At 44.2% G+C, this 72,089-nt stretch overlaps 2 protein-coding genes and 1 non-coding gene across 6 annotated transcripts; 1 reads left to right on the top strand and 2 right to left on the bottom strand.

Moving 5' to 3' along the window:
* Positions 1-43,720: 43,720 nt before the first annotated feature.
* mzt2b (mitotic spindle organizing protein 2B) lies at positions 43,721-51,454 on the bottom strand. 4 transcript variants are annotated; one of them, XM_066646744.1, is made up of 5 exons: positions 50,863-51,454; positions 48,834-49,038; positions 48,387-48,538; positions 46,042-46,182; positions 43,721-45,040 (listed from the first exon to the last, which is right to left on the bottom strand). In XM_066646744.1, the coding sequence occupies exons 2-5, from the start codon at positions 49,019-49,021 to the stop codon at positions 44,889-44,891; spliced, it is 633 nt and encodes a 210-aa protein (XP_066502841.1). In that variant the 5' UTR covers positions 49,022-49,038; positions 50,863-51,454; the 3' UTR covers positions 43,721-44,888. The 4 variants fall into 4 exon arrangements, with proteins under 4 accessions (XP_066502841.1, XP_066502840.1, XP_066502842.1 ...); XM_066646743.1 differs by having other exon boundaries at positions 46,042-46,185; positions 50,863-51,453; XM_066646745.1 differs by having other exon boundaries at positions 46,042-46,164; positions 50,863-51,453.
* Positions 51,455-53,884: 2,430 nt separating this feature from the next.
* On the bottom strand, positions 53,885-59,947 carry zgc:193801 (uncharacterized protein LOC564476 homolog). The gene is made up of 8 exons (XM_066646101.1): positions 59,810-59,947; positions 58,427-58,625; positions 57,201-57,391; positions 56,290-56,475; positions 54,971-55,129; positions 54,759-54,875; positions 54,527-54,619; positions 53,885-54,442 (listed from the first exon to the last, which is right to left on the bottom strand). Exons 1-8 carry the CDS (start codon positions 59,822-59,824, stop codon positions 54,035-54,037), a joined length of 1,368 nt encoding a protein of 455 aa, XP_066502198.1. The 5' UTR covers positions 59,825-59,947; the 3' UTR covers positions 53,885-54,034.
* Positions 59,948-60,388: 441 nt separating this feature from the next.
* Positions 60,389-60,460, top strand: trnaa-ugc (transfer RNA alanine (anticodon UGC)). Its single transcript has one exon. It is a non-coding gene; the product is annotated as a tRNA-Ala (tRNA).
* Positions 60,461-72,089: the final 11,629 nt, after the last annotated feature.

Raw genomic sequence — 72,089 nt, 5'->3', positions numbered from 1 at the left:
ATGAGTGTGTGAAACTGTCTACAGGTGTGTGTGAGTGACTGAGTGAGTGTGTGAAACTGTTCACAGGTGTGAGTGACTGGGTGAGTGTGTGAAACTGTCTACAGGTGTGAGTGACTGAGTGAGTGTGTGAAACTGTCCACAGGTGTGAGTGTGTGAGTGACTGGGTGAGTGTGTGATACTGTCCACAGGTGTGAGTGTGTGAGTGACTGGGTGAGTGTGTGATACTGTCCACAGGTGTGAGTGTGTGAGTGACTGGGTGAGTGTGTGAGTGACTGGATGAGTGTGTGAAACTGTCTACAGGTCTGAGTGGGTGAGTGACTGAGTGAGTGTGTGAAACTGTTCACAGGTGTGAGTGACTGGGTGAGTGTGTGAAACTGTCTACAGGTGTGAGTGACTGGGTGAGTGTGTGAAACTGTCCACAGGTGTGAGTGTGTGAGTGACTGGGTGAGTGTGTGATACTGTCCACAGGTGTGAGTGTGTGAGTGACTGGGTGAGTGTGTGATACTGTCCACAGGTGTGAGTGTGTGAGTGACTGGGTGAGTGTGTGAGTGACTGGATGAGTGTGTGAAACTGTCTACAGGTCTGAGTGGGTGAGTGACTGAGTGAGTGTGTGAAACTGTTCACAGGTGTGAGTGACTGGGTGAGTGTGTGAAACTGTCCACAGGTGTGAGTGTGTGAGTGACTGGGTGAGTGTGTGAAACTGTCTACAGGTGTGAGTGTGTGAGTGACTGAGTGAGTGTGTGAAACTGTCCACAGGTGTGAGTGTGTGAGTGACTGGGTGAGTGTGTGATACTGTCCACAGGTGTGAGTGTGTGAGTGACTGAGTGAGTGTGTGAAACTGTCTACAGGTGTGAGTGTGTGAGTGACTGGGTGAGTGTGTGAAACTGTCCACAGGTGTTAGTGACTGGGTGAGTGTGTGAAACTGACCACAGGTGTGAGTGTGTGAGTGACAGGGTGTGTGTGTGAAACTGTCCACAGGTGTGAGTGACTGGGTGAGTGTGTGAAACTGTCCACAGGTGTGAGTGACTGGGTGAGTGTGTGAAACTGTCCACAGGTGTGAGTGTGTGAGTGACTGGGTGAGTGTGTGAAACTGTCCACAGGTGGGAGTGTGTGAGTGACTGGTTGAGTGTGTGAAACTGTCCACAGGTGTGAGTGTGTGAGTGACAGGATGAGTGTGTGAGTGACTGCGTGACTGTGTGAAGCTGTCCATGAATGAAGTTGTGGAGACACTGTTGAATTTCTGCCATGTTCTGTACACATCCAGTCCAAGGACAAGCCAGGCTTGGTCTTTATTGGAGAACAATTGCAGCTCCACTGAAAGGTCTTCACCAATCTTCAGTTTTGCGCCAGAAGTCCAGTTATAGTGCAGCATTCTTCCATGTGTCCACATTCCGGCTTTAATTAAAGCAGACCGGGAGATTACACAGAGAAACCACCTGTGGTGGAGGTAGTGTCTTTCAAAAAGTGGAGTGCCACCCTCAGGAGTGAACCTTATGAAACCATCTTAACTGCTAACAGCAAGAAGAGCTTCTGTCTTCTGGGAAGGGTTTACTCCAGACAAGGGCATTTCTAGGTTTCTTGTACTAGAGCACACAGGGGGTTTAGAGGGTCCTAGTCTTTCCATTAAACAGGACCAAGAACCGCCTAAAACAGCAGGAAAACAAATTTGACTGACATGCAAAAGGACCAATCACAGTCTGCTATTTTGGCATGATGTGTGGTGGCAGTCTTTCACGTTGGACCAATACCAGAGCCAGTATAAAAGGACACACGGAAGTGTGTATACGCTGATGTATAGAGAACGAATCAGAATGCAGCTGGCAGATTCTGGACAGTGAGGTCAGAGTAGTGCACTGAATGTATACATGACACCATTTGCCGTACAACATTGTCTAGAACTGAAATATTCCTAAACGTGTATCTTTAAAAAGAACATCATTATTAGAAGTTTAAATTGGAGGGTGTTACCTGTTCTTACCTTTATTTTCTGAGGCAGGGAATGCCATACTCTTTGTTTTATTGTAGGTTATAATCGGCTATAAGCCAAAATATATCGCTCTGAGCAATAATCACCTCTCTGTTGCGCACCTGACTTCTTTTAAACATTTATGAATGTCCATTACCCTGAAGCGAACTAGCTCTGACTGCAAGGGTTAAAGGCTCAAGCTTTTGGAAAGATGCAGGGGCATTATGGGAACCGTAGTTCCTTTGGTTCACCTGACTCTGACCTACGTCCATATAAATATAAAGAGGAGGAGGAGAGCGAGCAGTGTATTTAGCAACGTTAGCATTACAGAGAGGGCCAACAGGCAGCTTCTTAACAAAATCCGAGGATATCATTCTCAAATAATCTCAGAGTTCACCTGGTGGAAAAAAAGTCAGCCATTTCAGAAAGTCCCCAGTGTACCCAGCGTACAGTTACACCTACATTCAGAGCAGCACCGCTCCAGAGAACACAGTTCCCCGGTTCCACGGCCCGATCCCAGTAAATTAATTCTCAAAATAGATTTTAAAACACCCATAAAAGTAGCTCATTTCCACACTTGAAGATCCCAGAAACGGAATAAATCCAGATTTTCCAGATCGTGTCGTCTGGGTGTTAATGCTAATTCTCACGGAACTACACTCAGACAAAACGCTGTCGGGGGAAAAAATCACACAAACAAAGACAGAATTACAATTCTGACACAAATATATAATGAGATTCTGACCTCTCTGTGTTCTGCGACACGCCAGAAATTCCTCATTTGCTTGAATTGATTAAAAAAAAAAAAGGGGGGGGGGGCGTGTTTGTTTAATATGCATTAAAATGTCCTGCAGGGCCCTGGAACACACAGATAAAGTGGACACATCTCTGAGTGTTATGATAAGACAGAGTCAAAGGGGGGCTAGAGAGAGAGAGAGAGAGAGAGAGAGAGAGAGAGTCTCCTGGGGAAATGGTGGAGCAGCACAATGTAAACATGTGTGTGTTGAATGGGTAGATGGGAATGGACAGCTGTTTGAGATGACAGCGATGGCTGCTAATGCTCCCCACTGGCCCATTCTCTCTCTCTCTCTCTCTCTCTCTCTCAGGCTGGTTGGTATTCATCGTCTGAATAGGTGGTCATACATATGTCCCATATGTATGTGTTAATGAATAGAATTAGCTTTGTGTTATAATAACAAGATAAAAACACGTATTTTTAACATGTACTTAGGTATTTAATACTATGCCCTATATTATCATAATAATAATAATAATAATAATAATAAAATTTGTAACAGATGGCTGCTACAATATATACAAATTTTAGAGCATCCCTATTGGTCCGTTCTCCATTCTTCCTGAAAGTTTCACATCACTGACCAGCGCCACCCCCACGTCCTAAGCAGCAGACGTGGTGGGGACTCACCAAACTCCACCCAGTCTGTGACCTGAGGTGAGGACAAAACCCGAGACCCCCAGAGCCCTGGAGCTGCGCAGCAGCCACATCACTTTTGCAGAACACTACCACCGTTTTAGCTTTAATTATAAGGTACCCAGTAAACAATGAAACGTCCCTGGACGTTCAAAATAGGTCTAAAAGTAGTCTGTCCGTCAAGGACATATTTTAAACGTCGATGGACGTCCAAAATCCATCTTAATAAGTTAGTGAAGTGGTGACCAATCGATAACGTCAGTGGACGTCCAAAACGCGTTTTATACAAGTAATTTATTTCGGGACCAATTAATAACGTCAATGGACGTCCAAAATACGTCTAACAGTCGTCTTTTCAATGTCTGTTGTTTGGACGTCTTTTCAACGTTCATTTTCAACCTTAAGAGAACGTTGATTAGACGGCAGTCATTACGTTATTTCAACGTTGAATCAACGGCTAAATGTCTAAATGTTTACTGGGTAACAACAATAACCTACAAAAAATTACATGGACCTGCTCATAATGGTCAGGGCAAGAGAATGCAGTTAGACCTTTTTGTCTGCCCGCATCCAGAAGGGGGCGCACTTTGTGATTCTGGAAGCTTCTGTTTTATGTCTTTATTTATCTTTATAAATTAGTTGAGCACAGTTTTAATAAAAAACCCAAGGTAAGGTATTAGCTCCAGTTCGCCCCAGGGCTCGAGGGCTCGGGTGTAAACAAACATTCTAACAAATATTACATGATACTAATTTGGCCAAAATCAGTTCCTTATCCTCGGTGGGCGGCAGGTGTGTATGATATGGGTGGGCTTCTATAGAGCTACACACATATACACAAGGTAGTATCTTCTTATACTGATAATACACTCACTTTACTTACGACAGGGTATCTGTATCCAACACTGTAACACCCCAGATCAGTGTATTTTAGCTCTGTCTGTGTGTGTGTGTGTGTGTGTGTGTGTGTGTGTGTGTGTCACTGGAGCAGACAAACACTGATCCATATCACTGCACTGAAGCATATGGCTGCATCTACTCTCCCACTGTCATACAGCATCAATCACCAGTGTGTGTGTGTGTGTGTGTGTGTGTGTGTGTGTGAGAGAGAGAGAGAGAGAGATGGATGGGAAGGAATGTAGAGAGGGAAAGATAAACAGGGCAGAAGAAGGATGGAGAGGGTGAAAGGAGGGGGAAAAATGCAGAGGGAAGCCAAGAGGGGAGGAAAGAGAGGAGTGTTTTGCCGGAAGACTTTACAGTGGGGAAGATCGATGAGAGGGGGAAGATGGGAGAGAGAGAGAGAGAGAGAGAGAAACCTAACATTGCTATGATGCATCCTATCCAGATTTCACAGTGCATGCACCCAACTGTCAACACCTCCACTCAGAGAGAGAGAGAGAGAGAGAGAGAGCATGAGTGACTAAAGAGAACATGTAGAAGGAGAGAAATGGAGGAAGAGAAAGATGGAGAAAAGGCTAAAAGAGGAGTTACGCTAATTAGAGGAAGCCCAATGGCAAACGTGTGAGGGAGGAGGGGTGTTAAAGAGGGTGACATCACCCCCAGTCTCTCTCTCTCTCTCTCTCTCTCTCTCTCTCTCTGGACTAACATGGAGGTGCTAGACTGGGCCTTGTCCTCAGTGTGAGGGACTGAGCGAGTGACAGAGAGAGGGGGAAAGAGAGTGGCGGGGTGGGGGGGGGTGAGAGACACTGGCATGATGTGTACAATGTGTTTGTGATTGTTTGGCTGAAACTCTGCCCTTGTTAGTGGTCATTACTGACTGATTGAGTGTTTGCATCTGCCGAGACTCTGTTTGCTGAGTGACCTTTCCTTTTTGTTTTTACGCAACGTGTGAAAGTGCCGCAGGCTCTCCCTCTCTCACTCTGTGTGTGTGTGTGTGACTGCTGTATAAGGATCTGTGCAAGAAAAAACAATCCTTTGTTAATGTACAATACAAATTTCTTCATTCCTCTTTTGTGTCAATCGCCTTTTCTCTGTAAGGCCCTCCGACAGGTCCACGTCCTTTCAGACCCACACCAGCAACACAGGACCTAGAAACCCTCGGCCCCACCCACCAAAAAAAAGGCTCTCTCTCTCTCTGTCTGTCTGAACGGCATCTGACGTCCATTTAGACGACGGAGAGAACTGCTTGAGTTACAAATGAGTTTATGTGGTAATTCACACAGTGAATAAAAACGTACAGACAAGTTCAAATTCAGCCACGTACAAACAAGATCATAGACGTTCTCTTTAAGTGCTATTAATTAACGTACCCTTATAGTACATTCATTCGTTCATTCATTATCTGTAACCCTTGTCCAGTTCAGGGTCGCGGTGGGTCCACAGCCTACCTGGAGTCACAAGGCAGGAATACACCCTGTAGGGGGCGCCTGTCCTTCACTGGGCAACACACACTCATACATTCACTCACACACTCACACCTACGGATACTTTTGAATCGCCAATCCACCTACCAACGTGTGTTTTTGGACTGTGGGAGGAAACCGGAGCATCCGGAGGAACCCACGCAGACACAGAGAGAACACACCACACTCCTCACAGACAGTCACCCGGAGGAAACCCACGCAGACACAGGGAGAACACACCACACTCCTCACAGACAGTCACCCGGAGGAAACCCACACAGACACAGGGAGAACACACCACACTCCTCACAGACAGTCACCCGGAGGAAACCCACACAGACACAGGGAGAACACACCACACTCCTCACAGACAGTCACCCGGAGCGGGAATCAAACCCACAACCTCCAGGTCCCTGGAGCTGTGTCACTGCGACACTACCTGCTGCACCACCATGCCACTCCTTATTGTAGATTGTTACCGATAAATCTATAAGACGTATAAGAGGCCAAGATACACTTCCGACAAAGCGGCTTCAAATAAGCCACAAAGTATAACAATGCCTTTCTTCAAAATAAAAGCCACTGTCTGATGACGTAAGTGTGTTCGGGTCCTGAACATTAACCTCAGTGTGAGTGCAGGGCTATAAGGGGCGGGAGTGGGGAGAGCGGAGGGCAGGGTCTGATTAAACCAGGCCAAGTGTGAGTTCACTCTAATTTGCGAGGACTGAGGGAACCACCTGCGTTCTGTCCTGCAGTGGCCTTTCACCTGCTGGCCGCTCAAGGCCTGACCACTGGGTGAAAGCCTGACCGATGCCCACGCTCTTTTCAGTGTGGTAAAGATCCCAGAGGTAAAGCAGTAGCCCCACTTCTACTTTCCCATGTTAACCGTCACATCCTTGCGCTCCTAATTTGCATAAAGTTAAACCTTGCTCAACTTTCTCATGTTGGCGAGGTTGGTGCCGCCTGCTGTCACCAAGTAATCACCAGCTCGTCCAGCTGCTTCGTCACGTCACTGTGAACATGCAGGTGTGGGAGAACATCCCTGCAGATGTCTCTGAGAAGCTGAAAGCAGGGTCTTGACATATATCTATGGCTCCTCTGATTAAAATGTATACAAACGAAAAGGGTCTTCAGTGTCTGCGCAGTCGTGTGAGCCTGTTGGGCTCGGCTTTGAAGTCCTCACTTCCCTCGTACTCTCTTTTGACAGTTTTGCAGGTTTGTTTTGTGGCGTTTCGGGAAAATTGCCAACACATCTCTCTTCTGAAGAGCTGTCAATGATGTATGTGTGTGTGTGTCTGTAATCAGATGATGTATTCAGCTCCAGTTTGGGTAAACAGAATAAACTGGCGGTGTGTTTATTTACTTAAGGCGCCTCAGCTTAAAAGCTAAATGCACCTGCTAATTCAGGTGCTAACAAGCTACAGCTGAAAGCACGCACACACACACAAACACATTTCAGTGCATTGTGGGACATTTCAAGACATCGGCCCTGCTCCTACACCTGTTTTTAGGGGTGAGGTGCAGTTTTGACCTCACTCACATATCATCACTAATGCTGTTATGGCAGAATGCCGTCAAATCCACACAGTAATGTTCCAACACCTTTTATGAAACAGGAAGCCTACGAGCTACAAGCTGTTAAGGCGGCAGTTGGGGGACTCATTATTAATATCCTGATTTAAAACCAGGTTTTTCCTGACCTGTCTGGACTGAATGTAACACACACACAAGTGTGTGTGCGTGTGTGTGTGCGCGCATGTTTTACATCAGTGCAGACAGGTCTGGACATGCAGCACTGATACAACTGACTCATACAGAGAGAGAGAGAGAGAGAGAGAGAGGGGGATACTTGAAGGGGCAAAAAAGTGATAGAGATAAAAAAGGAAAGATGGAAAGATAGAAGGTCATGGAGAAAGAGAGAGAGAATTTCAAAAAACTTTCTATGTGTGTACATTTGTGTGTGTGTGTGTGTGTGTGTATTGATCTGCAGGGTTATTCTCTCGTCAAGGTTCATTAACCTCAGTGTTAATGACAAAGCGTTTACGGCCAGCGTGTCTCTGAGGGATTGTGGGATTGAGGAGGACTGACTCCTGGAGAGAGAGGGGGCTCCCATCAACACAAAGAAATCAATCAGGAGGTCATAAATACATCACACTGCCTCCTACAGGGAGTACACCCAGAAATGATTGATAGATAGATAGATAGATAGATAAGTAATATAAACATGCAATGGATGGAGAAACATATCAAATGTAAAACAATACAATTGAATTGTATCCCAATCCAAACACAGTCCCTAAAAAACATTTTCAGATCAGTCCAACAGTAAAAACTGTTTCATTAAATGACATTTTAATAATAATTAATTATTTATTAATTACTGTAGTTAAAGAACTTAAAGAACGAAAGTGCAATGTAATGCCAAATATTCCTTCAAACATAATCCTTCCCACTATTAATATAACCTGAGGGAACCGTCTGAACATGCATTAAAAAAAAAAAGGTGTGAATATGCGCTTCAGCATTTAAAGGGTATGTTTTTTTCTAAAGTCGTCCTATAACAATAACAGCATTTTATAGGCCCTTAGTAATTATTTTACTATGAACAATGAGAACAACAACAAAAACCGTAAGCAGTAAGACCCAACATGTGAATACTTTTGTATGAATAAAGTGTGCAAATGCAGTTCAAACAAGCAGATGCTTTAGCCTCCGCAACTGACTTTTCATGAACAATGAGGGCAGTATACCACACAACGTTTATTTTTGTCAATAATGAACTGAGGGATATGATTCCACATTGTTTAAATGTTATTCTGTGAAAAGAAAATTTGACTTCAGATTTGTGTAGAATGCCCCTTTATCCAGGGTCTCTTTAGGGAAGCGTCAAAACAACGTGGGACCAAACTATTTATGATTTCGTGCTCAGGGTTAAATGATTGTAACGTTGTTGCCAGAAAGAAAGAGGTTTTGCCATGCAGGGTTTGGACAAAAGCATTTCATTTACTCTCAGAGTAGGTCCAGTTCGTTGTGTGTGTGTGTGTGTGTGTGTGTGTGTGTGTAGGGGGTGGGGGTGGGCTTCTGTGAACGAATGAATAAATGTAGTGGTGTCCACAGCAGTCATTTTACAGGCTACAATACAGATTCTGTATTAGATTTATTCTCATCCCATTACACTTAGTACTACTGCTCTCTCTCTCTCTCTCTCTCTCTCTCTGAACCTTCTTCCTCCATAATTACCAGTTATTAATTTTAAATGAGTCTGCTCGCACAGTGCACGATTTTAATACGTCCTGTTAATATCAGATCAGATGAGATGGGAGAAGGAAGAGATGATGGAATGGGTGTCTTTTTCTCTCTTGCTATCGTTACAGAAATGACATTGGGCTGTCACTAGGCTGTGCACACGCACACGCGCACGCACACACACACACACACACCACAATTTCAATAGCAGGATGTTCACTCTCATAAAATCAATATTATAAACGTCTGTGTCTATATATATTCCTTAGTTATTCCTTATACAGTGAATACATCTCTGAAATGTATGTGTATATTTACCAAGGCATTTACATTTACATTAAAAGCACTTAGGCAATGCTTTTATCCATTTATTAGCTCTATTTTGTGGACATTATCTGAAATCAGTTATTTAATGGTTCATTTTTGCTTTTGTTAAAAAACAAAAAAAGGTATGTTTTTCCTTCCCCTTTAAAGATGCTTTGTTGGAGATATGAGGTTTAGTTTTGACAGCGTCAATAAGATTTGTCCCAAAAGAGGGTGTTACTCTTTATAAAAGTGGGGAGTCATTTCCCCCCCACATCCCCTGTAAACACTAGTCTGTGGGTGAAAGTGTGTAAACAACAGTTTTAAACAGCAGTCCGTAAACAACAGCCTGTAAACAGGAATAAATAAACACCATCCCACTGTCAGTATAAATGTGAATTAGACCCGCACATGAGAGCCAGAACCTTTAGCACTGAGTCCTACTTAAAAACGACAGATAGACATAGTCTGCTCATTCTCCCTCTCTCTCTCTCTCTCTCTCTCTCTCTCTCTCTCTCCCTCACCCCCTCCCTCCCTCACCCATGTTCTGTCCCGGAGCTCTTTCACTGGTTAAAGTGGCGCTTGTGGTGGCTGAAGTGTTGTTGCCTGTGTGCCCGAGCCTGCAATTCACCAATTTCACTGCTAATTAGCCCACAAAGCTGGCGCCTCTGGGGGAGGGGGGGGTGGGGTGCAAGAGGTGTGTGTGTGGGGGTGTGGACTGCGGGGGGTCCTGCGCCCAGGGCCTGAAACTGAAAGAGAAGGGAGGAGGGGGCCGTGGAAATTGGAGGGGGGCACTGGCACAGCTGAGACATATGGCTCAGAACCAGAAGTGAGAGAGAGAGCGAGAGAGGGAGGGATATTGAGAGAGAGTGAGAGAGAGAGAGAGAAAGAGAGAGAGAGACAGAGAGAGAGACTCCACTGGCACAGAGCCAACATCATCAATGCCAACCATTCAAAAGTTTGGAATCAGCTTTATTCATAACATCTCGTCACAAACTCAGAAAATGTTCCGTGGATGGCTTTAAAGGACCTAGGTGTGGTTTCAGGGTTTCATGAGGTCAAGTTAAAGGCACAGGGTGGTTTAAACTTTAGAGATATAAAATGAATGGCCATCTATGGGTAAATCAGCAGCGTGGAGAGAGCACTGAATCACCCTACAATGCTCTAACGCACTACAGCATGTGTAGGAGGCAAAAGAACTGCTATTATTTGATTTACGCAGTGCTGTTTAATGCTACATAATGCTTATGTGACCAAAAGGGCCTTTCTGACAGATTGCAGTACACAACAGGAAGTGTAGGGGGCGACATAGAAATATGACATTACCACTGTCAAGGAACCTGAGCCAACTATGGAGCTAAATCAATTACATAAATATTCAAAATTCAGATTCAAATACTTGAATTATATTTATCTGTATATTTTATATTTGGATTGGAACTTGAAAAATTCTAATATTTAAAATTCTGTTTACACATATTTAATATTTTAGAAATAGGTGGATTTTCCCTTTAAATGAATCTCTGTTAACAGAACTACCAGTGAAATATGAATGTAGGCCAAAGAGGAGCAACAGAGGAAAGGAGAAGGAAAAGAGAGAGGACAGGAGGGTGGCAGGAAAGGTGAATGTGGAGGGATTATAACGAGTGGAAGCAATTTTGACGGATTTTCTAGAAGCAGTGTTTTAAGAAAAGCTACACTTGTGTGAATGCATGTGTCTGTAATCATAAGAGCCTTACACACACACACACACACACACACACACACACACACACACAAGCACGTTACACCTCAAAAATAAAACGGGAAAAAATGTAGTGAAACGTTACGTCTGAAATGAAGGAGACTGTGATTTTGTTCCTCTTTACTGCAGTATCTTCTTCTCTGGGAAGGCTTTACAGTAGATGTACATTGCTGTGAGGATTTGATGCCACTCACTCAGACCTTAAAGCAACACTAGGTATCATTTATCCTAAAATCACAGCTTTAAAATGATTGTGATGCTCCACTGAGCTGTGACAGAGAGAACAGGGCCTCTGTGATGGCTACTCCGGGATCAGCACTGCAGAAAACGCACTGTGTAAATTGGAGGAAGACACGAAACAGCTCCCCTCCCTCCTCCTTCATTTCATAACAGTGCTGTAAAACTGAATTTCCACTCTGCAACTACAGGGGGAGCCCAGGAGCAAAAACACCAGATCTTACCTAGTGTTCCTTTAAGACCATGAGCAGCTACTCCAGAGCACCTCTCTTCTTCTAAAGAGGGAATGAAAGCATGAAGGAGAAAGAGAGGGAAGAGGGATGAGTGTCTGACAGAAAGGTGAGTGCTGGGGTTGTTAGGACTGTGTGTGTGTGTGTGTAAAGTGGGGATGTCCACCCATGGCGTACACCCATTGGCTGCAGCTGCAGCACATCCAGAGCTGGCACATTCACACACTTCAGCCAGCCAAGTCACACACATGCTCTCACACACACTAACAGACACTCTCACTCTCTCTCACACACACACACACACACATGCACACACACGCTCTGGCAGTTGGTGAAGCTCTAAAACTGTCGCTGCCACACTGGCACCCGCCCTGCCACCTATCGCTAACGGCGACGGTTTCCAGAGAGACAGCAGCCTGGCACTGTGCCCAACACAGAGCTGGACTCACTCCCTCTCTCTCTCTCTCTTTCTGATTCTTTTCACCATTTCAACCATTCACACTCACATATATTATAAAAAAGACTTTACGTCTCACACACACACTTTCCCCAGTGATATTGAACATTTCCTTAAAAATTCCATCTCTAAAAATCTTCCCAGCTCCTTATGCTATGACCTTAAGGAGGAGGGGAAGAGGTTTGGGGGGTTGAGGGTCAGGGGGTGGCAGGCTGTGCTCTCTGAGACCCCCAGCCCCTGAGAGTTGAGCCGTCACCGGGGATGAAATCGTGATCTCCTGAGGAAGAACGCTGGGCCCACTGCTCCATTTGGGACACAGCCGCACTTTTCTGGGTGAATTTCCTGGCACTGCTTCAAATGAAAAGCGTCAGCACTGGGCAGCTGTTCTTGTTTGATCGGAAAATGTTTCGCTAAAGACCAAAAAGCCAGAGATAAACCCACCGCTAATTCGCAGTCTGCACATGCCAGGGGGGCTTCCTCTTTAAAATGAAAATGAACACAGTGTAAACATGCAGTTGGCCAACAGCGCAGCGCTCCTCCATATGGACCCATCCCACAGCTTCCATGCGCTTGGCAAACGGGCCTGGTACCGTACAGACACAGCCAGAACTACAGCATTAGCCGCTAGCTTTAGATTTAGCATGTCCTGTTGTAGACATTCCCCAGACTATCTCCATTTCAATGCCACAATTACAGGCGTTAGCCACAAACGTACACTTGGGTTTTATAGAGATCTCCAAATTAAACTCCAGTGCCACAGATCCATTATTGTGGAGGTCTTTACCCAGTTCTCCCTCTAATTTCCTCCCTGCGTTAGCTAGAAGCAGCCACATAGCTCCAACCATTTACTACTAGAATCCGTGAGAGAGTGAAGGTAGCACAAGCTTCCTCTGAGACCTGTGGTTCTAGCCACCAATTCCTCACCCTCTCACAAAATAAACACAATGTAAACACAAGGTCATCAGAGCTCAACACGCTTGGAGGAGAATGCTAATGCTAATTCAGTGAATTTAGACAAAAGATTAGCTTCTTAAAGGCAACATACACGGTTCTGGAGAACTACTGTTCTCACAGCAAAATAAGCCCCCTCCTTTGTTTGTGTTCAGTGAGAAGCTCCACATCTTTTAAGGTGGAATGATGTGTTTGAGTAAGAAGTGACTGTATCTTGTTGGTGCCCTGTGAAGGACTGGCGCCCCCTCCAGGGTGTATTCCCGTCTTGCGCCCAATGATTCCAGGTAGGCTCTGGACCCACCGCGACACTGAACTGGATAAGCGCTTACAGATAATGAATGAATGAACAACCAAAACGAACAAATGAATGAATGAATATTGTTGGTGGCTGAAGTGTAGCTTGTCTGTGAGTTTTTATTCACTGTTTGAATTCCCACAGAATCTTATTTGTAACTCGACATGTTTAGTTTTGTAGCACTTTCGCTCTGTGTTTACTTTCATGAATTTGGCACTCTCCTGAATTCAGTCAGTTCCACCTTAAGTAACTGTAACAGCAAAAGTAAGTCAGTGTTGCCCACCTATGGAGCAGGAATAGAGCACCATCCTCATCTCTTTTCATGCTTTTCAAAGTTCATAGTCACCTGAGCCAGTTAAGACTGAGACACTGAGTTTGTTTCCCTATTTACTGAGCCAGGGCTGCATGCAAACACAGGAGATTTCTCCAACATGAAAAGAGCTTATCACAGTGAGTCCTAAGCTGTTTGGCTTGTCACGATTGGACAAATGTTCCATAAGATGTTTCCAGATTTTAACCCATTGGTTTCCAGCTAAACTGGGAACTATAGCCTGAGGTCCCAGGAAGGATTAGACTCCCCCTGGAGGTTGGGAAGCCCCTTAGGACACGTTGCAAATCGCAGCGTAACCACAAGTGCTGTGTTTTTCCAGTATCATGGCAGTGCTACATAAGGAGCTTGTAGCAGATAAACCCATTACATTAACTACAATGATTTTGAGCCTCCCTTGCCTGTTAACGTATATTACGTATCATATATAACTGGCAATCATCAGCCACATCTTCTACAGGTTTTAAAGATGCTAAGGCCTTGTACTAGAAAGAGGCTGACAATGCAGTAGCTATGGCGAAAGCACCTCGAAGAACTGGAGCCACAACAAAACAAAAGAAAAAGAAAAACAAACAAACAAAAAAACTAAAATAAATGTGGAAAATTTGAAAAATGTGGAATCGTTCTGCATTCCACCTCATACGCCAGGGTACGGCTTCCTGCCATATACCTGCATTGTCCTTCTCTCTCTCTCTCGCTCGCTCTCTCTCTCGCTCTCCCCCTTTCTCACCCTCCGGCACAAATCAGAAATCATTTCGGTTCCGCTTTCAGAGTCCAGGCGCAAAATGAATATGAATGAAAAGGTAAATCTATCTGAAACTCTCCTCCTTTAAACAACCTCCCTCCCTCCCTCGTCCCCTCCTTCTCTCTCCCATTCTCTCTCGCTCCTATTCTCTCTCTCTCTCCCTCTCTCTCTCTCCTATTCTCTCTCTCGCTGTATTTTATTCGTGGGCTGAATTTAATAAATATATGTAAATGTGTGCGGTGGAACATGACGAGCTGTGTGTGGTGGAGAGATTGAGGCTGAGAGCTGACCCGGGGTTAATCATTTTTCACTTCCCTATCGCATTCAATTCTGCTGCAGCAGCCGCACACACACACACACTCGCGCACACACACACACACACACACGCACGCGCCTGTGTGTGTGGAGGTGAAAGGAGGAGGGGGGCTTCATGCATGCATGAGTTTGAATATGCGTGTGTGTGTGTGTGGGTTAGTTTTACGTTTGTGTTTATGTTTATTACATGTATTAGTTGGTTTTAGTTTATATGTGAGTGTATGAGTTTTTACTAAGTTTGTGTGTGTGTGTGTGTGTGTGTGTGTTTGTCCATGAGTTTGAGAGTATGCATATGAGTTAGAAAATGTGTGTGTCTATGTGTGTGAGATTTGAGGTGTGTGTGTGTGTGTGTGGGGGGGGGGGGTATGCTTTCTATGAGCATGTGTTTGAGTGTGTGTTGATGGTATGTGTATGTACAGTATGTTGGTGAGGGCCAAATCAAGACCTACCGACCTACCGATCCTAACATCTCTCTCTCTCTTTCATTCTCTCTCTCTCTCTCTCTCTCTCCCTCTCTCTATTTCTCTCTCCCCTCTGTCTCTGTCTCGCTCACTTTCTTCTTTCTTTCTTTCCTCTTCACTATTTTGTTTCACTCCCTCAGTCTCTCTTTCTCATTTGCTCGCTTTCTTCCTCCCTCTCTCTCTCTCTCTCTCTCTCTCTCTTCCTCTCAATGTCTGTCTTCATCTGTCTCCCCTGTCTCTTTATTTCTTTTCCTTTCACAATCTCTTTTTCACTCCCTCTCCCTCTCTCTCTCTCTCTCTCTCTCTTCCTCTCTCTCCCTCTCTCTCTCTCTCTCTCTGGTGCCTGACATAAAAATGCAAAGCCTCTCCTCTTAAGAAAATCTTCAGCCACTCCTGTTTTATTTCTGTCATCATTCTTCCTCTTCATCCTTTCACTCTTCTCTCTTTTTCTCCTCCACATCACATTTCATAAAAAAAGCCCTCTTCTTTTTTTCCCCCACCACTTTCTACAGACTCTTACCCTCTTCCTATCATTACCCACCCAGCGCCTTACCGGGACCACCTCGGTGCCAGCTGTAAGCACAGCACACAGCACGGTGCAGAAGTCAGAGACCACTGCCAGAGGTTTCCTACCCTCCTCTAGAAGCTGTAATTTTACAGTAAAATATTACACAGTGTTGCTTTAAGGACTTCCATAAAAAAACTAAACAAAACCGTATCTAATTTAAATTTAAAGCTACAAGGTCGTGGGTTTGAGGGGTGTGTTCCTGCCTTGTACCCAATGATCCCAGGTAGGCTCTGGACACACAGCCGCCCTGAAAAGAATGAAGTGCTTACGGAAGAAGAATGCATGAATCAAATAATAAAACATTTCCATGTAGTTTTTAACTGTGACCCTGAATGGTTTAATTGGAAAAGAAGAAGATAATGAAGATGATGACGCAGTGTTTACACTTGAAGGTGTAGCCTGAGTTTAATAAGCGGGCAGCACCACAGCTGAGCACTTCTGCTTTGAAACAGCAGCGTTCCAAACACAGTTTTAAAATCACAGACTCAGACAACCAGGGTTTCTGATGTCACACACCTAAAGAACCAATCATGTGGGTGGAAATGGAGTCAGGGACTAATCGCAGGTTCATAGATCTGTGCGTATACTAAACGAATGCGATGTTGTAGTTACAACTAAAACAATTTAAAAGTTATTACGGGACTTTTATTTTTTTGATTTTCTACAGTTTTTTTAAAATATATATTTATAGGAGAGGGACTTATATGATGATTTGATCTGAGCGCATTTTTGAAAGCCTTTCATCCCCCATAAACCAGTGAGAGCTGAAAGCAGCAGGGGGTAAAATGTGTGGCCTTTCACTGTGCTCCACAGCTCCTTTTCTTCTGCGGTGTTTTGCGAATTAATTGCAAAGATTTCTGCACTGTTTTAATGAATATGTTGTTATTACGAAACCCCAAAGCTCGTTTTTGTTAAAAAGCCAGTTGCGTGAACGGCGAGATGTCCTTAAACTTTGGACGGTGAGTTTCTGAAAGACGTTCCTGCGCTGTACAAAGCGACTGAAAGCTGAGTGCACAAGACAAGCGTCGTGAAATACGCTTCCTCAGAAAAACTGCGCTCCACTCGTGTCCACTTCCGTCCAGGAGAGGACAGATCTGTGATGGGCCTCTACCTTTGTGGTCTGTCAATGCTCAGTGAATGAATGAATGAGTGAGTGAATGAGCCAGTCGATATGTACCTGAGTGTTCGAGTGAATATGTTTGTGAGTTAGTGAGTGAGTGAATGAATATGAATTACAGTAAGTGCGTGAGTGTATAAATAATTATGTATGGCCGTGAGTGAGTATGTATGTGGGTGAATGAGTGAATAAATGGGTGAGTGAATATGTATTACAGTGAGTAAGTGCTTGACTGAGTCGGTGAGTGAGTATGCGTATGGGTAAATGAGCGAGTGAGTGAGTGAATGAATGAATGAGTGAGTGAATGAGCCAGTCGATATGTACCTGAGTGTTTGAGTGAATATGTTTGTGAGTTAGTGAGTGAGTGAATGAATATGTATTACAGTAAGTGCATGAGTGTATAAATAATTATGTATGGCTGTGAGTGAGTATGTATGTGGGTGAATGAGTGAATAAATGAGTGAGTGAATATGTATTACAGTGAGTAAGTGCCTGACTGAGTCGGTGAGTGAGTGCACAAGTGAACATCTATATGAGTGAGTTACACGAATATTATTATGAATATATACTGAATATTATTAATGATAAACAATCTGAAGCAGCTGAACCCTCAGATCAATACATCCCTGTTTACCTTTAAACGTCTGCAGTGGCACTGCTGAAAAAAGCTCACTGTGCCTCTGTCCGTCCAGTTATGAGATTATTCACATTAAAGGCCAGATGTTACCTCACAACTCAGTAGGGTCACGGTCCTGCTCTCCCGCGCAGTCCAGGTCTCAGTCGGACCACAGGAAAGGTCAAATGTCAGGCGTTCCCTTGAGTTCCTTCAGCTGCAGTGCCCTCTGTAGGCCAAAGGCCAGGACTACAGCACTGACCACAGCCAGAAATCTGAAGAGAGACAGGTGAACTACGCATGAAAATCAAATAGCATCAATCAAATGTATTATTATTATTATTGTAAACATTCAATTATGTTCAATATAATTAAAGAGATATTAGCTCAAAAACCTCAGAGCATTCAATATTAATATACTATTTTTGTAATATAATATTAATTCTGCCCTTTGCATCTGAGACTTTCATACCACTGTTTTTCTCAAACCCAATCTAATCTCAGACCTGTTCACTCTCAGTCTTTGGGCTCGGGGTGCGGCTGGTTCGTAATTCTGAGAAACATCAGCAGCTTCTTTGTTTGCTTTTCTCACGGTGGGCATCTTCTCTTCAGCTCCATGTCCTTTCAGACCCACAGTGGTGAGTTGTACATCTCACAGCTGAAGGAAGGATGGACAAACATGGCTGTGGATGTGTTCAGACCTGAAGCGAGAGAGGAGCCTGGTTCTTTCACTTCTCTTTCTTTCTCTCTCTCTCTCTCTCTCAAAAATGTAAGTTTTCAAAGTAGTTCATGATTTTAATTCAAAACAGTGAATTTTTCTTCACCGTTTGCTGCCCTCCACTCTGTGCTGGAAAAAGCGCCGGTGTTTGTACACAGACCTGGCTCTGTAAATGAGAAACAAACCAAGTCTTGGTCTGAACTGGTTCAGGCGTCTGTCTGTCTGTCTGTCTCTGTCTCTCTCTCTCTCTCTCTCTCTCTCTCTCTCTCTCTCTCTCTCTGGAGGCGTTTGGACGGTGGAGAGACTCTGAATGTTGAAAAGCATGAAAAGAGATGAGGATGTTGCTCTATTCCTGCTCCATAGGTGGGTAAACCTGACTTGTTTTTGCTGTAACAGTTAAATTACTTAAGGTGGAACTGACTCTAAATTTGGGAAAGCGCTAACTGCATGAAACTAAACGCAGACTGAAAGTGCTACAAAACTAAACAGCTCGAGTTACAAATGAGTTTCTGTGGGAATTTAAACAATGAATAAAAACTTACAGAACAGCCACCAACAAGATACAGAGGCTTCTTACACAAACACATCACTCCACCTTAAATGATGAGGAGCTCCTGAATGAAAACAGGTGGGAGGGGGAGGTTTGTTGCCTTTAAATGCATTTTATCTGAAGGGGACAGTTTTGGGGAGAGACATCAGGACTTGTTTGTTTTTTATTTTGAGTTTCCCGATGTGAAGGTGGATTATCACATATTTATTCAACTCCAAGATGATTCAATTAATGCTTTTATTAATGTAATTTCCAAATGAACAAATCCTTAAACCTGAAATCAAATTAAAAAAAGTGTGATCTCTCATTTCTGCACAGAACTGTTCTATGTTTAAAGCAGGAATGTAGCTCTGCTCTGCTGTTACTTGAGGATTTATACACCTCTCATTGGAAGGCTACACACACACACACACACACAAGGCCAGCGAATGCCCCAGTCTTGCGTGGCGTGTCTGTACCCGCCAAACTGATCTAAGTTCTAATCAAACATCATTTAGGTTCCATCTCACCCCGTTCCCGCGGGAACCGCCACCCCGGCGACGGTCGCCAGGCAACCAGCCTCTCATTTCTGAAGTGTCGGTTTGCATTATTGTCTTCACGCTCTCTAGTGATACCCCCGGCCCTGCATACTCGCACTTAGTCTCTCTCTCTCTCTCTCTCTCTCACACACACACACAGAAACACAAAACACATCAACAGCTTCACAAATGTGAAATGCACCTTAGTTCATTTACACACAGCAGAGCTGCTAACTTTTCCACTTAGTAAATATAAAATCACAGTGCAAACATTCATAAGATTAAGCGCTGTGCATTTGTAGAGAACAAAGGGAAATACCCGCAGGACCTACAGCAACACGTATACAAACATGCGCACACACACACACAGAAAAAGTTGTCACTCCTGAATTTAATATTCATTCATTCATTCATTATCTGTAACCCTTATCCAATTCAGGGTCGCGGTGAGTCCAGAGCCTACCTGGACACATTCACTCACACCTACTTACTTTTTTGAGTCACCAATCCACCTGCAACATGTGTTTTTGGACTGTGGGAGGAAACCGGAGCACCCGGAGGAAACCCATGCAGACACAGGGAGAACACACCACACTCCTCACAGACAGTCACCCGGAGGAAACCCACGCAGACACAGGGAGAACACACCAACTCCTCACAGACAGTCACCCGGAGGAAACCCACGCAGACACAGGGAGAACACACCAACTCCTCACAGACAGTCACCCGGAGGAAACCCACGCAGACACAGGGAGAACACACCACACTCCTCACAGACAGTCACCCGGAGGAAACCCACACAGACACAGGGAGAACACACCAACTCCTCACAGACAGTCACCCGGAGGAAACCCACGCAGACACAGGGAGAACACACCACACTCCTCACAGACAGTCACCCGGAGGAAACCCACGCAGACACAGGGAGAACACACCAACTCCTCACAGACAGTCACCCGGAGGAAACCCATGCAGACACAGGGAGAACACACCACACTCCTCACAGACAGTCACCCGGAGGAAACCCACGCAGACACAGGGAGAACACACCAACTCCTCACAGACAGTCACCCGGAGGAAACCCATGCAGACACAGGGAGAACACACCACACTCCTCACAGACAGTCACCCGGAGGAAACCCACGCAGACACAGGGAGAACACACCAACTCCTCACAGACAGTCACCCGGAGGAAACCCACGCAGACACAGGGAGAACACACCAACTCCTCACAGACAGTCACCTGGAGCGAGAATCGAACCCACAACCTCCAGGTCACTGGAACTGTGTGACTGCGACACTAACCTGCTGCGCCACTGTGCCACCCTGAATTTAATATTATAACTTTTAATTCTTAAAATGTAGTTTATAACAGTTACGCTGCTGTGGTGTGGTGCAAAGAGCACGATAGTAAATATACATGTGCCGTACTGTGTACGCTACCTGTAAAATGGTCCACTGCATGTCTTCAACCAGCAGCCAATTCCACATCATTGAAGCTCAACGCACTTGGAGGAGGACAGTAACCGCTCAGGTCTGTTACGTTAAACATCAGACGTCAAGAGAAATATTTTGATTCAAAGTTGTTTAAATGCCTAACAGAATTTGTTAGCTGTTCCTAGGGCTCGTTTAAAGCGTAGAGGTGATTGTGCATTTGTGGTTTATGCTCCGAGAACATGGAACATTCTACCTCCCTCTATTCGTCAGGCACCTTCCACCGCTTCTTTTAAATCAAGTCTAAAAACATACCTTTTCAAACTCGCATTTGAATAGTGAGGACTAGTGTAAATCACTCTCTTTTTTATGTTAGTGTTTTATATCTTCTATATTCATTTTCTTAATAGTATTGTATTGTGTTCTTTTTACTCTCTTCATTGTGTTGCCTTGTGAATGCTTATCTTAATGTACAGCACCTGTATTCACGTCTTTATTTATTATTATTTACTTTCTTATTATCACTTTAGTTCCATCCATCCATTATCTGTAACCGCTTATCCAATTTTAGGGTCACGGGGGGTCCAGAGCCTACCTGGAATCATCGGGCGCAAGGCGGGAATACACCCTGGAGGGGACGCCAGTCCTTCACAGGGCAACACAGACACACACACATTCACACCTACGGACACTTTTGAGTCGCCAATCCACCTGCAACGTGTGTTTTTGGACTGTGGGAGGAAACCGGAGCACCCGGAGGAAACCCACGCAGACACGGGGAGAACACACCAACTCCTCACAGACAGTCACCCGGAGCGGGAATCGAACCCACAACCTCCAGGTCCCTGGAGCTGTGTGACTGCGACACTACCTGCTGCGCCACCGTGCCGCCCATCACTTTAGTTTTAAAGTACAATTTTAATTACAAATGTAATATTTGTGGTTTAAAGAAAGTCTGTAAAGAATTGTAGGCTGTGCTTCTGTATGAGACAAAAAAGAGACATGAGAGATAAAGGAGACAGTAGGGTATAGTTCATCTGGCAAATCTTAGCACAGTTTGTGACTTTACTGAGATCTCCACTAAAACACCAGAGGAGACACATGTGAGATCACAGGTCTTATTTCAGGAGAAACATTTGAGCAGCGGTTTAGTTTACCTTTCCACAAAATAATAATAACAATAATAATAATATAATTGTTATTAATAATAAATATTATTGTTTTTTTATTATATACTAATAATATATAAAAATTTAATAAAACAATACACATAATAATAATAACAAACATTGTTTATTAACAAATGATTATTATTATTATTATTAAACATATTATTATTATTATTATTATTGTTATTATGCTCCTGTGTGAAAGCCAACATGAAACCCTACAGAGATCATGGGTTGCCAGATTGCACCCTGTTAAAGAGATTTTGCTACTTGCACAATCTTGTAAGAACTTGACACTTTGTCTGGATTCACGCGCATTTAGTAAACTGATAAACCATAGAAATCAGCATTGGATTCTCACTGCAATTTCCCAGATATGGGATTCTATAATCGGGGGGTGGGGGGGTATTGTGCAGCGTACCATAGACAACAATGCAAAGTAGACACTGAAAACGCATCATCAGATACACAGTGCTGCAGCTCGGCTGGGTTTGCTATAATTGCAAATCTTCATGCATGAATACAGGGTCTGTAAACACACAACACTTCAGAGAAACACACTGACACGGGTCACTCTCTTTGAAGCTAGCAGCCTGGTCAATGCCTATGTTAATGGTTGTGAAAAACAAGTGTCCACAAATAGCGGCAACTACTGCATAATCCTCAAGACCCTCAGACCCTGATTCAAGCGACAAAAATGATGTGTTGAGGTGGAAGAGCAGTTTGAAACAGGGAGCTAGCTGTAATGTTATGGCTGGTTGCTGGATATGTTGCCTTTTTAGATTCCTTTCGTGGAGCGATTTGCGAAATGAGCATTCAGCCGAGCAGTGGTAGGAACAACTTCACACACGCTTATGTAGTCACACACTTGTGTGTGTGGAGGGGGGACGTGTTAATTTGGATGTGTTCAGCATGAGAGAGCACCCTGGTTAATATGAGAAGAGAGGCAGCTAAGATTTTGGGCATGCAAACATAATGGCATCTCAAATCAGCACTCCTGGTTTCTCTGTGAGTTTGGCTTTCTTCATTTTTAATTAGAAACCACACTCTCTCCATCCAATGTCTGTCCATCACTGTCTTGATAGGTCAGTTGCACACAATCTCTTACTTCACCACCACCTGCAACTGTGTTACGTTTCTGATCACAGGACATCAAGTCTCTTGGTTCCAGGAGTGTGAGTCTTAAAAGCAGGGTTCACTATTTAAATCAAATAAACTGCCTTATGGTGGATAGTATTTACAAAGTCCTAGTGTCTGTAAATGGTTATTTTCTCTCTCTCTGCTCACTGCAGAGAAATAGCATCTGGAGGTTTTTAGACAATGAATAGACCTCCAAATGTTGAAAAGCCCAGGGGCCTGGAGGTTGTGGGTTCGATTCCAGCTCCGGGTGACTGTCTCTGAGGAGTTGGTGTGTTCTCCCCGTGTCCGCGTGGGTTTCCTCCGGGTGCTCCGGTTTCCTCCCACAGTCCAAAAACACATGTTGCAGGTGGACTGGCGACTCGAAAGTGTCCGTAGGTGTGAGTGAATGTGTGTGTGTCTGTGTTGCCCTGTGAAGGACTGGCATCCCCTCCAGGGTGTATTCCCACCTTGCGCCCGATGATTCCAGGTAGGCTCAGGACCCCCCGCGACCCTAAAAATTGGATAAGCGGTTACAGATAATGGATGGATGGATGGATGGATGTTGAAAAGCATGAACCAAGATGAGGATGTTGCTCTATTCCTGCTTCGTAAGTGGGTAATATTGATTCATTTTTTCTGTTTAGGATCCATCAAAATGGGACTGACTTCAAATCCAGGAGAGCACTAACCTCATGACAGTAAACGGCGCAAATGTGCTGAAAACTGAACGGCTCAAGTTAAAAAATGAGTTTCTGTGGTAATTCAAACAAAACAAGCTCAATTCAAGTTCCAAAGTTGGGGTCTGAGTTTGAGTCAAGTTCCAAAGTATCAAGGGTCGGAGTTTGAGTTAAGTGAGAAAGTCTCTTGGACCTAAGTTCAAGTCAAGACCCAAAGTCTTGAGGGTCTGAGTTCCAGTCAAGTGCCAAAGTCTCTAGGGTCTGGGTTCAAGTGAAGTCAGAAAATCTCTACGGTTTAAATTTTTTGATTCAAGTCCCAAAGTCTATAAGATCTGAGTTCAAGACAAGTCCCAAAGTCTCTAAGGTCTGATTTCGAGTCAAGTCCCAAAGTCTCGAGGGTCTGAGTTCAAGTCAAGTCCCAAACTCTCTAAGGTCTGAGTTCAAGACAAGTCCCAAAGTCTCTAAGGTCTGATTTCGAGTCAAGTCCCAAAGTCTCTAGGGTCTGAGTTCAAGTCACAAAGTCTCTAAGGTCTGAGTTCGAGTCAAGTCCCAAAATCTCTAAGGTCTGATTTCGAGTCAAGTCCCAAAGTCTCGAGGGTCTGAGTTCAAGTCAAGTCCCAAAGTCTCTAAGGTCTGAGTTCAAGACAAGTCCCAAAGTCTCTAAGGTCTGATTTCGAGTCAAGTCCCAAAGTCTCTAGGGTCTGAGTTCAAGACAAGTCCCAAAGTCTCTAAGGTCTGAGTTCGAGTCAAGTCAAAAAAAAAAAACTCTAAGGTCTGATTTCGAGTCAAGTCCCAAAGTCTCGAGGGTCTGAGTTCAAGACAAGTCCCAAAGTCTCTAAGGTCTGATTTCGAGTCAAGGCCCAAAGTCTCTAGGGTCTGAGTTCAAGACAAGTCCCAAAGTCTCTAAGGTCTGATTTCGAGTCAAGTCCAAAAGTCTCTAGGGTCTGAGTTCAAGTCAAGTCCCAAAGTCTCTAAGGTCTGATTTCGAGTCAAGACACGTCTCAAAGTCTTTAGGGATTCAAGATTCAATTTGGACTCGGAATCTGGAGTTGGAATTTGATCAGACCCCTACACTCCATAGTCTAAGTAAAGAGTCTGGGGTGTATCCTAAAGTCCCAAAGTCTCTTGGGTCTGAGTCAAAGTTGAGTCTTGAGTCTCTGGTATTTAATTTAGAGTGAAGACACTCTCGTCCAAACCTAACTAACTGCAGAAGCAGTAAGCAGCTTGGCCTGTCACTGGAGGCCTGCCTTCCTTTTGACTCGACTGGTCGGCACAGACAGGGCACTAACCCACAAACGGCTTGACAGTCTTGGCTTGTGTGTTTGTGTGCGTGTAGCGCATGTGCAATTGGGTGCAGTTTGTGTTTGGAGGTGTGACTCTAGGCCCCAGCGAGAGGAAAGAGAGCAGGCACTCTGAATGCATTAGCACCAGAGAGAAAGAGAGGGAGAGAGAGAGAGAGAGAAAGGTAGAGAGAGGGTGAGGAGCTAGGCAGCAAGATATGATTCATGCGCTAGCCTAACAGCCCAGCGCGAGGTGCGAACACGTCGAGGAGCTGCGCTCAATTACCGTACGCTTCCACTGATGCAGCAGCTGTTCATTTTTAGGCCTCGGGTAAAAAAGAAGACGACGACGAGGGAAGAGGAGGGAAAAAAAACGTGTTAGATTTACCACTTCCATGCCTGGCTGTCGATTCTAGCCCCTCGGAGGTCCCACTTTTCCCTCCCTCCCTCTGCCCCGCTCCCTCCCCCTCTTCTCCACCTCCCTTGTTTATTGTATAATTTACAGATCTGCTTGCCTGCATTGCTGCTGCGCGTTAATACGGATGCATGCAGGACCCTGCGAGGGGCTAATGCGCTGGATTGGTTGAATCGGACGAATCGGGTGACTCAGGCTCGTGTGGGCTGAGACAGGCGGCTGACCCCCTTTTGCAGAACGGAGGAAAAATGAACTTAAAATGAGTCTGGACGCTACAAACGTTTGTACGTTTAATTTTCCCTTGGCAAAGCAGCAGTGCTCGGCATGCCCGGAGCAGCTGGGAGGTCTCTATGGCTTCGGAAACTGGAGCTGAAGAAGCAGCTGGAGCTTTTTGAAGGACAGCAACTAATGTAGTTATTGTGTCAGAACTAAATGAATCCATCCTGACCTGATGTAAGGAAAGCAGTTCCATATTTATCTCATTATTGAAGTCTGGTCAATCCTCATCAAACCACAAGATGGACGTTGGTGATGGCAAATGCTTAACTATATGTAACCAAGGACAAATATTCTGTCCTTTATCTGCAAGTTTCCATGAAATATCGATGACCTACTTTGTTCAAAATATCACAAAGATCACATGCCACAGCACCCCCCCCCCCCCCCCCTTCTAAACAGTGGATGTTCCTTTAAATAATAATGAGCCGTTCACTGTTCACCCCGACCCTGAGCACACAGCAGTGAGAAGCGAGGAGCAGAAGATCTGCTTTTTTAGCCGTTTTCACTCTGTTCTCTTTCTCCTACATTTACATTTTTTCTGTTTTTACTCAGTGTTCTAATATCTTCACGCTCTGAGTCTGTTTTGCTGTGTTTAATCTCGTCTTTGCGCTCTCTCTCACATTAAGGCGTGTCCATCGCTCTGATTGGACAAACTCAGAAAAGGGGGTGGGGCCATTCTAAAGTCTCTGCACTTGACGTCAGAAGTGGAGCATAATCAGAACAGCTCGTTTTCTGATTAGGCACACTTGTTTCACAGTGTGTGGGTTGGTGGGCTTCAGGTCCACACATTAATATGCACATGTACTGAACAAAGGATTTAAAAAAATATATTATATGTCTCCTTCAAGCATTTTCCATAGCTTACATTACACCCTCAAGCACAGAGTAAGGTGTGACACCAGGTTGGTTCACGGCTGTTACTCGCTCTATTTTCTTGACGCATTTCTGTTTTGAAAACGGCGCACGGTGTGTTCTGACCCCTTTTTACCAGACCAGCATTAACCCTTTCAGCAGCGTGTGCTACAGTAACTCTTCTGTGGGATTGGTCCAGAAGGGCTTGCATGCACCAGTCACTAGTTTTAATCTTTTGGCTGATTGGTGTGCATACAAATATATATGAAATATAAATCTCAGTAGTGGTTGTGTCCTTTCAAAGTGTCCTTATAGAGTCATGCACAAAGGAAGATTGCTGTAAAGACACTCAGGGGTCTGTGCAGATGGGAAAGTGTGTGTGTGTGCATGCGTGTGTGTGTGTGTGGATGTGCAGAAGGTGCAAACATATGTTGTGTGACAAAGTCGCCCCACCAGACTGAGGCCTCCAGTGGCTTCAGTGTTAATAAATCTTAAAAGGCTGATCTGAGGTCAGATGGGTTGATGATCTCAGAAAGGTCTGAAGTCACAGAGGCTGATCCTCAATCAGCTTCTTATGACTTCTATAACACATCTATTTTTTATTTTCTGCCCTATGGCTATGTCAGAAAGGTTGTTCTGGGATTTTTCCTACTTAAATAGGCTCAATTCAAATGTACAAAGCATTTCCATCTATATATATAATGTTCAGCGTACTTATATAAACAATATATCTAGCAGCAATAATAAGTGCTTGAGTGTTGTATGCCTAATACAGGTGCAAATTAATTACTCTGCACACACAACAAAATAAATGGATTAAAAATAATATTTATATTTAGACATCTGGAAACAGCTGTGTGGAAAACTGATGCCTCTTTGAAAGCTGGTGTTTGGGCTGGAGATGAGTTTGTTCACTGTGTTCAGTCGGCTTTTCTAATTTATCTTCTCAATTAGTGTGGTGCTGTTATGAAATTATATATAATTACAATAAACACCAATATGTAAAGTTGTGTACACTATGTATGTATGTATACAGTAAAAGTATTTTTGTTCTAAAATGTAGTCTCTGTGTCGTGAGCGAGTGTGAAGAACAAAGTGTGTTTCCAGATGTTCTAGCCTACCTGGAATAATTGGGCGCAAGGCGGGAATACACCCTGGAGGGGGCGCCAGTCCTTTACAGGGCAACACAGACACACACACACACATTTACTCACACCTACCGACAATTTTCAGTCGCCAATCCACCTACCAACGTGTGTTTTTGGACTGCGGGAGGAAACCGGAGCACCTGGAGGAAACCCACACAGACACAGAGAGTACACACCACACTCCTCACAGACAGTCACCCGGAGGAAACCCACACAGACACAGAGAGAACACACCACACTCCTCACAGACAGTCACCCGGAGCAGGAATCGAACCCACAACCTCCAGGCCCCTGGAGCTGTGTGACTGCGACACCTACCTGCTGCGCCACCGTGCCGCCCTGTTAAATAAACAGCTCATCTGAATTAACATATAACAAGTATTTATTAACCGCTAAAACTAGGGACTGGATGATAACTGCAAACTGGTTAAATACTGGACTGTCACAAGGAGAGATGTGGAAAGGGTTAAGCAACATATTCTCACACACACACACACACAATATCACACTCACTGGAATAATGAGGTTGGGTTAACTGTAATATTTGGGTTTAATTGGAGCAAATAAACTTGGATAAATGCCTTTTTAAACTTCATTTTTCTCAGGGGCCTAAAACTGGCACGCTTCTGTAGCACTACAGAATGTGCTGAATTGGGTTTGAAGTGGACGACATTTTTTAAGGAATTTGTATAAAAACAGTTAATGCGCTGTTGAATAGAAGCGCTAAAGGCTAAAAATAAAAACACACTAAATGGCAGCTTTCTTGCAGCTAGTCCTTTTCCTTGCACTGTCCGAGTTAAACGGGGTCACTCTTTTTGAATCCATGACATGGACACTTCAGCATAAGGCTTTTATTTGCTTTTCAGAGTCAATAATCTGGTTCACACGAACCAGAACCAGAGAAGGTTCCACACTGCCTTTAGCTGATTAGGAGCGCAGACCGCACCTAGTCTGTTTCTAGTTGGAACACATCAGATTGTTTAGTTCCGTGGTTCCTAAAGTTGGGTTCCACTGCTGGGGGTAATAATGAGCTTCAGAATGCAGGTCACTTTTAATAATTCCACTTTAAACATGATTTATCACTTTGTTTTGTTTTGTTCAATAAGAAGTTGGAGTTGTGTATGAATTAAAATATTTATAATAGATCCTGAGGAGTTCGGAAGAAAAATACGTGTGCGTGTGTAGTGGGAGTAAGTGGGGAGCTCAAAAATATTGTCATCCACAAAATGGGGGCACGGTAGAAAAACACTGGGAACCACCGGTTTAGTTGGTTTCCATAACAACACAGAAACGCCCACGCAGCGAGTGTCACGCGACACGGTAAAATCACAAGTGGACGTGTTTTGTTAGTCCAGAACTATGGAAGGTTCAAAAGGACAAACTGCCAAAATGTGTTAATGGCTTTTAAAACTTAGTGGAGATATGTTTTTATTAATGTATTAATTTGAGCAAATAAAACAAATGAACCCAGCGGACTGAGGGCTGTATTCCGGGCTGTGATTGGTGGGTTAATGGGACCCCGCTGACCGGCCCCAGCCCTGAAGGTTAAGAGTGGAGACCACAGGGCCATAAACACAGAGCTTTTAATTAAATAAGCGCCGCTTAAACGCTCTCCTGGGCCACGGCGCTTTTCTTTAAACCTGATTGATTGAGCTCTGTGAGCTCTGCCGGCTTCATTTCTCTCGCGCGCTCTCTCTCTCTCTCTCAGATTCTCCCGCCCTCACTCCCGCCTCTACGAGGGTCGTATATATTCCTCCTCACCTCCTGACATGCTAACGAGCCCGCAGGCCACGCCCCCTCCCTCTTTCTTTTCCCTTTCGTCTTTTTTTTCCCCAGGAGGCCATGGGGCAGCATGTGTCCCGTTTTAAACGTGAACTCAATCTCACGCCACCGCCGGCTTGTTTATCTTTATTTTTATTTTTTTGCATCAGGCCATCGCGCGGTCAACCCGAGCGTTAGCGATGCTATTGCCTACCACACTGAGCTGATAAACACACACAAGTGTGTTTCCATGCATTGTGGGGCTATTATATAGACTTCCATTCATTCTGTGGAGTCTTGTCCTCACCTTAACCATAACTAAAACTAGACTAACCCTAGCACTACCTTTAACCTAAAAATGGGTCGCCCAAACAGGTCCCCACAAAGAAGAGAAGCCCCCTAAATGTGAGTGTGTAAACTGGTCTTGGTCCCCACAACATAATATATTCCTGGTACAAACACACACAGGCAAAAATAATGAACTGAACGCTTTATAAAAAGCAGCAGAATAAAAACACCAGTGCTGACGAGGGTCCCGAGCATGCTCCTGAATTTATCACACACTCTCCATTCATCTCTCTCTCTCACACTCTATATACCTCTGTACCTCCCTCTCTCTCAAACACTACCACTCTGTCTCTCACTCTCTAACCCTCCATCTCTAGCTCCTTCTACCACTTCCTTTCTGTCTTCTTTGCTTTTCATCTGTTTCTCCATTTTACCTCGTCCTCCCTCTCTCAATCTCTCTCTTCTTCTCCAGCTTTCCTTTCTTTATTCTATATCTTCTTTCTCTCTGGATTCTCCTCTTTTGTTTCTCATCTATTTTTCATTCCTTCTCTGTTTCTCTGCCACTGTCTCTTTTGTTTCTCATCTGCTTATGCCCTCTATCTCTGGGTTCCACACTTTTTTCTCTACCTTGCGTTCTCTCTCTCTCCTCCTGTTTCGATTCTCTTTTCACTCTAGCTCACTCTCGCCACTTTTTCCTCATCCTTTGCTCCTAGCGAACCCTTCAGTCCCCCCCTTCTTTCTTTCTTTCTCTCTCTCTCTCTCTCTCTCTCTCTCTCTCTCTCTCTCTCTCTCTGGTGGGGGTGCTGATAAGGTCTGATGATTTCTAGCTAAGGGAGCGCAGCAGCGCTGGTGAGGGACTTCCTGCCGGCTGCCCCATCACACGCCGCAGGGGATTGTGGGTATTCTGATCGAGGCTCCTTCTATTTTTTTCCCTTCTAACAGAGGAGAGGCTGAGTCTGTGTTCTGGAACGAGAGAGAGAGAGAGAGGAGAGAGAAAGAGGAGAGAGAGAGAGAGAGAGAGAGAGAGAGAGGAGAGAGAAAGAGGAGAGAGAGAGAGAGAATGAAAAATGATTTATGAATAAAAACGAGTAAACCTTGAAAATCGAGCTACTGCATTGTATACTCTTAATTATACACAGGTAGAAGTCTAGCCATTCACACACATTATATGTGTTAGTGTGTGTGTTTGTGTGTGTGTGTTTTAAATACTTTTTTTAATAATAAAGAAGCTGACTGAATTGGTTTGTTCTGAAATGTAGGTTTGTGTGTGTGTGTGTGTGTGTGTGTGTGTGTGTGTGTGTGTGTGGTAAGACAGCAGTGTGTGTGAGGGTGAGATGTGAAGAGATGCGAGTTACCTCCAGCGTGACACATCAGCAGCTCTGCAGAGACCAAGAGACTGATAAAACACAGACAGGTAAACAGACTGATAAAACAGAGAGAGAGAGAGAGAGAGAGAGAGGGAGAGAGAGAGAGAGAGGGGCAGTGAGTAAAAGAACAAAGACAGAATGAGAGAGGGGAATAGCGAATGGTAGAGCAATTTAGAGGAAAGAGAGAGAGAGGGAGAGAGAGAGAGAAAGGACAGGTACAGAGAGAGAGAAAGGGAGGGTGGAGCTAGAACAGACAGAAAGATAGAGAGAGAAAGCAGACAGACAAGGAGGGACAGACAGAGAAAGAGAGGATAGACAGAGAGAGGAAGGAGGAGGAGGAGAGGAGTTTGGGGAGTGGACGGACGAGCGAGTGAGCAAGCTGTCCCATTAAAAATGCAGCAGCAGGGAACAGGAGCGGGATTCACAGTAATTAGATGACAAAACGGCAGCCTCGCAGGAGACGAGGAGGGGAGAGAGAGAGAGGGAGAGAGAGAGAGAGAGAGAGGGAGAGAGGGGTCACCCACAATGCCGTCACCGCTGGGTAATTTGTAAGTGTCAATCAGCACCAAGCAAAAGGGGGGGGGGCAAGAGGTAGAGAGTGAGAGAGAGAGAGAGAGAGAGAGAGAAAGAGAGAGATAAAAAGAGCAAGGACAAAAATTAGCACAGTACAGAGGCAAACACAAAGGCTTAAGTTATTTTTAACCATTATTTTTTAAAGACAATACAATTCTAATTATTACAAATATTAAAAATAACCGAATAATAATGATTTTTTGACGCAGACCTAGTGTGAAGGCAGTGAAAGCCGCTCTGGAGGAGACACTGGTCAAGGTCCAGCAGAAGTTTCACACGCCCTCCAATGAAAAGCATATCATCGCTGTCCAAAGAAAAACACGTGTCTCCATCTTTGTGGATGTTTAGTACGTCACTTAAAGACAGCAGCTGTCCTTCACACTGTGTGCAAATGGCATGAAGAATGGACCAATGGAAATGCACCAAAATTATTCGGAATAAAACCTTTTACATTGACTTCCACTGACAGTCAACAAAGTTGTTTCCCACTGGATGATGATGATATTGAACACATGGTTGTAATGTTTTGGCTCATCAGTTCAAATGCGGAGCAATAGATTTGAATTCTCTGCTGTGTGTGTGTGTGTGTGTGTGTGTGTTGGGGGTGGGGGGTGTCAGTGTGGGTCAGGTACCCTGTGTCCGTTAGTGTGTCTCTCCATGTTCAGACAGCAGTTCTATTCATCCGGCCTCAGCAAAACAATAGAGCGGCTGTGTTAGCATATCTGCTGTGACACACACACACACACACACACACACGCAGGTGAAGTGCTGCTGGTCCTGTTCCAGCCAAGTAGCCTTGCTCGTCTGCTGAGAACAAAGCTTACAAGCAGCAAGGGCCACTCCTGGTCAAATGACAGACAGGTGAAATATCCGAAGACATCTCAAATATTGTCACTGTCCAAAGAAAAACATCTCCACAATAGTACATTCAACTTAACTTCCAACTCTCAAATTTAAAAGAACACTAAGTAAAGTTTGGTATTTGTGCTCCTGGGCGCCCCCTAGAGTTGCAGAGTATAATTCATGTCTACAGCACTGTTCTGAAATCAGCAGGGAGAGGGAGTGGTTTCCTACCCGCCTCCAAAGTTACACAGCGCAGTTTCAGCAATGCTGAACCAGGAAGTAGCAATGACAGAGGCTCTATTCTCCCTGTTACAGCTCAGTGGAGCATCACGATGATTTTAAAAGCTGCGATTATAAGGTATAAACACTACCTACTGCTGCTTTAACCATAACTTCTAACAGCCCAACCTTTACCTTTACCTTAACCTTAAACTCGAACGTATCTTCACCTCACAACTGAACGCTCTATGTTTTTATTCACATCAATGTACAAAGACGTTCAACTCCAGATATGAGTAGAATTACGAGCTACAATTCAGTGAGGTATTTCAGTTTCTGCAGCGTTTTTAATGTGTGTGTGTTTGAGGAGGTTGTTAAAAGCCTGAATACTCTGTGTGGAAGGTTCACGGACTCCAGTTTTAGACGCATTCATTAACCAGGCTTTAATTGAACATAATTAAACCCCACATGGATTAGCAACAGGGAGAGAAAAAAAAAGTCAGAAGAAAATGAAAAAAAATAAAAAAAAATAAAATAATCAAAGCCCTGAACAAAGCTGAGCTCTGAACTACAAGATACGCGCCTCAAACACCTTCAGAAATTTACTTTAATTGGCAGAGGATTGAATTCCTGCGGCCGCACCTTTACTAGAAAACCCTGCGCAATTAATACACACGCGTTTCTTTCTATGCACTGTAGGGACATTACACTGCCTTAAGTTCATTTAATAGAGAGTTAACCATCGCAACTTCGCCTTAAATGTAGTGATTTACATTGTGGGGAGCAGCTTTTTGTCCTCACGGGGGAGTCACGTCCACACTCACACACACAAACACACACACACACACACACACACACACACACACACTGGGGACTCACACTCTGTCACTTCCATATCAGAGACCACTAAAAATGTATATAAGGCTTATTATAACAGCTACTGTACATTTATTATGATTATTATTATTATTATTATGGTGTTTATGATATTAAAACTACTCCTCAGTTAAAATACTTCTGTGCACCCTATTTCAATTGAAAGGGCCAGTCCTTCACAGGGTCTCTCTCTCTCTCTATCACACACACACACACACACACACACACACTGGGGACTCACGCTCTGTCACTTCCATATCAGAGACCACTAAAAATGTATACATTATAAGGCTTATTATAACAGCTACTGTACATTTATAATTATTATTATTATTATGGTGTTTATGATATTAAAACTACTCCTCGGTTAAAAACACTCCTGTGCACCCTATTTCAGTTGAAAGGGCCAGTCCTTCACAGGGTGACACACACACACACACCTACGTACACTTTTGAGTCCAAATACATAATTAGCATTTAGTAATACAAATAACAATGTTAACAATAATGTTATTACTTATAATTTTGACACTACTGCAAAACCACTATTATAATAACCATATGACGTAATAACACCATAATATTATGAGAAATATCTCTTACATATTAACTTTACATTCCATTAATGTCCCATTATTCCAAGTAATTTTGGAGCATTTCTATTGGTCCATTGTATGATGCGGTAAACAAAAAAAACATCGAGATACACGTTTTCCTTCCACAGTGAGGATATGCTAATGAGGATGGTATTACTGTGACTTCCATTGGTGGAACTGTTCAGCATCATTACTACGACTATTAGTAATATTATTAACAAATAAAACACAAATATCAGTCCGAGAGTGAAGCCCAGGCTCCTGCTGTACCCCCTCCTCCTGCCTAACGCAGCTTTAACGACTAAGCTCCTCGACTCCTCCACATTAACCCCTCACGCTCCGAGCCCAACTGATCCACGTCCTTTCAGACCCACAGCGTGTAGTCTGAACATTTCTCTTTTCTATTTCAACGTCCTTAGAACCACCTCGAGAAATTCCAACTATTGAAAGGCCATTTTGGCACAGAAGAGTACGTTATTTAAAGATCTAATTATTAAAAGACATAATAAAAATACACAAACCCGTGTTTTCTGAACGCCCCACAGACACCTATTCCCCTGTAAAACGGCTTCATTAACCACTGTGAGACCTTCGCAAATTGTGTCTGTGTTCTCAACTGAATCCTCAAACATTTTTTTTTTTAAATCGCGGAGGAAACCTTGGTCAGCGACACAATGAAATAAACATTAATTAAAACACAAATGAATAGGGAGTGAACGTGTTTCAGCCTGTGAATGGGAGTAAGAGATAACGCCAGCCTTTTATAAATAACTATATAGCAACTTAAATAGGCCCAAAACATTCAGAAAGGCGTTTTATGCATGTTATGGAATACCAAGCAGGTTATTGTGCTGTAAAATGTTAAAGGTTAAAATAAAAACACGCTCCAGTAACTAGGTCTAAAAATAAAGACCTGCACACATGACTAAAGAACAGAAATCGAATAAATAATGATGGTAACTCAATGGGAAATACATGCGTTCTAATTGCAAAGGAGAGCTAGCCTATAAAGCATAAGACAAGGCCTATTTGTCGTCACGTCCTTGAAGTCTGAAAGGCTCTGTGTTGCCAATATAAAGCTGCACGCTTTCTTTGTGCTCTGTTTATCAGCATGGTCAACACAGCAGGGAAATAAAGGCACGAGGTGGTCCGCCATGGCTACACCACACAAATCTGGAGCGTGGGGGGAAATGTGAGAAAGACAGAGACACTTTCCCACTCTTTGTTTCAAAATGATTTGAAAATGAATGGTGGAAAATGGAAGCTGTTGGGACAAGACAGGAAAGATGGAACATGTGGAGCATTTCTACTGGTCCACCGCTCTGGGCATGTGTGCTCTCTGCCCCCTAGTGTTCAGTAGTGTGTGTAAATGTGGGTTTCACTGCACGGATTGGGTTAAATGCGAAGAACAAGTTCCTCTGGGAGCAAGCACAGTGGGCAATAAAGTGATTCTAATTCTATTCATGAAATACTTACACAGTGTGTTCAAATGATATAGTAAACTAAAGATACACAAACATGTTGTCTACAGAAATATCTCGTTGCTAACAGAGGAAGGCCCAAGTGGCATTTCTCCGGAGTGACAAAGCTGTATCCAATACCTTGTGGATGATTTGGATTGGTATTTAGGAACCAGAACTAATCGCCTCGTTACTCTGAAAGGCAACGTCTACGATTGTGGGCAACTGCTGTGCTCTAGTTTGTTTACGCTCAGAAGCTCAGCCTCTTTTAAAGTGGACCTTTATGTTTGAGGAAACCCAAAACGACTGTTGTTTTGTATGTGGCTGGGGTTTTACTTGTCTGTACATTTTTGTTTTGCTGTTTGAATCACCACAGAAACATATTTGGAACTCGAGCTGTTTAGTTTGTAGCACTTTCGCTCTGTGTTTACTTTCATGCAGTCAGTGCTCTCCCAAATCAGTGCCGGATTCCAAATTCGGATGCAGAAATAAGCCAGTGTTGACCACCTATGGAGCAGGAATAGGGCAACATCCTCATCTCTTTTCATGCTTTTCAACGTTTGGAGTCTCTCCACCGTCCACACGCCCCCAGATGCTCAGCGAGCGAATCAGAGAGATAAAGCCTGAGTATATAGAGCTGAGACGCTTTGTCCCCCCCCCCCCATCCCCCAATTTACTCACACAGGACTTGGTAAATACATCAGTCTTTTTTTTCCAGTGCACAAGAAAAAAGTTCAAGGTAAGGAAATCGTTTCTTTTGACATGAGGCAGCACGGAAGCGCTGCAGGTAATGTCTGTGTCACACAGCTCCAGAGTCCTGGGGTTGGTGTGTTCTCCCTGCGTCTGCGTGGGTTTCCTCCAGGTGCTCTGGGTTTGCAAAATCACATTTTGGTAGTTTGTTTGGCGACTCAAATGTGTCCATAGCTGCGAGTGTGTGTCGCCCTGTGAATTACTAGCCCCCCTCCCAGTGATTCCGTGTACCCATTCCAACACTGTACTGGATAAATGGTTACAGGCCATGAATGAATGTTTATTGACATCACCCTTAATGCGTGAATGCAAGCAGATCCTCAACATTGTTCTTCAGATTAAGGAACAGTAAATGTTGTCTGAAAGAAAGCGAGTATTTTATTGAATGCAGACTGACAGGCTGCAAACGGAACGGTCAGTGAGGTCCAGCGGTGTCATACGGAGCCTGATGGTTTAATTTAAGCAATGGGAATTTATGTAAGACCTGAGGTCTCAGTGGATCATGCCATTAACGTCAATTAGTGTTCATGAGTTCCTAAGATGGGAGGAGGAGGGGAGATAAAAAAAAAAAGAGAAAAGAGAGAGAATGGAAGGGTTAATTGAATGTAATTATTTGAACTCGATAAGTGTGGGCTCATGGCTGTCCTCTCGTCCAGGCTGACGTGGCAGGGAACTGGTCATGGAGCTGCACTGGATTGCAGGAGGTGTGAAGTGATCTCTTCAACAAAGACCACGAGAGAGAGAGAGAGAGAGAGAGAGAGAGAGAGAGCACTAAAGGTCCAGTGAAAATACACAAAGAGATTCATGGGGCCAGCCAGCTTTAAAAGAGCTTGAACCAATCACGGACTAGTATTCTAAAATATGCAGATTTTTGAATTACCATTATTCGTTACACAAAAATGCTTTAAAGCTACTTTGTACATGTAATATTACACAACTGTGTGTTCATATTATTCCAAACTGCTTCATTGAATTTGAAAAATCAGCCAAAATGTAATTTCAGATTAATTTAAGGTGGAAAGGGTAGAGAAAAAAAAAAGGTGAGAACATAACCACTGTTCCATTTAATGTGGAACAAAATATAGTAATAAGCAGCAATAACATATTCGATTATCTTTAAAGGTGGAAGGGAACATCTGAGAATCAAAAAAGCCAGAATATAAGCACTGCTCCATTTAAGACGATACAAACATTTTGAATACGAAGTATGTGTTTCATCATTTAAGGTGGTATGGGGGGAAAATAGGATCCAGAATGCCCCTGCTGCTCCTATTAATCTGAAATGAGAAATGGTGGAACAGAGCATTTAAGACTTTGTATAATGTAAGTACAGATACATTTTGCCCCTTTTAAGGTGGAATGATGAATCTGAATAATAATTAATGTAGAAACCCAGAACTCCAGACTGAATTCAGGTGGAAAAACTGGACATTACATTTTTTGTTGAACGATGGCTTTAAGAAAACAAACATACAGTGAGAGGGAGGGAGGGAAGGGAGAGAGAGAGAGAGAGAGAAAGAAGGAGATGGAGAGAGACTGTCTGCACTCACAGTCGAGGCAGTTAATATAAGGTTTGGAGATAAGGCTCAGCCGACAAACATTGACAAAATCAGCCATTCCAGCGCAATGCCTGAACTGCCAATCAAACTGAGAGACAGGCCAACAATCAGCACTAACACACTGATAAGAACAGCACAGAGAGAGAGAGAGAGAGAGAGAGAGAGAGAGAGAGAGGAGGGCACAGTGTAGAGAAAAAAAAACAAAGAGAGCCAGGACAGAGTGAGAAGGAAAAGTTGCAGAGTTAAGGAAGTGTGTTTTTGCGAGAGAAGGAGAGGAGGATGAGAAAGGAGGTTACAGGGAAAGAGAAAGAGAGAATGAGAGATGAGATATAATGAGAAGTAAATGAAAGACAAGTCAAACAATGTGAGAAAGATTGAGAAAGAGAGGTGTGAGTTCAGATTAGTAAAAATAGCTCCTCGTGGTTCCTTAAGTTGCCATGGTTCTCTGTGTAACACCTGCTGCCTTTATTACAGAACTCTTCAAGAGGCGCTGAGGGTGTAACTGCTCCAGATTCATCAGACTGAAGCTCTAATGATGCTCTAGAGCAGTGGTTCTCACACCAGTCCTCAGGACCCCCACAGTATCTTTAAAACAGGTATCATAGCTGCTCTAGACTACTATCAAATGATGCTCTAGGTTCAGAGGCACATAACTAGCCTCAGGACCCCGTCATGGTTCACACTGAAGAACCTACCATTCATTGGCTCCAGCAGTAAATGAACTTCGAACCAATCTCCGGAATGTGGTCTTTAAATGGTTAAGTTCACATTATGTCCAGTGAAAACACAGATTTTAGTGGTGGATGGCTTTAAAGGAGCTTCAACCAATCACATTCATTCATTCATTCATTATCTGTAACCCTTATCCATTTCAGGGTCGCAGTGGGTCCAGAGCCTACCTGGAATCATTGGGCGCAAGGCGGGAATACACCCTGGAGGGGGCACCAGTCCTTCACAGGGCAACACAGACACACACACACACACGTTCACTCACACACACACCTACGGACACTTTTTTTTGAGTCGCCAATCCACCTACCAAAGTGTGTTTTTGGACTGTGGGAGGAAACCGGAGCACCCGGAGGAAACCCACGCGGACACAGAGAGAACACACAACACTCCTCACAGACAGTCACCGGGAGCGGGAATCGAACCCACAACCTCCAGGTCCCTGGAGCTGTGTGACTGCGACCCAATCACATTTCAGTATGCTAAAATATGCTAATGAGGGAATTACAATGCGATGGCAGAAAATTTTTATGGGCTACATTTGCTGCGCTATCTGTTCGTGGAAATACATACAGTACGTACTATTGCTGTCTCAGATTTTTTCGAATTTAATTTACTCACTCATTCATTCATTCGTGTTGTGTAACTGCTTCATCACAGTGGGTACGGAGCCCAACCTGAACAGTTTGCCAGTTCACCACAATGGATATATTGGGTGAATAACTATAAAAATAGCCCCCATTTAAGGTGGTATGGTTTAAATACAAAAACCGATCCTTCATTTCTCCTCAGCGCTGCCGCCATTTTCACTCTGTCTTTTAGTCAAACATATATAAAAAGAATGAATAATAATACTGGAATAAAAAAGGGAAAGAAACACAAAAGAAAACAAAAGAAAAAAAGGGAAAGAAACACTCCACTGCTTTAAATAAACACACAATTGAATGAACAAACACCACAAACAGCTCGGCAGGCCGCCCCTGGTCCGCGCGGCACTTAACTCGAAATTTTCCGATATAGAAACAAAACCGTCAAACAAACAAATATGTTCTACTCGGCGGGGGTGTTTGTTTCTCTCTCCCCTGCCAATGGCACTCTGTCTCTCTCAGACACACACACACACACACACGGAGAGCAACATGCCACAGGCGAAACAGAGGGGGAGAGACACAGCGAGAAAGTTCTGAGCCAAGCACAAGCGAGGAGGAAAACAAATATCAGAGGAAAAGAAAAACGCTGCCCCCTGCAGGACAGTGAAGGCAATGCATGTCCAACTCTGCACTGTCTTTGGGGTGAAGACATTGGAATATTTTTTAAAAATCCATTTTTTTCACGATTAGTCAAGTCTATTGAAATGTAGGGGTGGGATAACAAGGGGATGGAGAAACAGCTCCACCTCCTTTCACACCCATGAGGTTGGGTCTCACAGTGGAAGGAAGGATGGAAGGATTTTTTTAAAAATAAAATTCAGAGAATGTTTTCTTTACCATTTGCTGTTCTCCATTCTGTTCGCACTGGAAAAAGCTCAGGTGTTTGTACGCAGGCCTGGCTCCGTAACTAGGAAACAACATAAGTGTCTTGGTCTGAACTGGCTCAGGCATCTCTCTCTCTCTCGTTCTCTCTCTCTCTCTCTCATATGAATGTTGAAAAGCATGAAAAGAGATGAAGGTGTTGCTCTATTCCTGCTCCATAAATAGGTAACACTGACTTGTTTTTATAAGTTAAGGTGGAACTGACTCTAAATTTAGAAGAAGCGCTAAGAGCATTAAAATAAACACAGAACGAAAGTGCTACAAAACTAAACAGCTTGGGATACAAACGAGTTTCTATGGGAATTCAAACAGTGAATGAAACTGAACAGAAAGATACAGTCGCTTCTACCTCAAACACACCATTCCACCTTAAATGGTCAGGAACTTCTGAATGAACACGGAGGGGGTAGTTTGTTTTGCTGTGAGAGCAGTAGTTCCCCAGGATCGTCTATACCACCTTTAAGTCCAGAGTAAGAGTCTAATTGGAAATTAAGTAAAAAGAGGGCGGTCTCTGACTTTTGCACAGTCCTGCAAGAGTGTTGGAAACCCCCCACCCCCTCCTCACTTTGAGGAGTAAGTGAAGGGTTAAAGCTGCTGCTGCTGCTGGGTTTCGGGTCATTAGGTTCGCTGGAGCACAGCAATATGGCGCCATCAATCCCAGAAGCCCTGCACTGCCATCAATACACTCAGAGAGAGAGAGAGAGAGAGAGAGAGAGCTCCAGCCACATAAACACGACAAACGGCCACAATAAACCCCCCCACCCCCTGCACCATACAAACACTCCCCTCTCTCTCTCCATCCCTCCATCTCTCTCCATCCTCAGCTCCTTCCTTAGCAACATCACCATCCAAACATGGCGTTCCTCCTCTAGCTCTCACACCCTCCTCCATTTCTCTTCATTCCTTTCTTCTCTCATCTACTGCTCCTTCACTTCCAATGTGATCAGCCAAACATTCTCATGTCCTTCTCACACTGTCTCTCAATCTTCCAGCTTCCTTCACTGCCTCCCTCTCTCTCTCTCTCTCTGCATCCTCAACTCCTCCTCCATTCCTTAGTCCTTCTCTATCTTCATCCACAGTCCCTTCCCTTTTAGTGTCACTAGTATCTGAGGTGATACTTCCCTCACATCCATCCTGTCCTCCACCCATCTCTCTCTCTCTCTCTCTCTCAACTCCTCCACATCTTCCTTTCCATCCTGTTCAATCACACTTTACAGGGTACTTCTTTACGGCTGTCCCTTGGGCATCAAAATGAGGTGTCCAGTGCATCAAATCCTGCCTCAACATCCACACACACACAGCAGCCACCCACACACACACCTACATTAAGCCCTCGATAATTAGTTAAGTGTTACTAAGTGAGACCCCAACAACTTGAACTGCAGGTAAGTGCCTCTTCGGCGCGACCCATTTAATAAAACAAATACATTATTTAACTCTTTAAAAACACACAAATGGTCCCATATTCCACACTTTGAAAAGCTGTGAGGGGCCTCGCTCACTCAGAGCTGCTCCCAGTGACGGCAGCGCCACCTAGTGTTCAATTACTGTGGGAGACGATGGCGTTGACAAGCCACAGTGAAAAGAAATTCAGTCTATACACACACACAAACACACACACACACATATATATATATAGTGAGGGGGAGAGAGAGTGAGAGAGAAGCTTCAGAAATGAAAGCTTTCTAAGGGGCCTTTGTAGAAGCAGAAGGAAAAAGTAAAGGCAGGGTCAGCGTGCTCGGAGACTTGTGGACGTACAATAATGGACGAGCGAGTGGCGGCTTTATGGGGGAACGCTGACGCCTTTCCGTTCGCTTGAGCCAACTGCCGAGGCGCCTCTGCCTCTAATTGATCGGCATAGAAACGAAAAAGGCCGCCCGTCTGCCATTGACCAAGAAGCGGCGTGTGGAAGCTAGCCACTGACATTAAAAGCGCACAAACTAGCCACTGGCATTTAGTGCTGCGCTGAAAAGTAGGCATTCCTGAGCGTGACGCCTCAACCTCTTCTCTGCGAAGGGGTCAGCGCGACGGGCGCCGTGAAAGGAGGCGGCCTCCTCCGAATCGCTTGGGTTCCTCCGCGGACGTCTGCGCCGATCCTTTCAAGGCGGCTTACGAGTCTACATTCAGAGTCTTTCACGGCGACAAGGGCATTTAATTGGCTGACACGCGCAGGAAGAGGTCAATGGGCTAATCACGGCCAGGACACGGCGAAGAACAAAACTCGGCAGAAACGTTCCGTTCTTCTGGACCGAAGGATTGTTCCGAGTGTCCTGTATCGAAAGCACAGCACACGCCGCTCGAGCCACGGAGGCTCAGGGAAAATAACTCCAGGCTGGAAAATGAAATCTTTAACAGCTGACATTGGTAGCCCTCCCGAGGGCGAGGGCCTGCCCTGGGACTCTACGTTTCTCACCCGCCGCAGCCATAGAGGCGCACACACATTCACACGCACACATGAACATACACAAGGACAAGCGCCACAAAAAAAAAAGCTCCTAGAGAAGTCCCTGCTCTTCACAGTGAGTAGTTTTTGACCCACTAGGGTCAAGGAGACTTTCACATGGACCAACAAGCAGGCTGCTGATGTTTTATGCCCGTCTGCCAAGGCACAAAGGCTGCCAAGAAAGTACAGCCGTGCCAGAGCGCCGGAACTGAAATTCCTACAAAAGTGAGTGCTGTAACATTGCTTCCATCCTGGGCTTAGGGAAAAACACTTCACTGATTACTGTAGTAATGGCTTCTTAAAGATTTCAAAATGGGCCTGAGCTCAGATTATGTATCGGTATTGAGGCAGAATCAGCAGAAAAGGCTGGATAATGCTGGGTCTGCTGTTCCAAGGCCAGGTGTGATCGCAGAACAAGAAAATCAAAAGGGACAACCAGAGAAATTCAGAGCTGGATGTGGGTGGGAATGTAGCGCAACTAGGGTGCGATCACGAAACAAGTGCAATGCCTCATGAAGCAGACCTGAATGTAGGGGGCGCTGGTGAGTTCATCAACACTAACCAACAAGCCAGCTCTCTAGCCAATACCCGGGTGTGTTCTAGCTCCGCCCATAATATGGAGGATGCACTGGGATGTGTCTTCTGTAGACTTGAGCGAGTTAGATATCCCAGAATGCATTTCACACCAACCACGGCGACAGTGACTCATCGAGTACACCGCCGTTCCAATTACATAACGACCACAGCGTCCTCTGGAGTTGTTACTCGCTGAGATTGTACGGCAGTTCAAACTTGCCGTAATTTGTATTTCCAACCTCAGCAGTATTGTATTGAGCCGCGGAGACTGTGGCTGTTTCTCAACACAGTAGTGCTGAGGTTGGTGCGAAATGCATTCTTTGAACTGTACTTGGCTAGATGTGGACTTCTTAATGGAACAGTACTTGGGCTGAGACTGCTGACATTTGTTCAGGAGTTTGTACAACCAAGTACAGCAGTTTGAACATGATGTACTTTGTATTGACAAACATCCCCTGTAATCTGTTACGGCTGAAAGTCAAAAAAACATGTAAAGGACTAATAAAAATAACACATTCAAAAAATTAAAAGGAACGTGATCAGATTTGGGTTATTTGCTCCTTGGGGGTCGGGGGGGTTTCTCTGTGTGCACAAACTCACAAGGACAATGTAAATGATGGAGATTATTTTAATGATGTACAAAAAAACTACAACAAAAAATTTCCAGTTATCACAAATAAAATATAAACACGGAGCAAAAATAAGAGCCCATTCTATTCATTTAACTTTCTGACAACCTTCAGAACTTTTCTGATTACTTCAGATCCGAACACACACACACACAGCACACTTACAGAGCAAGTGGCTGGAAATTCAAGAAATGAATTTACATTTTTTGCTGTAAACTGTAAAATGTAGCTGACATTCAACTGCCACCTCCCTTTCAAAGATGGGGTTACTCTCAGCAGGAAGCATTTTCCTTCACTCTTCACTCCCCTTCTCCAGGGTTTTTCCTGTAAGGAATACCCTCCAAACCCAACTGGAGCGTCTTCACGTTTGTAGAAAGTGAAATGTACCTCCTGCTGCGGAGTCCTTCACCAGAAATAACTCCCTTCCCATGGTCTCTTTGGAAAACAGCGAAGTCCAAGTTCATTCCATTTAAGTCTCTGTCCGAGTGTTGCTCTTATTTCATGAATAAATAAAATGACCAAAGCCAGACGAGGTGGGGGCGGGGCTTATGCGGCTGATGTTACACCTAGATGTCACAACAAACAACACGTTTACCAAGTTATTCAGCCTTCAGCAGGTTCGCCTCGCCCACTTTTATCGAAGTTATACAGAGTGTTTCACTGTGTAAAAATTGAACGTTATAAAAGTAGAATATAAGGACAATATTTGGACGATTAAAGTCTGATTAGATTCAAATCAGATTAATTAAGACAGACTAGGACATTTAGGAATGGAGTGCATTAAATCGTATCTGTTTCTTTTGAATTCACTTGAACACCAGGCTTAATCATTAGTATCAGATTAGTATTTAGTCTTGAGGTGTTTTATGCAGTAGTTTAAGGAGTCAAAATGACAGAGGCCTCTTGCTTACTGTGATATTGGACAGTGCTGACACCGAGTTTAAGTTAGCTGCCCTAAGTCCTTAAGCGGTAAGCAAGCTTTCTCAGTTAGCCCGATAATAGAAGCCCGAGATCATCACTGTCTAGACGTAGTAGGAGAGCTGAGGGGCATATCCACCGGACGGTCCTGGCCATAAGTTAAAGGGATAACTGAAAATCCTGCTTTGTGAGCCATCACCCTGATGTAACTTGGCAGATCTGCAGTTTCCGTCTTCAGGTCTTCAGTTGGAGGTGACCTGCGAGGACGAGCTGCTGCTACCCGAGCTCTTGGAGCTCTTCTGCCCCCTGCTGGCACTGGCCTGACGCTGCACTCTCTGGCTGGACCCGTCTCGGCCGGATTTCTCTCCGTGAGCAGCGCCAGATTTACTGCGTACTACAGAAAACACATCACACAAACGTTAGCAGATGCACGTCCGTCAAGAGTGGGTGGTAATTATTTGTTGCACCCTCTAGTGCCCAGACCCACCCACATGCAACATGGTTTATGGAGCTGGTTGACTTACACACACTTGGCTTGTCCCGTTTCATGCGCCACGATGATACAAGCGTACAGTTTTGGTTAAAACAGCACAAGGAACACAGTACGGACACAGGCCATGCATCTGAAAGGCTTCCTTTAAAAGGACAATTCCACCAACATAATGCTAACCACAGAATCTGTAGGTAAAATTCATGCATCAAGGAGTGGTTTAATGGCAATTGTTGAAATAAGCTAGGCCAAAGACACAGGCATGTTAGCGACATTAGCATTTCAGGAGAAGAACTCCTTTAAGCCGTGGAGTGTTGTCCGCAGTTAAAATGAAGCATTCCTTTAAAACAGATGATGGCTACATGATATGAGGTTAGCGGTCAAGATGGAGAGCTCCTTAAGCCGCAGCAGTAGCCCATGGTTTGAGGTGGAGTCCATGAGTTGTCTATAAACACAGTCTAATGAGGTGTTATTTCCTGTTTAAATCTGAATACGTTTCCCCACAGAAACGGTCATGCAATGGTGAACATCCATAATGAGACTACGAGGTTATTTCAGACTAAGATATATCACAAGGTCACATGATTCTTAACTGTTAATTCAGCAGGTGTGGTTTGTAAATGAAAAGTGAAGAAATGGAGGTGCAGGCTTCAGACGGGACTCGTGTTGGGATTAAAGAGGAATTCCTAAATACATGACATCACACCGAAAAAACATGCACTGAGCTGAAAGTGCGGTAGACGATGGGTGAAAAAGCAACAGAACAAAAGGTAAAGTGAAAGAGTCTTGAGGGAAAATAGAGAGAGAAGATGGAGATGAAAATATGAAGGCGGAGGTTGTGAAACTACAAAAGGAACGTGAAGAGTGAGAGGTGCCGATGGAGGAGTGAGAGATGGAGGGAGGACCTTGAGAGAGAGGAGAGCTCTGGTCCCCAGGGCCGTAGACCACTATCTTAGCCCCTCCCCTCTGAGGGCGGGCAGCAGGGCCTGTGGGCGGGGCCTGAGGAGCTGTTTTTTTACTGCTCTTTTCTGAGACCATAGAATCCTCTTCTTCAGGATGTTTTTCGTGGACATACAGACACAGAGTGTACAAACACATGCCACAAAACAGGGAAGAGAATCAGAAATTAAAACGGAAGAGACCGAAGGATATAAAATTACACTGCTGTAATCATCTGTAGTCGCAGTACTCATGCGAGGCAGGTTGTATTTAATGGAGTAAACATACTGAAATGATCGCAGCTCGGAATAACCTAAAAAATTTGAGCAGTGCCCATTTGGTGTAATGTCTTGTTTTAATATCAAATATATTGAATTTTGTCAAAATGTTTGTACAGAAACAGTGGCAAGCGACAGTCAAGCCTTGCACTGCGTTCTCCATGTCATTCTCTTTAGTCTGTATTTGGCTTACAGCTGTTACAGAGTGAGGAAGGAGGTTATTCCAGAAGGTGTTGACAGGAGGAAAGAACAAAAAAGCAGAAGCACACCAAAGGAAAAAAAAGTGTTTGTTGTTTAACATCAGGAGCAGTGATGTCACAATCACAGCACCACTTTGGTGCATTGTGCTTAGTGCTATATTTTTAAACTCAAACTCATCACAGCATGCATTTTTAATGAAGAATGATGCGTAGTGAGGGTATAAACAATTATATAAGCCTAACTGGTCCCAGCCGTCTTGGGTTTATTTTTAATCATGTTAGTGTTTTGAGGATGTGGAAATAGCCCAGTTCTTGTATGAAGGAATATGGCTCAGTGGAAGAGTGTTTTCGACTTGGAAATGGTTTGGTTACAAAATATCAGATGTTCAACAAACCACAGTAATATGTGAGATACATGTGAAGCCTGTAAAAACAAAGGGAGAAACACAACTAATCTGTTTCAGCACCTCAAACAAAAAGCACCAGTCCACTTTGAGGAAAGTCAGAAACATTCGGAAAGTACTGAACATTTGAAACGGTTTCTGCTAATATAAAATGTTCACGTTTATTTTGTTGCATTGGTATGTTCTTGAAATTAATATTTATTTATTCATTCATTGTCTGTAAGCGCTTATCCAGTTCAGGGTCGCAGTGGGTCCTACCTGGAATCATTGGGGGCAAGGCGGGAACACACCCTGGAGGGGGCGCCAGTCCTTCACAGGGCAACACACACTCACACGTTCACTCACACCTACGGACACTTTTGAGTCGCCAATCCACCTACAAACGTGTGTTTTTGGACTTTGGGAGGAAACTGGAGCACCCGGAGGAAACCCACGCAGACACAGAGAGAACACACCACACTCCTCACAGACAGTTACCCGGTGGAAACCAATGCAGACACAGGGAGAACACACCACACTCCTCACAGACAGTCACCCGGAGGAAACCCACACAGACACAGGGAGAACACACCACACTCCTCACAGACAGTCATCCGGAGGAAACCCACACAGACACAGGGAGAACACACCACACTCCTCACAGACAGTCACCCGGAGGAAACCAATGCAGACACAGGGAGAACACACCACACTCCTCACAGACAGTTACCCGGAGGAAACCAATGCAGACACAGGGAGAACACACCACACTCCTCACAGACAGTCACCCGGAGGAAACCCACACAGACACAGGGAGAACACACCACACTCCTCACAGACAGTCACCCGGAGGAAACCAATGCAGACACAGGGAGAACACACCACACTCCTCACAGACAGTTACCCGGAGGAAACCAATGCAGACACAGGGAGAACACACCACACTCCTCAAAGACAGTCACCTGGAGCGGGAATCGAACCCACAACTTCCAGGTCCCTGGAGCTGTGTGACTGTGACCCTACCTGCTATTTCTCCATAAATATAGTAATTGCAGTAATACCCTGAAATACTGTGATATTATTTTGAACCCCTACCAGCAACATTAGCCATGAGACAACAGATTTGTGGGCGAGGCCTGGATCAAGCAAATCAAATCACAACCATGGTTTGGTATCACGGCCCAATTATTCAAAACGATACGAAAGTGTGTTGCCTGCTTCAAGTTTTATTTAAGGACAGATATCTCAAGACATTTGGTGACACACTAAAAGCCTAAAGACATTGTCTCTGAAGGGTCTCAGGATGTAGAGTGATATTACTTACAATAACAGCAAATGAAATCAGAGAGTCTTATAACCTGTCCCTTGCTTATGAGGTCCTCAGATGTTTGATTAGTTCAGAAAGTGATTAACATTGTCTCTGAGAGCCCAGACTGAGATGTTGACTGACCTCTGGTCTCTGAGGGGGCAGTTGCTGTGTGGGACGTTGTCGATGTGTCGCTGACGGACGTGTCGGAAATTTTCTGACCTGCGCACATCGCCTTTAGGGTCTGGAACACAGCCAGTGGTGCTACATTCATTTTCAGAAGGTCCACAATTATCCTGCAAGATCAAGAAGAAACACTTATCTTTATGATTTAACTTGATATGGCCTCCTTTAAAGTAGATTATCAACAGGGTCAAAGATTTAAATCCAGCATGAATCTGTAGTGTATAATTTAACTGTCTGTCAGTAATAGTAGTAGAGTGATTTTAATCCAGTGTGAATCCCCACGGAGGAATCTGAGAAATGTAAGGAAACTATTGTTTTATCCCAAACCAGTCGGCCTGTCAAATCAATTAGCATCACGCTCTTTACAATATCACAAACAGAATCTCCATTTCCAAGTCCACTCACTTAAAAACCTCCTGGTCCATGACTATCCCGGCAGCTTGGGTGAGCTCAAAGAGTTCCATCTCCTCCGCATTCAGCACCTTCTTCTTTTTCATGCTGTATTTCTGCACGTTTCCACTGACAGAAACACTCAGAGACGGAGAGTCAGGAGCGACAGGCATCGTGCCTGGCTGCGATGTGTGGGACGTCATCGGGTAGCAGGCAGGACCTTGAAAAGTGTCATAGTTTAAACCATTTCATAGAAACACATCTAACTGAATTCACACTGCAAGGGATTTTAGTGCCTGCATATGTTGCAGTATATGCAACAAAACATCAACACATTCCAAGATCTGTGCTTTAAAAATAATTATAAAAACACACAAAAGAGAGACGAATCCCTGATAAAGCATCTAAAGAGACTGCTGAGCTTAACCACAATATCCTGAGATTAGAAAACACTGCGACCTGGAGGTTGTGGGTTCGATTCCCGCTCCGGGTGACTGTCTGTGAGGAGTGTGGCGTGTTCTCTCTGTGTCCGCGTGGGTTTCCTCCGGGTGACTGTCTGTGAGGAGTGTGGCGTGTTCTCTCTGTGTCCGTGTGGGTTTCCTCCGGGTGACTGTCTGTGAGGAGTGTGGCGTGTTCTCTCTGTGTCCGCGTGGGTTTCCTCCGGGTGACTGTCTGTGAGGAGTGTGGCGTGTTCTCTCTGTGTCCGCGTGGGTTTCCTCCGGGTGACTGTCTGTGAGGAGTGTGGTGTGTTCTCCCTGTGTCCGCGTGGGTTTCCTCCGGGTGACTGTCTGTGAGGAGTGTGGTGTGTTCTCCCTGTGTCTGTGTGGGTTTCCTCCGGGTGACTGTCTGTGAGGAGTGTGGTGTGTTCTCCCTGTGTCTGCGTGGGTTTCCTCCGGGTGACTGTCTGTGAGGAGTGTGGTGTGTTCTCCCTGTGTCTGCGTGGGTTTCCTCCGGGTGACTGTCTGTGAGGAGTGTGGTGTGTTCTCTCTGTGTCTATGTGGGTTTCCTCCCACGGTCCAAAAACAGACGTTGGTAGGTGGATTGGTGACTCAAAAGTGTCCGTAGGTGTGAGTGAATGTGTGAGCGTGTGTGTTGCCCTGTGAAGGACCTGCCTTGCGTCCAATGATTGGAGGTAGGCTCTGGACCCACCACGAACCTGAACTGGATAAGGGTTACAGAATGAATCAATCTCAACACACCACTCCACCACTGGTGTACAGCTTGAAAGCCCCACCCTACAAGGTAAAAGGATTGGTTCCTTAGATTTATAACATAAAAAACTGATTTTCTGAATCCTTGTCTTTGTAATGCTGAGGTTTCAAAGTGGACATACTCAGCCGTGGCGCTGCCTTCGTATTTCACTTATGTTTTCTTGTGTATAAACAAATCCAAACACATGCTAACAAATTTAAAAAGCTAGCAAATTTATACTAGACGGGACCTTTAAGAGAGAGACTAATACATTGCTGATAGAAACAAAGGCTGTTCTTATTAAAACTTGCTGATACAATACAACGATATAAAGGCAGTTTTGAAAAACTACCTAAATTACTGTAAATAGACTATTAATACCATTCTATTTCAGCTGAGCCATTTTATCAACATTATTAAGCAGAATATAGCTTCTTATTAGAAGTGGCCGTTCCACCTTAAACAGTGCAGTTACCTTCTGGCGCCTCCAGCTCATAATGTAGCCGCTATCTGCACTGTTTAAGGTGGAACAAGACATTCCAATAAAAAGACTGTTTCTGCTTCATTTCTCAGCTTTACAAAACCACAAGAAAATACAGAATTGATAGGTTCGTAATACTGTGGCCTACTACTTTATATATACTTTATATTTTTCAAAATCCGTAATATTCCCAGTTAAAGCGTATTTTAGCTTAGCATAGTTCGAAGAAAATATGAGTAAAGATGCATTTACAGGGAAATTACAATGACAGCAGAAAGATACGTTTCATATATGTGGTCTAACAATGGGAAACACGAGAAACAACCAACAGAAAGAGTATATTTATTACATATAATTTGGCAAAGTACTCACAGCGTCTGTAAACGAGGCAGACTTTCTCACTGCAGCTTTACTTTACCGCTTTCTAGTGGAGCACAGAGGAAGAGCAGCAACATTCTCCCACCAGCCATAACATTAAAGCCACCTCGATACACTCACTGTCAGTTATATCAGAGCATTTACTCCTGCAATTACAGACTGTAGTTCTGTTCCTTTGTATAAGTTTTTAGCTCCATTCTCCCTGTCTCTGAAGGGTCAGGAGCCGCAGTGTGTCATTCTCAACGCATGGATCAGACACAGCAGCACAACTGGAGTTTTTAAACCCCTAAGAGAATAGTTCACCAACCACAGCGTCCTGTGGGCAGGGTCCTGTGACCACCGATGAAGGCCTAGAAGACGACCAACACAAACTGCACAGCGACATATGACTGTCTCCGACTTTACATCTACAAGGTGGACCAACGGGGCATCTCTGTTTAATAGAAAGGACAGTGACTCCAGCAACACTGCTGTGCTTGAGACTAGACAGTCAGGGTTGGTTGACACCATGAGAAATCCCCATGGTGGTATGCGTAATGCATGCTGGGTACTGTTGTGACAGAACACCTGCACGAAGCTGAGGCTACAGCATTGTTTACAGGGTGGTGAATAAAGAACCAGGCGTATGGAAGTACTTTACTGACAGAGGTTCAAGTAAAATTTAAGTGCAAAACTTTAACAGATTTTTTTGTTCTGCATTGCCACACTTACCATCCCAAACATTAATATACAGAAATACAAACAGAGGTAGATAGAGACAGACTAAGATGTATTTTATTGAGCTCCCAGGGGACATTTGCAAGTTCTGAAAAACATAACCACCCACGTTTTAACCTTACTTCTTACCTCTTTATGTCATAAAAAAATGACGTAAACGCTTGTGGGACTGTCTACTTAAAGGAACACTAGGCAATTATTATTATTTTTTTTGCTCACTGGGCTCCCCCTAATGTAATTTTTTTACCACACTTTACTGTAATCAGTGGGGAGTTAGATAGTGGTGAACCCTGAATAGTAATGACAGAGGCTCTGTTCTCCCTGTTACAGGTCAGGTGTAACATCACAATGATTTGGAGCTGTAATTTTAAGGTAGAAATACTACGTAGGGTTCCTTTAAAAGACAAGAAAAACCAACTTTAGATGATGTATCTGTTTAAACCAGGCTGTCAGGCGGCTTGGTGGCGCAACAGTTACCTTGGTGCCTTTGTTCAGTCTGTTCTCCCTGTGTCTGTATGGGTTTCCTCCTGCAGTCCGAAAACACACATGCTGGTAGTTGGTCTGGCTATTCAAAATTGACCACAAGTTTGAGTGTGTGATACTGTGTGATGGACTGGTGGTCAGTCTCGAACGTGTTCCTGTCTCGTACCTAGTGACTGAAGGGGGGGCTCGAAAAAACAATCCACATTACAGCATGTGCTCGTGTGAGGAATCTGGAGCACCTGGAGGAAACCCATGCAGACACAGGCAGAACACGGCACACTCCTGACAGAGTCTAACCCAGGATGAAGACTGAATGGAGGATCCTTACAGCACCTGCTGGGCCACAAAATATCATGGCAAGTGACATGTAATCAGCTTAATGTTTTTATTGTTTGTTCGTTTGATAAGTGTTAGAAGTTGGAAATAGCAAACAAGTTGTGACCTAAAATAAATCGAACAGACTAAAATAAATAGAATAGTATGCTCTACAACATCAGCAATATTTGTTCAGCATCTTTGAAATATCAGCAGTCACACAGCTCCAGGGACCTGGAGGTTGTGGGTTCAATTCCTGCTCCGGGTGACTGTCTGTGAGGAGTGTTGTGTGTTCTCCCTGTGTCTGCGTGGGTTTCCTCCGGGTGACTGTCTGTGAGGAGTGTGGTGTGTTCTCCTTGTGTCTGCGTGGGTTTCCTCCGGGTGACTGTCTGTGAGGTGTGTGGTGTTTTCTCCCTGTGTCTGTGTGGGTTTCCTCCGGGTGACTGTCTGTGAGGAGTGTGGTGCGTTCTCCTTGTGTCTGCGTGGGTTTCCTCCGGGTGACTGTCTGTGAGGAGTGTGGTGCGTTCTCCTTGTGTCTGCGTGGGTTTCCTCCGGGTGACTGTCTGTGAGGAGGGTGGTGTGTTCTCCCTGTGTCTGCGTGGGTTTCCTCCGGGTGACTGTCTGAGGAGTGTGGTGTGTTCTCCTTGTGTCTGCATGGGTTTCCTCCGGGTGACTGTCTGTGAGGAGTGTGGTGCGTTCTCCTTGTGTCTGCGTGGGTTTCCTCCGGGTGACTGTCTGTGAGGAGGGTGGTGTGTTCTCCCTGTGTCTGCGTGGGTTTCCTCCGGGTGACTGTCTGTGAGGAGTGTGGTGTGCTCTCCCTGTGTCTGCGTGGGTTTCCTCCGGGTGACTGTCTGTGAGGAGGGTGGTGTGTTCTCCCTGTGTCTCCGTGGGTTTCCTCCGGGTGACTGTCTATGAGGAGTGTGGTGCGTTCTCCTTGTGTCTGCGTGGGTTTCCTCCGGGTGACTGTCTGTGAGGAGTGTGGTGTGCTCTCCCTGTGTCTGCGTGGGTTTCCTCCGGGTGACTGTCTGTGAGGAGTGTGGTGTGTTCTCCCTGTGTCTCCGTGGGTTTCCTCCGGGTGACTGTCTGTGAGGAGGGTGGTGTGTTCTCCCTGTGTCTGCGTGGGTTTCCTCCGGGTGACTGTCTGTGAGGAGTGTGGTGTGTTCTCCCTGTGTCTGTGTGGGTTTCCTCCCATAGTCCAAAAAACACACGTTAGTAGGTGGATTAGTGACTCAAAAGTATCCGCAGGTGTGAGTGTGTGAGTGAATGTGTGTGTGTGTGTCGCCCTGTGAAGGACTGGCACCCCCTCCAGGGTTTGTTCCTGCCTTGCGCCCAATGATTCCGGGTAGGCTCCGGACCCACCGCAACCCTGAATTGAATAAGCGCTTACAGACATTGAATGAATGAATATGCCATTAACAAGAGCAGGTGAACAGTTACACCAATGTGTATTTAATGTGAATTTGCACATAAAGAATAAGAAACAGTAAATTATTCTATCTAATACTGTGCAGCACTTCTTCACGGAGAAGATCAGATAACTATCAGATATGTGATGAGTGAAATATAAAATTTGAACCTAGTCAGAGAGCCAAAGAAAATTGTATTTTTTTTTTTCACTTTAAGGAAAATTGTCTTTTGGAAACTGTAGGCATCAGCTAACACGTGAGACTTTAATGTCACTCGTCCCTCCACAATCGTCTTCTGAACTGCGCTTCCTGGACACCACAGGGACGTCCTGTTTAGCGTCCATGTCCTGGGAGGTGTCCGCTAACGCTGTGTCTGACCTGGGCACAATAATCCCAGAGAGGGTATCGTCCTCCAGCAGGTGCCCCCTCAGCTCCTCCTGCTGCGGCTGGAGCTGCACATCTACGACCTCCAGTCCGGGTAGAGCAGTCTCCCCTTTCGCCTGGGCCTGAGACTCCTCGGCTTTGGCTCTGAGCTCCGTCGCCTCTGTGTGGCCGTTCAGGGGCAGGACACTAGTCTGAGGATTTAGCTCGTGCCTCAGTGAAGCCAGCTGAGCCTCCAGCAGCTCTTTATGCTGGGCCTGTAGACTCTCCATCTGAAACATAGTCACCAGACAATCTGCTCTGTGTTTAGTGGTTCGGTGCTGCTCTGAAATAAATGTCCCACTACAGAAACTCACCAGTTTGGCCACTCTGTTCTGGCTCTGCTCTGGACACTGATACGCCTGCAGCTCCTCATACATCTTCACATTCGACTGAACCAGACTCACAACCTTAATAGGAGAGTGTAAGCAGTGTGAGCAGCAGGTTTCTGAGTCACTCACCCAGAACATCTTAGATACCACAGCAAGGAATGAGAAGGGAACATGAACACACACACACACACACACACACACACACACACACACACACCTGTTCTTTGAGCTGTTTAATTTCAGCCTTTAGCGTTTTCTCCATGCTCTCTTTTTCCTGCCGCAGAGTGTCTATCTGCTGATTGAGCTCCAACAGGCGTTTCTCAAAGTCCAAGCTCTGAAACACATCCCTTACATTACGCTTTGTCTCGTGGTGCTAGGCAAAACACAATGATTGTGAAAGTGTTAGTGTTATAAACCTGCTGCCTGTACCTGTTCAGTAATGAGCCCTGTGGCCTCGTCATAGATCAGATTGCCCGTCTGTCTGTCCGGGTCCATGAGAACCAGCATCTGAGTTCGCTCTGATGCATGCTGGGAAGAGCCCACTTCCTCCTCAGCACCGAGGGGAATGCCATTACTCTCGCTGTCTTCCTTCAAACACAGGAATCAAGAGAAGGTCATAAATACCAAAGCTATCCAAACAGGAGCAGCACTGAAATGTTGTGTAACAAATTACAACCTGTGGTCGGTGAAAAAGGCCTCTGTAACTGTGGACTGAGTTTTGGGTTTCGTTCCAATTCACACCCTACAAAAGGAACCCATGACTTGATCTGACTTCCATGACTATTCCTTTCTGGAAGTGGTCACTATGACGATATGTCTTTGTTATCACATAAATGATACTTTTCAAATACAAAAGGGTAGTAACAACACAAACTGCACTGTGACAGGTGGGTCCAGAGCCTACCTGGAATCATTGGGCGCAAGGCGGGAATACACCCTGGAGGGGGCACCAGTCCTTCACAGGGCAACACACACACACACACACACACACACACTTCTGAGTCGCCAATCCACCTACCAACGTGTGTTTTTGGACTGTGGGAGGAAACTGGAGTGCCCGGAGGAAACCCACGCAGACACAGGGAGAACACACCACACTCCTCACAGACAGTCACCTGGAGGAAACCCACGCAGACACAGGGAGAACACACCACACTCCTCACAGACAGTCACCCGGAGGAAACCCACGCAGACACAGGGAGAACACACCACACTCCTCACAGACAGTCACCCGGAGGAAACCCACGCAGACACAGGGAGAACACACCACACTCCTCACAGACAGTCACCCGGAGAAAACCCACGCAGACACAGGGAGAACACACCACACTCCTCACAGACAGTCACCCGGAGAAAACCCATGCAGACACAGGGAGAACACACCACACTCCTCACAGACAGTCACCAGGAGCAGGAATCGAACCCACAACCTCCAGGCCCCTGGAGCTGTGTGACTGCAACACTACCTGCTGCGCTACCGTGCCACCCAACAAGTCAGTTATTAAATATATTATTAAATAAATAATATTGCATAGTGAACTGTCTTTTTTTTTGTATTTCGGAGCAAATAAACTCTTAATACTCTTTAACTCTTAAGCTAAGATAGATCTCATTTTCTCAGGTGCCTACAACCTTTGCACAGTACTGTATATGGCATGTAACCTATTGTGTATTTTGAAAAGCGAACGTCGAGTTCTGTGATGTTATACATTATCCACCTCCACATTGAAATTTAAATCTATGCCGACCTTAGGCTCGTCAGTGAGTAAAGTGCTGGCCTCTGTGTCTGAGGTGGTCAGTATGGGCTGAGCCACAATGGATCCCACAGCAGTAGCGGCAGCGTCCACACACGAGTCCAGACTGATCGCCAGACCACTGTACGCTTTCACTTGAGCCTCTGGAGTGCCACTGTAATACTGCCTGCAGTTCACATCCTGAGCACACAAAAACAAAACAATGCATGGGAATATGATATATATATATATATGGCATATTCATATTTTAGACAGAGTCAGATGTGTCACTCCAGATCTGAGGGGTGTTACACTCTCAGAAAAGCAGTCACTACAGTGGTACCTTTTGCTGTCACTGTGATGATACCCTCAATGGTAAATATTCTGTACATTTTCATACCGTACCCTCCATTAACGGCAGATTTATAAGTTGTGTTGATTTCATCTTTTAAACTAATATTAGAATGGACCTCTATTTTTTTTTTTCCATGTCACAGAAATCGTAGAAGTGCGGAGCCTGCTGAAGGCAGAGCCAGGTTCAGTGCATGTTAAACCCATTCACTGTTATGACCTTCTGAGTCTCAACTGCCCAACCCTGCTGTTCACACAGAACAAAGACGATCAAGGCAGCCAACAGACCTCACAACCTTCTGGCTCTACGACCCCTCTTAGTGTGTGTACTTTCACACTCGCGAGTACACTGACGTTCTGTCGTTCACTCAGAGCCGGTCAAGTGCACTTGACCTCGTGCATACAAGTATTAAGGCTGGAAAACAGTCTGAAATGGCCTCTGAATTGCTCAGGGTCCATTTTGCCATAGTGCTGAGGGTCTATTAAATATTATAAGGAGCGTGTTCAAGGTGATGTGCGCTCCTCCGGTGATCTTTGTGCCGGGATGTATTTCAGAAATGCAAAAGCTATCTCACCTGCGTGACCTGAATTTGAAAGGTGGTGTGTGGGTTTCGGAAGTGCGTCTTGTAGTGCTTGATGGCCTCGTCCCTCCTGTTGAAGCCGTTCCGGCAGCGGTAGCAGTGCCAGTGAGCTCCTTTAAACCTCTTCTCTCCTTTAATGGTGCCCACGATCTCACAGTGGTTACAGCAGCGCAGCACCTTCAAACCTGATGGGCGAGGTAAAGAGTAAATAAGGTTCGCACTTTCACACACAGCACTAGGACGTGTGCCTCTCACGTTTATTTTCCCTATTTTGCAGTGTGACTTCTGTGCTCATTTTCAGCTCTGCGGGATGTAAATTGCTGAGAAACAGATCTATTTTTTTCCTTCGCTGTCTTGGAAACCCCTCGTGTCATTATAGCGTCATTCTGAATTTTGTTGCATAACAGGAATATTTAGTCACCCTTCTGAACATTATAATTACAGAAACAGATAATGGATAATATTTAAATAATACTCAGATTTTCATATCTCCAGCTAATCATTAGCCAGATGTTCCAGATGAGCAGACACTCAGACTGGCTCCAGTGTCCTCCAGTGTCCTCTCAGTGCTGGGAAACTTTGGGAAATTGTGGCGCAACAAGTCCCCGGATAAGCTCCGGACCCACTGTGACCTTGATCAGGGTGAAGCATTTACAGACGATGAATGAATGAATGCAACGCCAGCCGTTTAAACCCCTACCTTGTGTTTACAGAGATACAGAGATAGGTTTAGTGACTGTCAACGAGAAACATGAGTGAATGAAGAGCTATATACAGAAATATTTGGATGGTATAAAGCTGTCCTTTGGGTTGGATGTGTAGATCAGACATAAGGAATATATATATATATATTTTTTTTTAATCAATAACACTAATTTATAAAACAGCAAATATTCAAATTAAAATACATCACCATCATAATTTATATTCTCATACCACCTTTCTACTCTATGACCAAACGTTTGTAGATGTTTGTTCTTCCAGCTTTTCTTCTAACAATTCCAATTATGCATAAAGTAACCCAGCATCACCTATGCATTCAAGTACTGTTCTGAAATAGTTTCTAGTTTAGTTTAGTACCATTTGCAGTATTTTGATGACATACATTGGGATGTTAATCAAACCTACATTTCTTTCTGATCCTGAATATTTAAATAAGCCATTATCTGCTGATATCAGCCACCCCTAATAGACAAAAATGGTTTAAGCGTCTGTCTCACCTGCGAAGTCGATGCCCTTGTCGACATGTTTGATGCGGAAGTGCGCTCGGAGGATGACGGGGTCCTGATAAACCTCACCCACTGTACACAGCGGGCAGTGCATGTGGACGCCCTTCTCGCGTCCATCACATTTCTCATCCTGACACAGGACAGGGATGTAACTGTGCTCCGTCCCCCTGATCCGCACTGAGGGGTGGGCCTGCAGAGAGAGAGAGAGAGAGAGAGAGAGGGAGAGAGAGAGAGAGAGAGAAGGCAGGGAAGGATGGACCAACAATTAGTTTGTGTATTTATTTAAAATGCTATTTAAGTTTGTATGGCTACAGTAAATTCATTCATTCATTCATTCATTCATTGTCTGTAACTGCTTATTCTATTCATGGTCACAGTGGGTCTGGAGCTTATTTACACACGTTGGAGGGTGTGCCAGTCTTTCGCAGGGTGACTGACACACACACACACACACACACCTATGGAGAATTTTGAGTAGCTATCTTTGGAGTTTTTGGACTGTGCAAGGAACCCGGAGGAAACCCACGTGGACACAGTGAGAACATGGCTACAGTAAATTTATCTTATCAAATAAATGCAATAATTTCTGGTCCAATTTCAATTTTATTTAATATATTTATGTTTTGTGTGTGTTTTCATTTTCTGTAAAAGGATGCAATAGCAACAGGAAGTTAACAATAATTACGAGTGGTTTGCACTGGATTTTATTTATTTATTTATTTATTTATTTTAGATATTAGCTGACATGATTTTTAAAGTATTAAATGGATAACCGAATGGGAATTGTCTAAAACTGAAACACACACACACACACACACACACACACACACACACACAGAATTAGTGTTATAATTTTGAAAGTCGATGAAATAAGCCTTTAAATGCACTATGTAGTGATATACTATGTACACATTCTGTTTACATCTGCTACATTGAAAAATATAAAAAAGAATTGAAATGCTGGTGAAATTTCCCTTTGGAAATACTCAATGTTTACCTCTGCACCACTGAATTAAACACTAAATAAGGCATATCCCTATAAATTATGGTGTCATTATCTTCATGTAGACTACTTCACAACGCAACATTAACGTAAAAATGTTTTTTAAAGTGTCCAAAGTGTCAGAAATAGAAGGTGTAGAAGTTAGCCAGGCGCTTGTTGTGAAAACATTGGTAGTTACGTTGCGTAGGTGAGTTAGTGAATCGCTTGCTTAACGAATGTAACCGATATAACAAAACGATAGTGACATCCGTACATTACGTAAACTGAGCAGCTGTCGCTGCGTAACTCGATACAAGCAGACTGAGTAACGTAGCCTCGCAGAAAGGCTTAAATATCACGGTTTACAAATATTCTCTGGGTTAAATACTCACTACAAAAGTCGCCATGGTCCGCGGTGAACTTTACTGAGAAACTCCACACAAAGCTGAGTATCGGCGGCTCCGCGGTGTAACCCTGTCAAACATTTTAACACCGGTATGTGTGGTTCGTCATCGGCTTGTGTACGTGCACACATACACACCTACAGATACACGCACTTGGGGGCGTTCGAATCGAAGCAGTTTAGGGCACTTAAAAGAGTGAAGGCCACTTAGAAGGGTAACCATTTTGAAGTGTGTTACCAAACGGCCTCGTAGTGCTTTAAGTGCTTTACTTCTGAAAGCGAGGATTATACAGGGTACCCACAGAAACGAATTACAGTGAAAGTTTAACCGTTTGTTAAAAAAAAATTCTAAATACATTTTTAAGTCACAATAATGAGAACTTCATGGCATTATACTAAGCCAGAATACTATATTTTAACGATAGTATATATTAAGTCATTACCATGAGGTATAAAGCCACAAGTATAACCTATTAAACTATTACCTATCATTATTATTAGATATAGCCTGTTTCATAAATTGATTTATATGTTTTTCTATCATCTCACAGAGACCGTTAAACAGGAAGGGGATGTAGCTCAGTGGTAGAGCGCATGCTTTGCATGTATGAGGCCCCGGGTTCAATCCCCGGCATCTCCAAGGAAATGTTTTCCCTTTTTGATCTCTCTTTCAAACATATATTTTATTCGTTAACGTTATAGATAAGTATATAACGTAAGAAAAAAGTGAATTCATGTTTTAAAATACTTTAATTGTTTATGTATTGTTCTTGTACGCGATATATGCTCCTCGCCACTAGAGGGAGACGGTGCAGTTGCCAGAATGTCAGTAAAGCTCAGAGCAGACCAGTCCATTACAGGGCATTTTTCAGACGTCTAAGAAAGAAAATATGAAATATAATGTCCTTAGTTTCTGCACTTTTTGAAACGTCACATTTTCCGCACATTTTTTGAAATTCTGTGGCTTGCGTGTACTGATGTACAGAGGAGAAACCGACTCTACAGCCTACTTTTTTACCTGTAAATCATCAATAAATATATAGTCTGGATGATGAAATGCACTTGTTGTTTTATTTTTTCATTCATTATTCAGCTCTTTTTTCACAAGCTAAAACTATATTTATTATTATACGTTGTAGTATAGTGGGGGCGGCAGGGTGGCGCAGCAGGTTAGTGTTGCAGTCAGACAGCTCCAGGGGCCTTGAGATTGTGGGTTCGATTCCCGCTCTGGGGGGGGTGTCTGTGAAGTGTGTTTTCTCTGTGTCTGCGTGGGTTTCCTCCGGGTGACTGTCTGCGAGGAGTGTGGTGTGTTCTCCCCGTGTCTGCGTGGGTTTCCTCCGGGTGACTGTCTGTGAGGAGTGTGGTGTGTTCTCTCCGTGTCTGCATGGGTTTCCTCGAGGTGACTGTCTGTGAGTAGTTGATGTGTTCTCCCTGTGTCTGCGTGGGTTTCCTCCGGGTGACTGTCTGTGAGGAGTGGGGTGTGTTCTCCCTGTGTCCGCGTGGGTTTCCTCCAGGTGACTGTCTGTGAGGAGTTGGTGTGTTCTCCCTGTGTTTGCGTGGGTTTCCTCCGGGTGCTCCGGTTTCCTCCCACAGTCCAAAAAAAACACATTGGTAGGTGGATTGGTGACTCAAAAGTGTCCGTAGGTGTGAATGTGAGTGTGTGTAGGTGTTGCCCTGTGAAGGACTGGTGCCACATCCAGGGTGTATTCCCACCTTGCGCCCAATGATTCCAGGTAGTCTCTGGACCCACTGCGACAGATAATGAATGACTGAATTAATGTAGTATAGTGTATATACATTTATTTAAACTGGGGTTGTTGTGGCAGTTTTGCTAGAAATAATTTTGTTTAATTATACATATATATATATATATATATTGAGCTGCCAATAAATAATTGAAGATGGGGCTTAAGGTGCAGAAAAGAGCTGTGATTCCTGTAGGCTTCTGCACAGCTGATGTAGCTTTAAATAGCCTTACAATCAAGTTCATTTCAAGGGTGACTGTCTCATTAAATCAAATGTACTTTTTAGTTAAAAGGAATCAGTGGAAAGTTGAGGGAAAAATAAGTTACCTTTCACATCTGTGCAGGAAATGTAATGAGTACATGTGCTAATGAAGCACATGTTCTGGGAGGACTAACGAGCCTCATGAAAACAGCAGGACATTGAGCATAAACTGTACGTAGAGTAGGAATTAGTGCCATTAGGCGCAGGATTATTATTGTTGAAAGGTGAGATCTGTAGCTTTGACTCAGTTCTTTATAAACAGCTGAGCTCCATATTCGTATCATGTTCGTAATCAGACGTCTTTGTATATATGCTCCTTCAGTGTTAATAGTGCCTTCAAAGAAGTGAAAGACACCCACTGCTGCACAGTCATACAATTACAGAATCTGGCCTTTGAACTTTGAACTGGTAACATTTTGGGATGACTTTTCAAATCAATTAATCAATCAAATTTGATTTATATAGCACTTTTCACAACAGAAATTTTTCACAAAGAAGCTTTACAGAGATCTGTGTCCAAGCCTCCAATGAGCAGTAAATCAGTTATTTCCAAAAACAACCAATTAGTGCCATTACATTCTCTAGACTGATCAAAAGGACAAAAGAAAGCAGTGGCTATTTCACATCTCAGAAAAAAATGTTTAAACAAAAAGCTGAACATAAAGAAGTCTATACACCTCTGCTTTAGTGTGAGGCATGTGCAAGTGTGTGTGTGTGTGTGTGTGTGCGTGTGGCAGACTAATGTTCAATACAAAATAAATTACAAAATAAAGAGTGGGAGAGAAAAATGACAGGGAAATAATAACGAGATGTAAGGTGATTAAAAAAGAAAGAAGAAATAAGAGCTGAGGCAAATGACAGAGAAAACCCAAAATCAAATGAAAAAATGTGTGTGTGTGTGTGTGTGTGAGAGAGAGAGAGAGAGAGAGAGAGAAGTGTTTGGGTAGGGTGAGTCAATATAAAGCTTGGACACACAAAAGAAATACTATTTTTCCCTTTTGTTCTCTCCAAACTTTCCACAACTCATTTCACTTCTTCGGAGCGATAAAGTGGAGCAGGGGACTTTTATTGAAGGCTCTTAGGTTCATTACCAGCGCTATACAACATAAAGTGCAAGGGCAGGGGAAGGTGCAGCTACATTTGACCTGCTTCTGAAGCAGTTGGGACTCTATTAAGGGTCCTGAATAAGATGGCGACGTGTCTCTCATTCACTGACCTCCTTCCACAGAAGGCTATTCATCTGAAGTTCACTCTAGAACCCATTAACCCTTTGGGATTGCATTTAAAAGGGTACATGCAATGGTGAATACAAATATTAAGGACAGGCTGCTTTCAGCTTAACTGAGATTCAGTCTAACTAGGATAAGAGCACAAGTCATGGTTATTTCTAACACCCGGTCTCACACCTATTCATGATATAGTCACATATTTAGGAGACTGCAATTCATGACATAGTCGCATATTTTTGACATTTTATGCGACAATATCATGATCATGAGTGTATGGGTAATTACCATAGAAACTGTCATACCCGTGCACAGTGTTATGCGACAGTAACACGACAACTAGTGTCGCAGTCAGACAGCTCCAGGGATCTGGAGGTTGTGGGTTCAATTCCTGTTCTGGGTGACTGTCTGTGAGGAGTGTGGGGTGTTCTCCCTGTGTCTGCGTGGGTTTCCTCCGGGTGACTGTCTGTGAGGAGTGTGGGGTGTTCTCCCTGTGTCTGCGTGGGTTTCCTCCGGGTGACTGTCTGTGAGGAGTGTGGTGTGTTCTCCCCGTGTCCGCGTGGGTTTCCTTCGGGTGACTGTCTGTGAGGAGTGTGGTGTGTTCTCCATGTGTCTGTGTGGGTTTCCTCCGGGTGACTGTCTGTGAGGAGTGTGGTGTGTTCTCCCTGTGTCTGTGTGGGTTTCCTCCGGGTGACTGTGAGGAGTGTGGTGTGTTCTCCCTTCATTATTATTTTATTAATTATTATTAATTCATTATTTGCTAAAATATTGAAGCAAATAATAGCTAGAGAAATGTCCTTTTCGGTATTTACCTTTTGAAAATTAGTCAAAATAACGTTAAGTGAAAGAAATGTTCTTGTTAGAGTTAAAGCTAGAGTAGGACACAATAATAAGCATTGCTTAGGAGAAATATTATAATAAAATTAGGGTGACCAGACGTCCTCTTTTTTAGACTTAAATAAATGTCCGGGCGGAATTTCACAAAAGTCCGGGATTTTGTTTTTCTAGCGCTTACATAGAACTTCGAGAAGCGTTTCGTTCACAAACTAGTCCCGCCCTCCCCTACTCCGATTGGTTCGCTTGAGTGAGAAGGGGGCGTGGTGAAGTAGCCTACAATCTTCTGATTGGACGGTCTGACTGTAGAGCTACCGTTATTGGTCGATAACCTTCTCTGTAAACATTTAATTGGTCAGTCTGCAGGTCAGTATTCGTCCACCCCGCCCCCAGGAGACGTGTCCTCTTTTTCACCATCTCAGATCTGGTCCCTAAATAAAATACTTTATGCCTTTGTTGGAATAAGAACCTATGTTATGTAATTCGTATTATGCCTTTTTCTATGTTATGAGTAATGACGCCTGTAATGAGGAGGAGTTTTCGTGTTACTGTCGAATAGTGTTTTTATGGTAACTACCCATACACTTATGATCGTGATATTGTCGCATAAAATGTCGAAAATATGTGACTATATCACGAATAGGTGTGAGACCGGGTTGTTATTTCATGTTAGCAAGTTCAGCTAATAGTACACTTAAATTTGTACCTCTGCAATTAACCCAGTGAACACACACATTCTCACACTAGTGATCAGAGGCAGTGAACACTCACTCACACATACACACCATGAACACTTTTCTTGCCTTCTAAATGTGTTCACACTTATTCACACTCACGTATTCTACTTTCCAGTCATACATTCTCTCTCCTGCATGTTCCCTTCATCTATTTCTCTCCCTCTGTTTTCATTCAGCCTCATTTATTTGCTGCTAGTCCCACGGCAGACAGTCAGCAATGAACATTGCTTTATGCAACTTACAGTGATTTCCACTCACAGAATGCATGGGAATTGACACAGATTGAAAACTGTGAAAGGCACAGGTCGTGTCCAGCCGTAGAATCCCACAAAATGGCAGCTTTTGTTTTTAGAGGCGAAAATATAATGTCTACATTGTTCACTTTGACAAAAAAGGAAAACTCATTTAAAGATCTGTATGTAGTTGTTAGCAATTAAAACTCCCTGAACTTGAGGATATTATAGTGTAATTCATTCATTCATTCATTATCTGTAACGCTTATCCAGTTCAGGGTTGCGGTGGGTCCAGAGCAGAGGCGATTGCTCTAAGACTGCAAGGGAAGCTCAGCTTCTCCTAAAATGTCCAAAAGTACATATATATTCTGTTGTGTTCAAATATATATATATTCAAATATATTCAAATATATACTGTTGTGTGCACATGTCAGTGAATAAACATGCACTACAGCGCGCTCAACTTTTGTTCAGAATCAGCTTCTTTTCACTGATAAAGACGCGTCTTTCCCGCAGCTTCACAGTGCTTTAAACAGTGAGAACGCTGAGCGTCCACAGAGTTCAATAGCGAAGCAGCGAAGTGCAGCGAAACGAGACGAGTCATTGGATAAATGCTGGGCTTTGTCCCGCCCATCGGACGCTCAGCGTCTCTGGGGGTCTATGTGGCAGTGGGCTGGCCTCGGCTGGCCCGGACGCTCAGCTTCTGCATGATGATTGGATGATCTGTCTGAGGCTGAATCCCTTTTTGATTGACAGCGAAATGAGCGAATCAGTGATCCTTTGGTGTAAAGATTCATGGGAGCATTAAATTTTAATTCTGTTCTGAGTTGAACCAGACTTTCTTAAACCTCTTAGTGGCATTTTCTTTGTTAAAAACGACTAGTGACAAATAGAGCTTCTATTTCTGGTGGGTTTTTTGTAGCTGCTTGTGTTTGGAGACTGATTCTATCACTCTTTCTGACTTCTATCGCAGTTTCAGTCCAGCGGGTGCTGCTGAGCCCCTCCACCGTCACAAAGCACTCACAGGCGGACACACTTCAAACGGGCCAAGGCCGTTTAAGCAGCCTAGCTCTGCTGGCCATTGAGAGGACACTAGTGAAGTCCCTGGAAAAGACGCCTTGTTGGTACGACAGGGTACAGATCATTTTCTTAAAAAGGAACGGAGGGTAGAATTTACGTATAAATAAACCGACACATTTTATGATGTAGGCCGAAATTGAGCTTCCCCTCCTTGAAAGACCAGCATCCGCCACTGGTCCAGAGCCTACCTGGAATCATTTGGCGCAAGGTGGGAATACACCCTGGAGGGGGTGCCAGTCTTTCACAGGGCATAGTGTAATACAGTTTAATAAATAGAGCATTCATAGGTGTTTAACGTTTATTGGGTTTAACAAACGCAAAAGGTATAAGAATGACAAGCATAATCAATAACAGCCCTTCGCTTCAAAGCCTTCCCTCAACTTGTTACTGTGATGTGATGGTACACTGTATGTCCACAAAGGGTACGGACACCCTTTAAAATGAGTGATTTCGGTTACTTTAAGACGTCGTCCAAAGAAAAACATATTTTTTTTTTTGTAAAAAAACGTAACGTACTGTAATCGTAAGCATTTTGGTGGATTTTTCAGTTGAACTCAGCCATTGTGCTTCACACTGTCTGAAAATATCCTGACGTGTGGACCGATAGAAATGCACCAAAACGACTTGGAATAAAATCTTATGTTTGTTTTCACTGAAATTTAAGAAGGTATTTTTTTTCCTTCTCCTGTAAAGTTACTATTTTGGAGATACATGTTTTTGACTGGACAGTGACACTATTTTCACATGCAGGTTGTTTAATGTCCATAGAAATGAGATGACAAGTCACTATGTTCAATACCAAGCATTGTGTAGAAGGGTATAACCCAGTAAACAATTAGCCGTTGATTCAACGTTGAAATAACGTAATGACTGCCGTCTAATCAACGTTCTCTTAAGGTTGAAAATGAAAGTTGAAAAGACATCCAAACACAGACATTGAAAAGACGACTATTAGACGTATTTTGGACGTCCATTGACGTTATTAATTGGTCCCGAAATAAATTTCTTGTATAAAACGTCCACTGGCATCCACTAACGTTATCGATTGGTCACTACTTGATGACTAACGTATTAAGATAGATTTTGGACGTCCATTGACGTTTAAAATATGTCCTTGATGGACAGACTACTTTTAGACCTATTTTGAAAGTCCAGGGACGTTCCTTGTTTACTGGGAAAGCCCTTCAGCATTGGGCTGTGAAGCGGTGAAGCTGCATTCTCTGTCGTGATGGAAGCACCATCCAGTATCTTTGGGGTGAACTGGAACTAATGTCCTTGTGACTGACTACTATCAAATTCTCACAGCAGCGTAACGTGACACTCTGAATAAGATGAAACATAAATATAAAAGCCTCAGGTCATTATCAGGCCAATGGTTTTTTTCTCTAAACATCGTACAGTATGATGACACCTGGGCTGGACATATGCATGCTGATACAAACATGCTTGCAGCAGATACTCTCCTCGTCCTCATCCTCGATGAAGATGGAGATGTGCTGGTTCTCGTCCCAGGGGAACTGGCGCGTCTGTGAGGCCAGGACGCGTTGGCCCATGATGTCGCCACAGAAACAAAACCGCCTTGTGGTGTCTATGCTGACATCCAGCTTGGCGATGAAGGCATCCACCTCAAGCTTCTCCTTCGACAGGAAGACTCGCAGGTTCCTGTTGCTCTGGTTCATTAGTCTGGTCTGGGTGTTAGCATTGCCCATCTGTTTTACATGAAAGACATGAGAGGTCTCATTATGTGCAAGCAATAATGAGAGGACACTGACCAGTGACACTCAATGACACTCTCATGTGTTGATTTATTCAGTGTAAATATAGAACATGTCTCCCACAGAATATACTTAGAACATTGCTACAAATAATACCACAGCGGTGTCTCAATTATGCACCTAATACTAACTCTGACTAGTGTTGGAGTGTCACAAGTGTTACAAGTAAATTATACTAAAAGGTCCAGAGTGTATACTTATGACCAGGACATTTTTGAGTATGGTAATGATGGACACTGTCACACAATCCAACAGGAAAAGGAAAAGCTGGAGCTTCTCACGTCTGGAAAATTTGGGCTCTGTCACAAATAGTGCCTCACTCCCTACATAGTGGACTTCAAAGATTATTAAACTAATACAACTACCCTCAGGGGCGGCATGGTGGTGCAACAGGTAGTTTCGCAGTCACACAGCTCCAGGGTCCTGGAGGTTGTAGGTTCCCACTCCGGGTGACTGTCTGTGAGGAGTGTGTTGTGTTCTCCCTGTGTCCGCTTGGGTTTTTCCTCAGGGTGACTGTCTGTGAGGAGTTTGGTGTGTTCTCCGTGTGTCCGTGTGGGTTTCCTCCGGGTGACTGTCTGTGAGGAGTGTGGTGTGTTCTCCCTGTGTCTGCGTGGGTTTCCTCCAGGTGACTGTCTGTGAGGAGTGTGGTGTGTTCTCCCTGTGTCTGTGTGGGTTTCCTCTGGGTAACTGTCTGTGAGGAGTGTGGTGTGTTCTCCCTGTGTCTGTGTGGGTTTCCTCCAGGTGACTGTCTGTGAGGAGTGTGGTGTGTTCTCCCTGTATCTGTGTGGGTTTCCTCCGGGTGACTGTCTGTGAGGAGTGTGGTGTGTTCTCCCTGTGTCTGTGTGGGTTTCCTCTGGGTGACTGTCTGTGAGGAGTGTGGTGTGTTCTCCCTGTGTCTGTGTGGGTTTCCTCCAGGTGACTGTCGGTGAGGAGTGTGGTGTGTTCTCCCTGTGTCTGTGTGGGTTTCCTCTGGGTGACTGTCTGTGAGGAGTGTGGTGTGTTCTCCCTGTGTCTGTGTGGGTTTCCTCCGGGTGACTGTCTGTGAGGAGTGTGGTGTGTTCTCCCTGTGTCTGCGTGGGTTTCCTGCAGGTGACTTCTGGGTAGACTCTGGACCCACCGTGACCCTGAACTGCATAAGCAATTACAGACAATAAATGAATGGATAATAATAGTAAAGATGGCATCGCACTGCAGCCCTGAAATAGATAAGTGGAAAAGATGATGATGATGATGATGATGATGGTGAGTAAAAGTAGATGGAGGGTGAGCAGCTGGCCTTCTGAGAGAAACCTTAAGAAACCATCTGGAGGTTAAAAGAAAAAGAAGAAAATACCATCTCATCTTTCGCCATCTGTAACTGTTGAAAAAAATGAATGCAGTGATGTGAGACTGAACTCGATAATGGCAGCTGTGAGAGGATATGTGTTTACGGATTAAAATGATACAACCTCTCCTGCAACCTCCAGCTCAACAAATGAAACTGGAGGATGGCGAGGGGCCTGTTCTGAGGGTCTTATTAAAAGATAGAGTACTGGTTCAAGAAGGTACTTCCAGCATTTGACCTGGATTCAGAAGCAAATGCCAATCAGACACAGTGTGGAGGAAAAGGACAAATAAAAAAAGACAAGCTGAAGGCAACAATCAAAGCTGGCAGAGAGGTGGAAGGCAAAGAATAGAAGCTAATCTCTAGCTCCAGCAAGGGTCTGACCTCCTTTTGAGGTCATTTATGATGAAATCTCTTGTTCCTCGGGCCACTGGACACATCAGCATTGTGGAGAGTGAGGTTGCGCAACACCAAGGCAAAGACCTTCAATAAGTAGCATGAGAAAAACCACTGCTCACAGAACATTTCGTACCGAGCTAAAGCTTCTTAGATAGAGCAGCGAAGAAAACCATGGGATTTCAAAAACCTTCTGGAAGATTCTGCCAGACCCAGGCACAATAAAACATGTCAGCATCATGCACTCATTGCATTATGGTAATGCCCCTCATTTTCTCAGTGTCAGAAGGCTCTAATTGGGAAGGCATGATAGGACCTTTTGACACTTCCCCCACGAACAGCTATTAACCTTGGCTTTCATTTCTGAGTGCTGTGAGAATCTGACCTGACATAACTCAGCAGAACAGCAGCCAGTGGGCAGTTGATAAATTCCGCAGATCAGTGTTGGAATTATGTAACTTGTACATTAATGGCATTCGCTAGATACTTTTACAGTAATGACCATGTCATGGATATGTTCTAATGCAGAATCAAGAGTCAGGCCCATGGGATTCTTGTTAGTGTAGGGTGGTATGACAGCCTGAGCCTGGAATTGAATCTAATGCTGCATTCAAATGGTATTGGATTTATTGGTTTCCCACCAGGAGGCGCAACATAAACACACCCTGAAGTCGGACACATCGAAACGATGGGTCCGGAGTCTACCCGGAATCACAAGAGGACATGATGAACTGTTGCTACTACAACTGATGTCACAACATTCAAATACAGTACACAGTGTAGATCAGGGATGGGCAGTCTTATCCACAAAGAGCCGATGTGGCTGCTGGTTTTTGTTCCAACCAACAAGGAGGTCACATGATCAGTTGTTTTACTGAGACCAACTAATTAAAGGAGTGAAATCAGGTGTGCTCTGGACTGAATGGACTCCAGCAGCCACATCGGCCCTTTGCGGATAAGATTGCCCAGCCCTGGTGTAGATCATAAATTACTGTTTCTGCACTAAAATAGTGCACCGTGTGTCAGATAATAAAAACATTTATATTCAATATATCATCGCTGTCCAAACAAAAACATGTATCTCCATGTTTGTAGGTATTTAGTTTACTACAAACAAGCTGTCCTTTATATTTTGTGAAAAGATGTACATTAAATTAATACTTTTTACATTGACTTCGATTGAAAATTGAGAAGGTTTTTTCCTTCCCTGTAAAAGTACTATTTTGAGAGATACGTGTTTTTAAACGGACAACGATGATATGCTTCAGTGCATTGTCTGATGGTAGTTCATTCATTCATTGTCTGTAACCGTTATCCAGTTCAGGGTCATGGTGGGTCCAGAGCCTACCTGGAATCATTAGGCGCAAGGTGTGAATACACCCTGGAGGGGGCGACACTTTTGACTACAAACACCTACCAACATGTGTTTTTCGACTGTGGGAGGAAACCGGGTGCTCCCGGGAGGAAACCCACGCAGACACAGGGAGAACACACCACACTACTCACAGACAGTCACCCGGAGGAAACCCACTCAGACACAGGGAGAACACACCACACTCCTCACAGACAGTCACCCGGAGGAAACCCACGCAGACACAAGGAGAACACACCACACTACTCACAGACAGTCACCCGGAGGAAACCCACGCAAACACAGAGAGAACACACCACACTACTCACAGACAGTCACCCGGAGGAAACCCACTCAGACACAGGGAGAACACACCACACTCCTCACAGACAGTCACCCGGAGGAAACCCACGCAGACACAAGGAGAACACACCACACTACTCACAGACAGTCACCAGAGGAAACCCACTCAGACACAGGGAGAACACACCACACTCCTCACAGACAGTCACCCGGAGGAAACCCACGCAGACACAGGGAGAACACACCACACTCCTCACAGACAGTCACCCGGAGAAAACCCACGCAGACACAAGGAGAACACACCACACTCCTCACAGACAGTCACCCGGAGGAAACCCACACAGACACAGGGAGAACACACCACACTCCTCACAGACAGTCACCCGGAGGAAACCCACACGGACACGGCGAGAACACACCAAGCTCCTCCAGGGAATTTTTTCAGCCATTGTCACCTTTGGATTCACACTGTTCACTGCTTTGTGAAAACATCATTTGTAAAAAGAGCTACACAAAAAAATTTATTTGATTGAGTAGTTTTCATCATGTTCTCGGGGAAGTTGTTTGTTTCTTGAGTCTTGATTCTTCAATTAGACTTTTCCACCAAAAGAACTCTGGTTCTTGAACCACTAAATGTGCCTCAAACTGTGCTGAATATAGCAACAGAAAACACAGTCGGGAACATTTCCTGCAAGCCACCGAGAAAAATATAACACTCCATTGCACTATATTGCTTTATTTAAGGCTCTGATCTCTTTCTGGAGCTTCTTTATCTCAAAGGACCCACAGACACTATCTTAATTCCTTTGACTTGTTTTGATGCTTTTATAAATTTTCTTCTCTACTGAGAAGTTTCTGCTACTGACCAAATGTGATTGTATCAATGGCCATGCCGAACTGGGATGGAGGACCCTGGATGCGGGGAGAGCAGCTTGATCCTCAAGCCATAAAAGGCCTGTTCAATAAGACAAAAAAACAGCATCAAACAAGTCGCTGTGTCTTT

Source organism: Hoplias malabaricus, chromosome 15 (assembly GCF_029633855.1).
Source record: "Hoplias malabaricus isolate fHopMal1 chromosome 15, fHopMal1.hap1, whole genome shotgun sequence".
Lineage (NCBI taxonomy): Eukaryota > Metazoa > Chordata > Actinopteri > Characiformes > Erythrinidae > Hoplias > Hoplias malabaricus.
Note: the sequence above shows the minus strand (reverse complement) of the source record. Positions and strands in the feature narration are given on the sequence as shown.

Coding starts and splice junctions, on each gene's coding strand:
- mzt2b (XM_066646743.1), bottom strand. CDS start 49,021: ATGACGTCCCACACATCGCAGCCAGGCACGATGCCTGTCGCTCCTGAC. Junction 46,186..48,386: donor TGCCCCCTCAGAGACCAGAG/GTCAGTCAACAT, acceptor AACATCCTGAAG/AAGAGGATTCTATGGTCTCA. Junction 45,041..46,041: donor GAGCTCTCCTCTCTCTCAAG/GTCCTCCCTCCA, acceptor TGTTTTCTGTAG/TACGCAGTAAATCTGGCGCT.
- zgc:193801 (XM_066646101.1), bottom strand. Junction 54,620..54,758: donor TTAAACAGCTCAAAGAACAG/GTGTGTGTGTGT, acceptor TCTCCTATTAAG/GTTGTGAGTCTGGTTCAGTC. Junction 54,443..54,526: donor AGAACAGAGTGGCCAAACTG/GTGAGTTTCTGT, acceptor ACTATGTTTCAG/ATGGAGAGTCTACAGGCCCA.